The sequence below is a fragment of the Ambystoma mexicanum genome, chromosome 2q (genome assembly GCF_040938575.1).
Source record: "Ambystoma mexicanum isolate Mex_15411 chromosome 2q, UKY_AmexF1_1, whole genome shotgun sequence".
Classification (NCBI taxonomy): Eukaryota; Metazoa; Chordata; class Amphibia; order Caudata; family Ambystomatidae; genus Ambystoma; species Ambystoma mexicanum.
This window is the reverse complement of record NC_090924.1, coordinates 97,065,638-97,137,726: the sequence shown is the minus strand read 5'-3', so window position 1 is coordinate 97,137,726 and position 72,089 is coordinate 97,065,638.

Genomic DNA, 72,089 nt, shown 5'->3' with positions numbered 1-72,089 from the left:
CTGACCTGATTTCCATCACTGTTGCTGAGGGTTCTTTAGATTTAGGTCTAGTATCTCTCATTTTATCACTTTCTCTACCCTGAAAATAGAGTACCGCATATAGTTTTGTGCTTTGGTGTACAATCCATTCCAGGGACTTGTCACGGTCAAATTCACGGACCAATTGGGATATGATGTCTTTCTGCAGCCCATAGAAGTAGGCAGTTTTAAACTCATTGGAATTGGGGTCAAAAGATACATCAAAGCGAGAAAATGCTCTTTTTAATTCTTGTAAAAACTGGCGAGGGGATGTATTAGGCCCAGCAGTGATTGTATAAGCGACTTTCTTTGCCTCCTGCAATGACTGGAAAGGAGAAAAATGACGCCTGATCTCTTTTTTGAACTCCGCCCATGTCATATTCTGCTGTTCATTCAATCCTCTTATAATACTGGCCGTCGGGGCATCTAAAGTTAAATGAAAATATTGCCTGTACTGTTCCTTAGGTATCTGGACTGTTTTAAAAATGTCATGAACCGCTTCTAAGTGATCCTCAATGCAGCATTCACCTCCTTTTTTAAATGGTTTGATCAGGGCTTTAATGGATTTCATTATCTTTATGGGGCTACTTGTTGCAATGCATTGAATTGCCCTACTTGGTGACTCAACCCTGGTTCCAGGTGTATGGGATTGGTGGCGGCCCCCAATGGGAGTATCAAATCCCCCAAGGGCACTGCAACCAAGTTCAGTCACCGGCCCAGTCACTGGGGCACTAGCTCTTTGGGTAGAAATAGAATTCACCTCAACTCCATTGAATGTGGTACCCTGCTGCCTCTCCTGGGACATGGAAATGCACATTTGCTGTTCTAAGTCCTTACACTTTTTAAGGAGCCTGTTTGCTTCGTTTTGCAAATAGTTGTTTTCATCACTCATTTTATTAATTACCTCCTGCATGTCGCACATTTGCATTTGGCACTCATTAAATTCTTTATTCCTCTTGTCTCTTTCTTGGAGCATTTTAACCATTTCTTGTTCCGCATTTTGGAGGTCACTTTCTTTCTCATAATGTTATTTTTGTAAAATCTGCATCTCTGACACAACCTCATCTTTATCTTGTCTAATGTGTTCCACCAATGCTTTTAAGTGTACCAATTCTTGTTCACTATCCTCAAATTGTTTCTTGCTTTTGGACAATTGAACATCAAAATCTCTGCATTTTAACTGCATGTCTTTTTGGCATACATCCAATTCTGCTCTTAACATTTCCTGATTTTTACTTGCCCCATCTAAGTCAGTCTTTAACCTGTTAATGAGCTGGGTGTCATTTTCTTGCATTCGCAGGGACCTATTCAAAATAAACCAGATTTTGGTGCATAGCCGTATCAAACACTCTTTCTCTGCATTTTTATCGGCTGCATTTAATAACCTTAGAAGGCAGACCTGAATTATGCTGCTTTCTGTAAAAACATTGTCTAGTTTTTCTTTCTGCACCTCACCCTGAATGCGGTCATGCCATTCTGAGGTACTGTTTGATGACCACGTCCCATGTGCGAATAACTTTGCCTCTAAATATTGCACTAGGTCTGAGAATGTGGTTTCCCTTTGAGACATTCTGAAATTCGTTTTTAGAGACACACTGCTATTATGAAATGGGTTCCCTTTAATGTCCAGATGGTGGTGTGAGACACACTTGCCACGCCCAATAGGTGCTCTATGATTACTTTCCCGGCCTGCAACGCACCATTAATATGTAGGGTATTTTGTGTAGATTCGGGGCCTAGCGGTATTTTCTTACCACCAAGAATAAAAGTAATTTAGCAATAATCACTCCTTGCATTCAGATTGGGTTTGGTATTATTGTGGTATCGTGGTTATGCATTATTTCAGCACACAGATACATTTAGTTGGTATGCATTTCGTGTGGTATAGTGATGAGCATAATGTCTTTGTTTTATTTGTGGCCCCAACATACAAAACCCCTTTCTTTTGTTTAGACTGTTCTTGTGATCTCTAGAGGCCTGAGGCTTCTACATTATTCAAGAACACCACATTTTCACATGGAGTGCCACATATGGCTGTTATCACTGATTTATCTACACCAGTGAGCTATGCTTCCATAAAGTATTCACAATAACATGTGGTATAATTACTTTTTCCAGAGGCCTCTTTCTCTGCTGACTCATGTACGTCCAACAGACTATCAGATTGTCTTCCACTCAGAAGTCACACACATACACTGAGTGGAACCACGCACACCGCTATTTATAATTACTCATAACATAACTTTTTCCACATGGGATGCTTGACATATATTACCTAATAACCTCCCCTTTTATCAGGTGATATGGGCTAACTGTACCAGAGAAAAACAGAAGCAAATAGAAGCCTTTACACGGGTTGTGATTTACACAATTTAATTTCAAAATCATACATTACCAATTTTGCGAGGCAGTCTTTTCTAGAATAAACATAAGAGAAGCAATTGCAAAATACATGGCATTTCATTAGATTCTTTGCAACAATAAAAAGAACAGTGCATCAGTTGACTTACATTTCTGAATAGCAACATTAGAACGCAGCTATCGCTACACTGCCTGACTGAAATAGCTTTCATTCACCCACCGCATCCTTTATCCCATGCCAACACAGACGCCTCTACATTTTGCCCAAAAAGCTGTTTTCCTGCATCTCCTGACTCTGCAACCTTGGTCTGTCTCTGAGGTAAATAAATTGAGTTTTAGCACGTGCTGGCCTCCATCTTCCAATTATGGCCGTCCAAGCCACATTACATATTCATCTATAGCAAGCTTCTATATGTCTTATCTACCTTCCGTTGCTGCATATTAACACTTATTGGTCAGCAAGTTACTTTATCTTCTTTTGCATATATGGTTACTCTTTTATTTTGTACATGTTTCTCTTGTCACTTCAGTTACATTGTCACTCTTCAGTATTTTTATATCGTTGCAGCATGTCTTTGCACATCTTCTTCATGACATATCATCAATGACATTTGTGATGTAATCTTTGATGTCCTGGGTATTAGGCTTAGCAGTGCACGGTGGTGGCGCGAGTTATGGTTGCTTAGCTTACCATAACTGGTGAATTTCAAGGGTTTTTCGGTTTTACTTGGAACCATAACGTCCCTTTAACAAAGTTTTTTCACTGACTTTGAAAGGTTTTTAGCAGTGCAACTTAACCATAACGTCCCTTTAACAAAGTTTTTTCACTGAATTTGAAAGGTTTTTAGCAGCGCAACTTAACCATAACGTCCCTTTAACAAAGTTTTTTCACTGAATTTCATAGGTTTTTAGTAGTGTAACTTAACAATAATGACATTGACTTTATATACATGTCATATGGAACTGACTGAATCTCTTCTACTGTACTTGATGTCCGCAAACTCATTTAATGTTCGCCGACATGTTCGAAGAACAGTACCACTACCTAAAAACTCTGGGGGGTATGTTTGATTGTTATATCATAACATAGGAACATTTAACAAATTCAAAAAGGAGCACACAAACACATTATATGTACTTATACATAAGAAATGTAACCCATTTATACAAAACACTAACTATTCATTTAAATGCACTATGTTCGAAAATGGAATATACCACAAGAAGATAAATTGGCTTCCAACATAATTACCTCACAAACACGACAGAACTGAGAACAAGAGCAGAACCACTGAGTACATAGGACATATCTTACCTGAAATATTAAGTGTACTTAATTTTATTCCTATATTTATAAGCTTTCTGTATTAGATAAAAAAATATATTATCTTTTTTTTTTCTCTCACAGAAATGTCTAGTACTCTGGAATGGCTAGAGGAACATTTCCCACATGAATAAATGTCACAAGATAGTGAAACTAATGGTAAACACTTTATAATATAAACCATTTAATTATTATTATTGTGTATACATTTATCATATATATTTTTTTTGGAAGATCATTTTAAACCAAAAACCTCGACACAATTGCCCCACATGTACTTGTCCTTCCTCACCTCCTTATCACCATATCCCAGTCAATTATCCCCAAACCCTCTCCATAACCCAAAATGTTTTGATGAGACTTCATCCCTTCTTCACCTAATAACAATCATGTTGAAACCCCTAATTCTCCTGTTTTTGTTTCTGTTTCTGCCTCACCTTCTCTGTCATAAATTATTAATATATGTTAAATAAAGTTTAATTTTTATATTGTGTTGTAAATAGTTTTTATTTTTTAAACAATGTAGGTGTCCGCGGACAGTGCAGTTGTTCTGAAATGTTCGTAAATAAACGAAAATGGAGGTGTCCTGAAGAACACTATACCTGTTCGTACTGTTCGCTAGCAAGATTAAACTATTCTAAGAACACATGCGGTGTCCTGAAATGTTCGTAAAAAAAAGAAAATTAAAGTGTCCTAAAGAACACTATATCTGTCCGTAGTGTTCGCTATCAAGTTTAAACTGTTCCAAGAACACAATTGGTGTCCTGAAATGTTCGTACGTAAACGAAAATGGAGGTGTCCTGAAGAACACTATACCTGTTCGTAGTGTTCACTAACAAGTTCAAACTGTTCTAAGAACACACGTGGTGTCCTGAATTGTTCGTAATTAAATGAAAATTGAGATGTCTTAAAGAACACTATACCTGTCCAGTACAGTTCGCTAGCAAGTTGAAAATGTTCTAAGAACACAATTGGTGTCCTGAAATGTTCGTACATAAACGAAATTGGACGTGTCCTGAAGAACACTAGATCTGTCCTTACTGTTCGCTAGCAAGTTTAAACTGTTCTAAGAACACACGCAGTGTCCTGAAATGTTCGTTTCACGTGTGACGCAATTTTAATTAGTTCAGGACCCGAACAGTGTCCGTAGAACATCAACACGCATGCGCTAGCCAATCTCCGTGCATTTGGTATCCTGCGGAAATGCGCTTCCTCGCGGACTTGTTCGCGAACGGATTATATGACCGCGCTCACGCTGATCGCGTGTTCTGAATGCGGACACTGTTCGGGTCCCCGAACAAATTAAAAGTACATTTTCAATTAATCCATAATATTTCAATAAAATCTCACCATGGCACAAGTCCCACATAGTAATCCTGACTTTCTACATACCTTTTGAAACTTTTAAAACTTTTTTTTGTGTTCGATCTGTCCGCGGACAGTGCGCATGTCCACGGACCGCGCACAAGCACCCCTATAAAAGACCACGCCCAAGAGCTTATTCTCATTGTGTTTCTGGCTATTCTTCAGAACACAGCGATTTTTGCTGCCACCTTCAGATTACACCATTATCGAGATGGCATCCCTGGCTGCTGAACTGCCACCTGGTGCTGCACCTGCTTCAGCACCACCCCCACCCCCTCCACCACCACCACCTCCCCAAGGGCCTGAAGAGGGAAACAGGAGTGAGGATGCAGAGGAGGAAGAAGAGGATGATGAGAATGAGGTAGAAGAAATCCCTACTACCCGCACTAGGCGTGAGTCTTGGGTGTGGCGGTTATTTACCATTCATGGGAATGTTCCTAAGGCTCGTGCGAACCGTGTTACCTGCAATGAGTGCAAAATGACACTCAGTCACTGGAAGCACGGTAAGTACAGCTTTGGGACAACTACTATGAAGCGACACCTGAGGTCATTTCACTCTGGGGCTATTTGCAGGGTTGTACCTTGCGAAGAACGTAGCAGGTTGATTTCCTCTACTTCATCCTCTGTTTCTGATCCTGTCACCACAAGGACCATCTCTGTAGGACAGCGTCTTCCTCAAGCTGCCTCACAGGCCATACAGAATGCTGATGACCCTTACCTTTCGAGGGTCACAGTTGTATATATGTACTGTGACACAGTACTCTGCAGGGGGGAGCGACTTTGTAGTGCTTTTGAGACTATCGTCTCAGAGCACGAGAAAATCTGCTCACTACCCAAATAAAACCCACTCTACATCTTCCTCTCTCAGCACGCCCTTTCTTATCCCTGTGGTTGGTGTCCCCCCCTTACCTTCCTTTCCCCTCCTCTCCTAGTGTGTCGTGTATAAAAAAACCAAAAAAATACAAAATAGCAAAAATAAAAAAAAAATGAGGCTCTTTTCAGAGCCGCCTTTCACAGTTAAAAAATAGAAGTGAAAATAAATGAAGCAGGGCCCTTTGTATTTTTTAGAAGTCCGCGGACAGTTCGCGAATATTTAAAAAATTGGGTTGCTAACCTATCACAAGCATTGCAATTTTCTCTGGGAGGAAGTGGTGGCTCTGAAAAGAGCCTTTGAGAGGTGTTTGTAAGTCAAAATTTATAAATGCTTAACACCTACTTCAAAATGGATGTTGTAATTCCAAAAAAGGTCGCAATGCATTTTGTACATTTCTCAGAAAAATCTGATTGCCACCATAAGTAAGATGGACTCCATCTTTGCGAAAAATGTTTGTACTACGAAACAGAATATTTTCATTGTGAAAAGAAGACATGCCAAAATCTTTTAGAAAGTCACAAACAGCTTTATTAACATTGCGCCTTGCTTTTTCCATTTGTGGACCAAATGAAGAAGAACGAAGCCACATTTGTCTCTGCGCAATCCGTGAAAATATCACTTGAGAATTAGGAAACATGTCCATAACCTTCCCAAGTCCTTCTTTCATAGCAAATTGAACAAAAATTCCAGTCACAAGTCCTAAACTGTTCCCTCCACAATGAATTACAATTATGTCTGGATGTTGCTCTGTCTCCAAAGTAGCACAGAGAGGTAGCAAGTCCAACCACTTCATTCCACGTACTCCATGCCAGTGTACTTCCACATGTGGGAATCCAAGATCTACAGCTACTCCGCAGCTTTCTGCGTGCACCTTCAACCAATATATCCATGAATCTCCAAAAATCCATACAATCTTTTTCCTAAAATACACAGACATAGCTATCTGTTGTTTTCTCAGCAAAAACAGTATATGAGAAAATCTCTTCTGGCACAACACACCCACTAAACTTTCCTGACCAATCCCTTTTATTACTCATTCTCATTTGCATGACTTCTGAACCCAAAAATCTCCGGATGTAACTCGAACTACCGCCATGTCCGCGGACATATCGTAACATTAACAGCCCTTCTACCATTTCCACTTCACTCTCTCTGCCATTCCCTCATTGGATGTAGCTAAGAAGTCACATGACCATGCACCAATCACATTCAAGACCTCTACATCTAACTACATCATCATAGATCAGCACTGCAAATGTACTGTGAATCTCTCTGAGTACAAGTGTCATATCATTGGCAAGCACCATCTACCAGAAATAATGTACAAGTCTCCAAGATTTCTACTTGCAGCTCCATGCATATCCATATGCATGAACACAAACTTCAGGTATGCATATTTTCTGTACAGTAGATGAACACATTTTCAAACAGACTTTTAGCTTGTGTAATCTGTAAAATGAATTTACTGTATTTTTTTCAATTTCCTAAAATCAACTATCACTTATAAACCTTTATACTATTTACTTTCTTTATACACACACACTCAAATCATGTTAAACTAACATTTTTTAAATGAAATATATAGACTACATATATTCAAACAAAATTGCATGCAAGCACAATCTATGTTTAAATCCTTAAAAAAAATACTTATACAATTTCATATTTTTTGTTTTTATTTATTTATTTACTTAATTACTTTAATTTAGACAAGACATTGAGGCGCTATTACCTAGAACAGCTTAGTTAGAGAAATAGTGGTATTCACTGGTATATTATGAATTTCACAAGACATAGTAAAGATATTTTTTTGCTACAGTTAGTCATTCAATACAATTTGTTCATTAAGAACATATCATATGTACTGAACTGATGCAATGTATCTTATGTAAATAAAGTAGTTTAATGGTTTTAAAGATGGCACTGGGGATTTCAATTAAAACAATCAATATCTAAATTAAAAACAGCGCTATATACAAAGTTACTAATTTGAAGCTTTTACAATTGCAGTGAAGACCAGTCTCCTGAAAAGAAGCAGCCGAATTCGAAGAACAAAGAAGAACTAAGAAGTTACCTGTTAATTTAAGAAAAAAAGTAAGTAAAATATCACCATAATATTTGTATTATTACTCAAACATACTATAAAGTTAATACAAGCTATTTCTGTGCCTAAAAATAGAGATTGTGTACCATTTTGTCCAAAAATCTCCATGTCTTAAACAGCGATTTACAGCCAGAATGGCCCACAAATTCCTATTTTTGGACACAGAAATTACCCAACTGCACCGCTACAATTTTCATATTATAGAACAAACAACTGTTTTAATTGTATACATTAGATTTACTATTTGTACTTTTCCACACCACTAGCTTACCTTTTTTTTGTCATCTGAACCCCAGTTTAGTAACACATAAATTCAAGAATACCTATCCCTACTAGTTGTAGTTCCCAATGCACAATCACACACCATTACATGCATCTTTATCATCTTACTCAAACACTCATGCACACAACACACATACATTGCAGAACACCCCAACCAATACCTTCTTTATTTTTTTCAACAGACCCTAAAGAATGCCTACCAAAAGTCAAGTCCGTAGAAAGCAACGCAAAAGTAGAGCAAATGAAAATAAAAGTGTCCAACATAAGCATCCATCTCTAGCAGAATTTGTAAAAAAAGTTGAAACAAAACAGCTAATACAGTCATTTAGTGAAACACAAGAAGTTTCAAGAACAAAAACGTTGCCTCCTCTATCAAAATAAATGTAAAACAAACCAAAAAACAAACAGAAAATCAGCCATCACTAAAGATAAAACTACTTCTTTAAATTTTAATATAGTGCAAAGTAAGCATACCAAGAAAAGTATTTTAGCCAAAATGTACCTTCACAAAGTCCTTAAAAATCTTATAAAAACAGGAGAGAGATCAGGTTCAATACTTAAAACCTATCGTAAGAAATTAATCTTAGAAGCGTTGATGGACAGTGCAATTCTTCTCAAAGGAAAGTTATTTATTTTACTGTTAAACAAAATGAAACCACTAACAAAACTAATAACTAAATTACAAAAAAGACTTCTCAATAAGCGAAATGTCAACAGAAAGAACCTCTTAAGTATCTGCGGAGGTGAATGGAATCACACTACGAGCACAGAACCATATTTTAATGAAGAAGCGTACAAACAAAAGCAAACAAATACAATTGCCATACATAGCAGTGGTCGAGGTTATGAAAAAGTGAATAATACCATAATGGAACAAGAAGTACTCCTTACAAAAATATGCCCTGAAAACTTAGAATTACCCCTCCATTCAACTGAATCAGAACGTCTAGTGTACAAATGGCCATGCACGTCAATGTGTAACATTCCCAAACAATGTTTCAAATCTTTACGCCAATTCCTCAATAAATATGTAAAAAGCAAAGACAAAATCAAAATTAAATTACTGCAAAATATGGATACCTGTCCAGTACGCAAGTACACAGGACTACAAGGACATTCATTGATCTGCATTACAGTACCTACTTGTAAACCACTTTCCATGATATCAAAAGGATATGAACACATCATTCAACTATAAGAAATCCAGTCTATAAACTATACTATGCTAAAAGTCCTGCTTTAGCACTAGCAAAGTTAAATAACATCCTTCTACATGGTACAGGGAAAGACCTACTTGAAGAAATTCACTATATCCAGAAAAAAATATTTTGGAAGTGAAAGCCATTTAAAGAATGAAATAGCTTTAAACCAATTAAGCAACAATTCTACACATGGCAACCTTTTGCTAAACACATACAAAAAAGAAATACTACAATTTAAAAGTACATCAGCTGAAGTACCAAACCATGTATGTGTATGTTGCCGTAGAACTTTTTATAAAAGTAACACAAAAAACTGTAGACCTATCATACAAAATAGAAGACAATGGGCCTCATTCCGGGTCTGGCGCTAACCAATGGCGCTATTAATTACGGTCACCGTTATTGGCTTAAAAGCCCCTTTGCGCCCTCGTTCCTGGACGAGGGCGCAAAGGGAACTCGGAATGTGGCGGTAAGGGATTACAGGCACCGGTCTTGTTAACGGTGACCGGTATCCCTTACCGCCATACTCGGAATGAGGCCCAATGAAGATTCTAAATGGTTTGAATTAGCTCTATACCTTGTAGCAGAAAACAAATACGAAATAACTGAGCTCTTAATACTTTGCAGTTACTGCACTACAAAACTTCACAACAACCAAACTCCTTCACGTGCTATCACACATAATTTGGAATTATACCCACTACCAAAACCCCTACAACAACTTAATTTATATGAGAGCATCATATGTCAAACAGTACACCCATTCCAAGCAATAATACGCCTTCAACCAAAAACAGCAAAATTACCTCCCTCTGAATTGGTAAAAGGCATTCGTGGAAAAGTAGTTTATTTACCATTAGATCTAAAAGAAAATGTGCATACTCTAGGAGTGCAACGTCCAATGCAGCAACCTTTAATTATCTTAGTAAATGGAGTACCTACAAAAGACAAAAAAATATGGCAACAGCTGGTAGATTTATATAAAGTTAGACAAGCCTTCCAATATCTTAAAGAGAACAATGAATATTACAAAGAAATTAATATTGAAGAAAACTTGAAAGATACAACTGAAATAATTCAAGAAACACAAGAAGCTGGTCAATTTGAGCTACTAGATCCTGCTACAATATCAAATACTTTAGACCATTATACAATTCATCCTTTGCACTCTAATGACACCGTAGAAGATGTATTGGAAACGTTCCAAATGCATCAAACAAAAGGATCGCCAATCAGCATATGGGAAAAAAGTATAGAAGCACGTGCTTTTCCTCTACTCTTTCCTACTGGCAAAGGAGGAAGGTATGATGATAGACCTATTCAAATATCAGCTTCAGAATACCGCTCATTACGGATGTATTCTGAAGATCCGGATTTAGACAAAATGTGGAATACATATTCCACCTACTCTTTGAAAGTGAACTAGCAACTTTATGTTATGGAGTTGCACACATATTAAAATCAGGATCACACTTTCAAAATATGACAACTACACAATTATTAGAAAAAGTGCAACAAAAGGATGGGGTTTTACAATCAAATATTACAAATCTATTAGCAAATATGTGTGGTACTAAAGAGTACTGGTTTCGACGTCATGGAGATGTACGTTGTATGATCAGAAACCTTGGCCCACCCACTTGGTTTGTTACATTAAGTTGTGCAGAATATGCATGGGAAGATTTACATGATTTCCTATGCATATCAAATAAAAACAAAAGAAACATAGATATACTAACACCTGGAGAACTTTGTTCTTTGGATCCTGTTAATGTTTCAAGTTATTTTCACCATCGCTTCATTGCTATGCTACAGTTTATATGTAATAAAACTGCTCCTCCCCTTGGAGAAGTGCAACACTTCTTTTGGAGAAAAGAATACCAAGCCAGAGGAGCACCATATATCCACATGCTTTTATGGATTAAAGATGCTCCTAAATTTGGTCAAGACAGTGATGCCACTATTTTACAGTTTATTGAAAAATATGTCACTTGTGAAATTCCATCAGAAGCCACAAATAGTGATCTTCATGCACAAATTTTACAATTTCAAAGACACACATGTGGAAAATATTGTCGTTGCAAATACAAAAACAAAGGGAAATACTACAACAAATGCCGATTTGGTTTCCCTAGACCAGTTATAAATACAGGTCAAGTGAACAACCTCATGTCTTCAGTTAGACATAGTGTTAAAGGTAAGTCACCTAAAAATACATATTACATAAAAAGAAAAGAAGAAGAAAAATATATCAATGATTATAATGCAATCATTGCCCACTTATGGAATGCAAACATAGATGTGCAGTACATTGCAGACAATTCTACTGCAGTTGCACGATATGTCACATCCTACTTAACTAAAGCAGAAAAGATAGAGCTCCAAGACCTCTGGAATGACCTGTCATCAGATAAAACAGTGTCTCAGAAAGTATACAGATTGGGCATAACAATGCTCACCCATAGAGAATGTGGATCATATGAAGCAGCTGATCGTTTAACTGGTACTGCATTGTATGGTAAATCTGAAAATATAGTATGGCTAAGTCTTGGTCCAGCTAAATCTAGAAAAAGAGTTCTAAAATCATATGAAGATATAGAAACAATAGCCAAACAAGATCCCAACAGCCAAGACAGTTTAAAAAACAATTTATTGGACACATACTACCCAAACAGAAGTAATACTTTGGAAAACATGTGTCTATACCACATAGCCCAAAACTACACATACAAAAATAATATGAAACCTGATGAAAAAAAAGGTAAATATAGAGTGACAAACTGTGAAGGCAGCTTAGTTAAACTCACTAAACCAAATTTAATTTATCATATCAAATTGTCATTAAAGACTCCTCAACATAAAGAAGTATATTACATGTCCCTGCTACAACTCTTCAAACCATCGAGAAAAGAAGAACAAATACTAGATAACAATGACTCATATGAGGATGCTTTCAAAGCAAATGAAAGCACTATAACTGATGTAAACTTTACACAGTACAAAACAATGTTGCACAATGAACAGCAAAACGAAGAAGAACTCCAAGCCCAACTAGATAAGGACACTCCTGACAGTAGTCAACCTTCTGTAACAGGAAGCCAAGAACCACTGGGAGAACCAATAATAATAAATGAGGCAGAATTAGCTATGATAGAAGTAGAAAACACCATGTGTCAGTATGAAGATAAAGAAGACTTAACTATAATACAATCAAAACTAAACAATGAGCAAAGTAGCATGTTTCAAGAAGTAACAAAACAAATTGCACATGGTGTAAAACATGAAAATAAAGAATGTTCCTGCCATAATTATAAACCTATACTACTGTACGTCAGTGGTGAAGCTGGTTCTGGCAAAACATTCCTAATCAAAATCATCAGTAAGTTCCTTCAACAATTGACAAACAACAAACTGTCAGTTGTTGTCACTGCCCCCACATGTTTAGCTGCCTACAAGATAGGCGGTGTTACATTACACCGATTACTACTATTACCAGTAGAACACCAGAACAAATTAGACTATTACAAACTTTCTGCAGAAGCTGCAATGGAATTACGGAGTGTATTGAAACAAATGAAAATGCTACTAATAGATGAAGTGAGCATGGTCTCCAACCTGATGTTAGCTTTGATTCACCTCAGATTACAAGAAGTAATCAAAACAGACTATGAAGAGCTCTTTGCAGGAAAACACATTATTGTTTTTGGAGATCTGCTTCAATTATCACCAGTAAAAGGTGAGCCTATTTTTAAAACATTAGGACACAAACTGTGCCGTAAAACTGTTGGCAGCATTGGAAATGTCAACCTTTGGCAACATTTCCAATACAGAGAATTAACAGAAAACATGCGGCAATCTGCAGATCTCACTTATGCCAACATTTTAAAAAGTATCAGAGTTGGTATACTTTCTAAAAAAGCAGAAGCAATATTGAAAACCCGGCACATTAATACACTTTATGGTGATAATGCATGTGCTACAGATGTTATGGAACAATTAGCCCAAAAAAATGTCAATTGTATGGCATTAATGCCAACTCTTGCAAGCTGTTTCAAATTCAATGAAATCATGCTAAGTAAAGAAATGCAACCAATCATGGAAATTAGCGCCACAGACAAACTAGATGTACATGGTATGACACTACCCATGTGTGACCAAGCCACAACAAGACTAAATAGTTTAGAAAAATCAATCTCAAACACAGCAGGCTTAGAAAAGATATTAAAATTATCCTTAAATTGCAGAGTAATGCTTAAACGTAATCTTGACGTGGACCAAGAACTAGTTAATGGAGCACTGGGTACAGTTGTTGGCTTTCAAACATACCCATGCAACAACAAAATTCAGTTTGTCAATATACTCGTTGACAAACTTTCAGAAGTAAAAAGGATAGGACGCTCAACAGCTAGATTCCTTCTCTTCAAAGATATGTATGTACGCAGAGAACAATTTTCTCTAACTCTTGCATACGCAGTCACGATTCATAAATCACAAGGTCTTACCCTAGACAAATCAATGATAGATATTGGTAACACAGTCTTTAAAGAAGGCATGAGCTACGTAGCACTATCACGCTTACGTACTCTTGACGGTCTATTTCTAATCAACTTTGATGCAAGTAAAATAAACGCAGATATTCCTTGCATTTTAGAATACAATAGACTTCACTCACTATACACCCCCCACCTAAACACATATTCTGTTCCACAAAAAGTAAAACGTTATAAAAGAAAAATAAATCAAACAGAAATGCAACAGGATGTCACTGCAAATCCTCCAAAGAGAGTAAAAGAAACTAATACTTCATGAAGTACCACAAGCAAAAAAGAATCAATTAGGTAAAGTAAACCAGGTACTTCTTTAAAGATGGAAGACAAACTCCAAAAAAAGCAGTTAGATACAGAACTACCTGGACCATTTAAATTCTCAAATATAGTTGGTGTAAGTTGCTATGCAAATGTAGCAATGAATATTCTATTTCAATTACCACCAATTGTTGACAACATTTACTTACACAGTACAGACCCATTGTGTTTGCAAATGTTAGTACTTCACAGAAATGCAGCAAACAATCCTGACAACACGTATAATGTTTATGGAATAAGACCAAAATTGAACTACTGTGCTGGAATGGTGAAATTCACTATAAACTCACAGGAAGATCCACAAGAATTTCTAATGTACTTACTACAAGTACTGGAAAACAAAAACATACCTATAAATGAAATCTTTTAGATTTCATACATGTGGAAACATACATGCACTCTCTGCAACAATGTGACACAAGAAGAAATCCCCAATGAACGCTTCATATATATATCAATACCAAATTGTGAATCCATTCCATTTCAGCGACTTGTACAAAATGCAAACCATGGTAGATTATGCTCTACCTGCAATTCAGATAATCGCTCCACATTAGTAATACAAACACATAGTAAATACATAATACTAATGCTTCTACGTTACAATGCAGATGGTACCAAAAACAACTGCAAGCTGACTGGATTCACACATGGTCAAATATCACTTGGTAAGAAAACCTTCACAACAATAGGTATAATCTACCACGCAGGAACCACAACCAATGCAGGGCACTACACTGCATATATAAAAAAGAAATGTGGATGGTTTGAATGTAATGATAGTACCATTACTCTAAATCAGAGATTACCAGCAAATCTTACAAACGCTTATTTGATGTTCTTAAAACCAAAATCTGATAACTAAACTGTATTTAAACCCTAAGTAAACTTGTGTTAAAAAAATATAAACTGTTAGAATACTCCAAAAGCTATCTAACTGCTCAAAGATTCTACAACAACTAATCAGATAAATGAATACCACTAAATTAGACCAAAAAATACACAGTTAGAATACGCCAATTGGTATCAAACTGTCCCAAAATTTAACAATATCCAAATAGATAAATCAATACCACTAAAATATATACAAAAAATAGACAGTTAGAATACGCCAATTGGTATCTAACTGCTCCAAAATTTTATAATATCCAAACAAATAAATAATATGTTACTGCTCCAAAAAAATGCAACAAGCCAAAGTATAAAGCATTAGCCAGAAAAAACAAGTGAACAACAAGTGAACACTGAAAACAAACAAACAAACTGTAGCATAACAGAAAAAGGTTTTTTTTTATCCAACATGGATTTTTTTTTCTCCCACAGACCCAATGATTTTAGCAACAAATACAGAAACTGAGCAAATTGCACAGTACTGATTTGTAATCTACTAAATATGAGGGTCCAAAAAAAAAAACAAGTATGTTGATTATACAATGTAATAAGTCATTACAAAATACTAATACTAACATGCTATTTTCTTTTATCACAGAAATTAACAAGAAATACATGTACTCCGGTTACTAGACCAAACAGTAAGTATACAATAATAAGGAGAACCATAGCAGCATATCACATCCATAGTATCTAATACCTTTGTTCCTTATACATTTGTTTTTCACCCAAAGTTATAAGCAAATATGAATGTGATATGCTGCGGTGGTTGTTGCCAGGGCATAGAGTCTTGGGGGCATGGCCCATGCCCCCAAGACTCTATGCCCTGGCAACAACCACCGCAGCATATCACATCCATAGAGTCAAACATTTCAACTATGGTCTATGGAAACTTTTAATGTCTGCGGACAATATGAGTGTTCTTAGAACACTTTCAACTTGCCAGCGAACAATACGGACAGCGTTTTCAGGACACCCCCTACGAACATGTCACAATAACGCGATAGTTCTTAGAACACTTTCAACTTGACAAAGAACAATACGGACAGTGTCCTCAGAACACCCCCATTTCATTTATTTGCGAACATTTCAGGACACCATGAGTGTTCTAAGAACACATTCAACTTGCCATCGAACAATATGAACAGCATCTTCAGGACACCCCCTACGAACATTTCAGAACAACGCGAGAGTTCTTAGAACACATTCAACTTGACAAGGAGCAATACGGACAGCGTCCTCAGGACACACCCATTTTGTTTATTTGCGAACATTTCAGGACACCACGAGTGTTCTTAGAACACATTCAACTTGCCAGCGAACAATACGGACTACGCCTTCAGGACACCCCCTACGAACATTCCAGGACACCGCGAGTGTTCTTAGAAACGTCTTCAGAACACCCCCATTTTGTTTATTTGCGAACATTTTAGGACACCGCGAGTGTTCTCAGAACACATTCAACATGACAGAGAACAATACGGACAGCGTCCTCAGGACATCCCCATTTTGTTTATTTGCGAACATTTCAGGACACCGCGAGAGTTCTTAGAGCACATTCAACTTGCCAGCCACAACCCCCATTCATATTTGCGAACATTTCAGGACACAGCGAGTGTTCGACAACGTCTTCAGAACACGCCCATTTTGTGTATTTGCGAACATTTCAGGACACCGCGAGTGTTCTTAGAACACATTCAACTTGACAATGATCAATACGGACAGCGTCCTCAGAACACCCCCTACGAACATTCCCCGGACACCGCGAGTGTTCTTAGAAGCGTCTTCAGAACACCACCATCTTGTTTATTTGCGAACATTTCAGGACACTGCGAGTGTTCTAGAACACATTCAACTTGACAGAGAACAATACGGAAAGCGTCCTCAGGACACCCCCATTTTGTTTATTTGTGAACATTTCAGAACACCGCGAGTGTTCTTAGAACACATTCAACTTGCCAGCCACAACCCCCCATTCATATTTGCGAACATTTCAGGACACAGCGAGTGTTCGACAACGTCTTCCGAACACCCTCATTATGTGTATTTGCGAACATTTCAGGACACCGCAAGTGTTCTTAGAACACATTCAACTTGACAACGAACAATATGGACAGCGTCCTCAGGACACCCCCATTTTGTTTATTTGCGAACATTTCAGGACACCGTGAGTGTTCTTAGAACAGTTTCAGCTTGCTTGCGAACAAAACTGACACATATTGAGTCCTCAGAACACCCCCCATTCAGTTTATTTAGAACATTTCAGAACACTTGTGATGTCCGCAGACAAATCGAACACAAAAAGAACGTCTAACACATAAAAAACACAACTTTCATCCTATCTCATACACTCCCACCCTCCCCAAACACTCCTACACACCAACACACTCTACTAAATACAAATTTTGAACAAAGTTTCACTGCATTGTCCGCGGATGTCCGGGAATCCAAGATGGCGGGCGCAACCAAAAATCTGACGTGCTTCATGCTCCACGTCGTCCAATCAGCGAACACGTTGCATGTCCGCGGACATCACGCAAGCCGATTGGCCAATCAGGACACTGTCCGCGGAGCGAACAGGGAAGTGTGTCCGCGGACCGAACACAGATATCACTAATTTATTTTTACCTACTTTTTGGTCATTTTAAAAAAAACTACTGGACGGATTTTCACCAAATTTGCAAAAGCACGCTTTCGGGACCAAGCCGCTGCTCCTGGTCCAAAATTGGTGAAAATCCGTCCAGCGGTTTGGGCTGTATAGACGAGCAAAAAAAGTTTCCCATTCAATCTATGGGAAAAAAAAGTTTTGGGACCCCCCCTATAACTTTGGTCCCCCTGGACAAATCCTCACTAAACTTTGCAAAACAATTCAGAGTGACCCAAATACCTTTTTTTTGCAAAGTTTGGTGAAGATTCGTCCAGGGAGAGCGAAGTTATTAGCCGCCCAAAAAGTGCTCTTCCTATGGAAACACCAACTTAACCATAACTACATGGCCACTACCGTGGCTATGTAATATATGTTTATATATATATACTGCTTTAGGGCAAGCCCTGCTTTCCCTGACACTGGGTTGGTCCCCTTATTGGGTTAGGTGACCAGATGACCACAAACTCTTCCTTTTCTTTCTGACATTCAATGTCCCCAGGACAGTCTTGCCCAGGCAGCTAGAAAAGGGCAAAGGCAAAGGGTGCCAGTTGTTTGCATCTTTACCCGGTGCCCAAGGCCTGCTCCTGCCACCTTCTCACTTAACAGACAGATCAAGAATGTAGCATCATGGTGCACAAGTATTCTAATTACATGTATCTATTACATTTAGTTTGCTACCAGAGACTTCATTGCACAGCTAGATTAATTTTACTTGGCTGCCATAAAATGCACTATAAAGCTAGTTTATGTTTTCATTCTGCTGCTAAATAAATTATTGCACAGCCAGACTAATGTGTTGCTGCTACCAGAAAATCCTTCCCCAAGCTAGATTAATTGATCACACTGCCAGAAAGTGCATTGTATAGTCACATTAATCACTATGTCTATGAGAGAATGGGGTTTTTTTGTCAAATAATTGCACAGGTAGGTTAATTGTAATATTAACAGAGAATCCACTGCATACCTCAATTAATGTATATGCCACAAGTTAATCTACTGCATAGTTATTTTGAATGATTTGCTGCCAGATAATCCATTGCATAACTAGATTTACTATGGACAATAATATGGGCAATTTGGAGTCATATTGTGGTTTGTACACTTACATTTTAAATGTGTCTTCTTATTTTGGGAGAATCAGATGGCAGCCTAAATCTAGAGTTACTAACTCAGAAAGATCTTTTTCAGCTGTATATCCACAAACCCAGTTCCCAATATGGTCTGATCTCCTCTCAAAGACTGCCTGTCCCTATCTTGCCTCGGAACCACTAATCAAGATGGTTTAGGCTCTGCTCCTCCACCACCATCACATTCTAGTTTTATCCTGAAGTGTTCTTGAATATTTATCTTCAAATATTCATAATAATCTCCAGGTATCGAAATTAAGATTTGATAAGTAGGAGCTAGAGGCAACTCCTGTGAACCCTGCTTTAACCAGTGAACAGGAGCTACCACTGTGTAAAAAAGGGCTCGTACATAGCATTCAGTGCATCTCATTTTCATATAAAATCCAAACTTAGCATTTTGTACATTATTTATGATACCTTATGTTTTAAATGTTTTAAATGTTTTTAGATGTGTCCCTTGTTTATTTATAAATTGAAATACATGCACATAGTTATATTCAAATAGGTGTGTTTGTTCCACATCAGATGGCCAGGGGAGCCAAAAGTAGCTCCTCTTAGCTGTTGTTGTCAAGTTAACCAGGCACATCTAGGATACAAGCAGGAGCTACCTAGCTCCCAGCTCCCCTCAGTTTCAAACCCAGAATCTCCCGCTCAATCTATGTGCAGGCTATTTTATATCATCTACTCCTTCTAACATCTTGTGACTAAGGTTTGGCACCCATCAGCCTCATGGCATAGAAGGGAGGGGGAATATTACACCTACATTTATGGAGAGGTGTTCCCCTTATTTTAATGTAACTTTGGATGTAAATATGTGAGTTTAATAAAATATAGACAATTATAATATATATTTTAGACACATAATTCAAGACGTGGAATGTCACTATGTGATGTGTATTTCCTGATATAATAGATTTTCCTATTTATTTATAATTTGTTTCCATTATGCCCCAGCCATATTTTAGGTTGGGCGAAAGATTACATTTTTAGCTCCGATTTTTACTTATTCTCATTTTTCTAAAAGCTTCCCTCATAAAGTTAGGATTTTTTCATTATTACATTTTGAACTTTAAATGGAACCTATGTGACTTTCTTATTCTGTTTGTAAGTAAAGAAATGGTGGGTTTGGCGAACAAAGGTCAATGTTGATAGACCTACATTTGATTTATGTGACAGGCCCTTTGTACTTCACAGTTCCAGGTCCATTAGCCAGCCATGTGGCAATGGTTTAATGCAGGGTGCAACAATTGCACTCAACTCTATCCATTGGCTATTGGCATTTGACTCTTGGTGAGTAAGAAATAGTGTGCTATGTGTATATATAGAAATGAGGTGACAAGTGACTTTTTTATGGCTGGCCATTAGCTTCCAACTTAAATTTCTGCTTCCTGGTTTATTGGCCTAGCCTTCAGAACTAGTTTCAAAATGATTAATCTAATGGTTCTGTGTGGCTTCTGTCTTGTGATGGTAAATTCCAAAGGATGGGGCTTTACTCTCCAATAGTTAGGTTGGGCTCTGATGAAGTGAATCATAAGTCAACCTAAGTCAATGCCAATCTACATCCAGCTATATGCGTGTGCATGCCAGATTTGAGTTAAATAAAATATGGTATTTTTAAAGTGGAGTGAAAAGTTTCAGTAAATACAATGGAGCTTCGGACGGCACCTCTTTTTCTTCATTACACTTTGCATTGTTTAGTTAAACAAATTATACAACAAAATGCAATCATTGAAAATGTATAAAGTATCCTAAAAATACATAAATGGATTCTTCTTCGATGCTTGAGTTTCAGGAACATAACACTGTGATAAAATCATGGAAGTGTTCATTTATAACTCCAGTAAACATTCTTCGGACTGATGAATTCTTTTGAATGCAAATACACTCCAAAGTTCTGGGACTTGTCTTTTTACATGTGATACAGTTCCAGCGTTAAGGTTGTTCATACTGATCAGGCAATAGTTAAACATACATGTTTTACACTTGTGTCTTTGAAGGTGAAATCAGGCCTTTTTTGCATTTTTAATTGTAGAAAGTTTTTGTTTAAATAGCTGCATTTCTGGGGATGTCTTCAGCATTGACAAGCCAGTTTCTGGAATTATTTTAAAGGTATCAGAAATGGTTGTACTTTGTGCAATTCACTTTTACTCTGTTGAAAAATGTTCCTACAGTGTGGTAGTTATTTTCATTTCTCAAGGGCACCCTACTTAACATGGCAGTGAGCAAGAGGCGAAATCCAACAAACAAACTCTTTTGAACAATGCCTCTCTTGCTCCTTCAGAAATGCTCCATGTCCTCAGTTTACTTCAGGCAGTTGTCCTTTGTGTCCAAAGTTATGACCCTTATTTTGCAGCCCAGTGCTGGCATCTGACTCAAAAACTGTGCAATGATATCACCAACCATTTCAGAAATAAAGTATCAAATAAACAGTCGATAATCAATATAAGAGTAAGACATGGAAGGGTCATCAACTATCCCAGAACCCCATAAAGGAACAGTTGTAAACCAATTTTGGAATCAGAGTTAAAAGAATTTGTGAAACTGAGCAAAAAAGCTGGATCTTTGATGGACCCATACCCACCAGATCTCTACTAAGATATTCTCACCAAAGAAAACATGGCACTCTTTTTTCATAAATTGTGAAATGCTCATTTGAAACATGAATTGTACCAAAAGTGTTAAAGACTGCCACCATCCAACCTCTTAAAAAACACAGCTGGATACCTAGTACACCCCACCAATTACTGACCTATCTCATACTGTACCCAGACAAAATTCTATAAAGCTACATTTATAGACACATTTTAGAGCATGTGGAATCTTATCACCTAATATATTTCTCACAAGTCAGTTTGAGACCATTGAGAGGCACTGAATCAGCACTCGTATCAATATGGGAGTACACTAAAATATCTATAGATGGAAAACCCACCTCAGCACTCACTCTCCTCGACATCTCAGTGCCCTTTCAACAACATCAACCACAGTACATTAATCAGATGGAAACTAGACTGCTTAGAACTTGTGTAGTTCCTCAAGGATTGAGCCCCTCGCCAATACTCTTTAACATCTACATGGCTCCACCAATAAAGACCATAAAAACATCTGAGCTTACTGGTTACAACTATGCAGATGACACGTCATATATAAATGATGGGTGAGGACAACTCCAGCACCAGCCTCAGCAACTACCTCACACAAGTAAGTGAATGAACAATGGCTAACAACCTAAATCTCAACCCAGACAAAACAAATATAAGGGTTGACTCGCCTCACGCCACACCAGAAACACATCTATCATGGACTCTGGAAATAGGAAACTGCCCTAGAACATGTAAAGTGATACATAATCTCAGCATAGTTTTGGATATTTCACTGGAAACCATTGCAATGGTCAAACAGTGCTTCAGCTACACTAGATGAGATACTTTATGCTCTACCACACTTTCCTACTCAGAACACTGGCCATCATTTCTCTGGCTCAATCAAGAATCAATAATGTCAACAACATTTATCTAGGTTTGATGGAGTACCTCACAAAACAAACTACAATAGATCCAAAACACAACACCTACTCTATTACTCAGACCCAACAGAAAGGAACATATAAGATCAGCTCTTAAAGCATTGTATTGTTTGCCAATCAAAGAAAGTTTCCACATCAAGGCCAGTGGTTTAGCACAAAATGTGGAAGTGCCCCTGTGAATCAAATTGTGGGTGCTCCTCAAGCTCCTCAACAAAGCAGGGGATGTCCATACTCTCAGTCAGTCTGGACCACCATGCATGTACGGTTCCATGTCATTTCATCGTGGGATGTTTTTTCGCTGTTTTTTTACTGCAAATTTTTTATAGAAAAAATCCATCAAATTTCTTTTTGATTTCTTTTTGGGGGTTCCCCCCAACCCCTCATTCCCTTTCAGTTTATATCTATTAGCAAAAACGCACATCCCATATACATAGTTTTTTAACCCCCCCAAAAAAATTGGATGGTTTTTTTTAATAAAAATATTTTCTTTTTGGGGTGTTCCCCCCAACCCCTCATTCCCTTTCAGTTTATATCTATTAGCAAAAACGCACATCCCATATATATAGTCTTTTAACCCACCCAAAAAATTGGATGGGTTTTTTTAATAAAAAATTTGTAGTAAAAAACATGCAAAAAAAGTCCCGCGATGAAAGGACGTTGTACCGCATGCACAATTGCCATGATGGTCATGCTGCTGCAGGTGCATGGTGTGCACTGCACTAGGTAAAAGATTTAAGTGTGATTTTTAATCAAAGCTTAAATCTGTCACCTAGTGTAGAAACCAGGGGGTGCTGCCTGGCTCTTTGTACCCAAGTGTACCAGCCAACACTGGGGACAGGTGAATTTTTAAGTAGAGGGGTGAGAATATTTGCCACAAATATGCAAGAGCGACCAAACGCAGCCATGGAGCCCAATCCTGCCAAGGTGCTATTGAATTCAAATGCTCTTGATTAATGATTTCAAATGGTGCATTATTCAACTCATTCAAAAAAAAAAATAGATAGTTCTCATTGGTACCGTTGGTGAGATTCTAGTAGCAAAGGTGCTTCCTGCTCTGCTATATGGGATAGTTACAAGACCATTGATATGCAATACAAACTGGGCTAGAGTCGAGGCCGATTGTGGAAAAAGGTCTTGGGTCTCCCTATGAGCCTTCCCATTGCGAACCTGAGATTTGAAGTGTGCCAAGTTCTATGAAGATGTATGTGGAATGGCGGCTCATTTCACTGTGTTGGTTGATATTGGTCCCCCAACCTAATTTTGTATATGAGGATATAGCCTTTCTAGCAGCACAAAAGCCTTACCCAGTCCTATCGAATTTAAAAAACTTTGTTACTAGGGTCTTGTCACAGTGTGATAGTGAATTAGGAACCCTAATCATTAATCCCTTCAAGGTGAAGAGGCTCTTGGTTCATATGGACTGGATTTGCACTATTGATAGTATGCACAAGTTGGTGCTGACGAAAACGTTACAATTAATTGACAAAAAAATAGAGTGTATTCCAAGATAATTGAGAGAGTTTCCCAGCTCGAAAGTGAGGTGTGGATATTTAAGAGTGCATCTTATTCCGGTCCTCACTGGCAAAGTTTTGTCCTATCATAAAAAGATAAGGCCTGTGGTCAATGTCTGTAAGCTCTGTAAAGAGGTCACTATGCAGTCTTTAAAGCACATTTTTCTAGAATGTAGAGGGCTGTGGGATGTAAGATTTCAGTTTCTGCTGCGTTTTGTAGAAAGAGAAGACAGACTAGATTCAGAGATGTTTTGGGACAGGTTGATAGTGGGAGAAGAAGTTTGTCTAGGGAATTGAAGGAAAGAACAATTAGAAGGTTGTTCCATTTATTGGTACATGAAGCTTATACAGATGCATAGGAATGCATTGCAAGTCATTTTGTTTATTGGGTTTATGATCCAACGAGTGGATACATTTTAGTATTTTCATATGGAAATGTGTTATGTACTATTGTGATGATTTGTTTTAATATTGTACATTGTGAAAAGTCGAATGTTTGACCATAACACAAATAAAAATAAATAAAATAAACAATAGAATGGGTACAAGTCATCAACACTGCACATGACCTTTCCCAAAACATTTTCATGATGCCTTTCCCCACAATATATTCCGGAATAAAACACATTTAGTTACTGGCTGTGCCCTTACATTTTCATGCTGGCTGCACCAATGTATGCAGAATTCCCACGTAAGAAGATACTCATGTTTCCTTTGCACTTAATGCCATAAACGATAATATAAGAAGACACTTGCAAGCTAGCTCTGCCTATATATGTCAGTACCCCCAAGTAAGAACATGTTCCTGGTGGTTTTACCATTAAAAATGCCACACCATAATAAAAAAAAAAAAAAATATCCAAATTGGCTCTACCAATGTCGGACAGTCTAGACACATCATAACACTTATCATGCTTGCTTTAATGTAGATACCCGATAGAAAAATGACATGGCACAGCAAGATATTATAGCTACCCTCACTGCATCAACATGCCAGTCTAGCAATGTAATAACACATATCATGCTTGCTTTATTACAGATTCCTAGCACAAAAAATGTCATTCCACAGTAAGAAATGGCTACGCTGGTTGCATCAAAACTCCAGCCTAGCCATGTAATAACACTTATCATGTTTGCATCATCATAAAATAATGTCATGCCACAGTAAGAAATGGCTACACTGGATGCACCAAAATGCCAGTCTAGCCACACATAATGCTTATGTTTGCTTTATTATAGATGCCCAGTAAAGATATCTTGCCACAGTAAGAAATGGCTAGACTGGCTGCACCTAAATGCCTGCCTAACCCCGTAATAACACTTATCACACTTGCTCTGTCATAGATGTCCAATATAATATGTCATGCCCACTCAGCAAGCTCATGATTGTTGGAAGCGACTGATGTTGATGTAGCTTTGTGCCTTGCAGTGCGGCTTGATGATCCTTGTGAGATCCTGTGAGGTCCTTTCCTCGAACCCGGCTCGGCAAACCTGTGCTTGCAGCTTTGCACCTGCTGTGTGGGTTGCTGCCCTCTGCGGCGTCTGAGCACCGGTCATGTGTGAGAGCCCACCCTCTTCCTCTCCTCTTCTCTCCTCTTTTATTACTCGCACTGAGTAAAATCTGGCTGCGAAATCCTGCCAGGGCTGCCTGGCTGGAGGAAGGCCCGTGGCAGCGAGGAGGAGGAGGCAGAGGCACAGGCGAGGTGAGGACCAACAAACGCTGTACTAAGTGTGCGATTGCTATGTGATTGTTGACTTGCCCTAATTTCAAATGGCACATACGGCACATACCTGGGGCACTCTACTCAATAGAGTTTACTGTGTGGGAAGTGTGGGAAGTGATTAGAAGCTGCACATTTTGAAGCTGTCTGCTCCACAGACTGTGTTTTAGTGTCTGTGAATGCAGTGAACTATTGATTCTGGGGTTGTCCGTATTACTAAACAAACTACCCCCTAACTGAAAGGAGTTTTGGTGAGTGACGGTTTAGAAGGCGAGCTTAAGGAAGTGGTGACTGTGGGATTTAGTCCTTTGAGCCACTCTTTGAGGTTTAGAACTATCGCTGATACTTGCCATTGGAGCAATGTGTTGTCACCTATCTATTTATCACAAGTTTGGATTTTGGCATTTACTAGATAAATACTCTACCACCAGTTCTAGGTTCCAAAACTCGGACCTTGGAATCACCACCATATCTAGGGAACGGTGGAAATAGGGGTCACAATATATGATCTGCGCAGCTCAACCCAAGGTCCCCAATCCAATCGGGACTGCCACTCCAAGACCATGGTAGTCACAAAGTTCTCAGAGTGTCCTGATAGGAGGGGTTCAACTCTTTTCAAACCTTATAAGACAGGAGGAGGTAACTTTGTCCCCCCCCCTGGCATCTATCCAGCTGACAACCAATCACCTACAGGATCATCAGGGTTCCAAAAAGACTCAGCTGAACCAAGTTTTAAGGGAACAGAGTCAACCTCGTTTAGTCATCCTATTCAGGCACTTTTCCAAGGCAACCTGGATTATACCCTAAGAGCAACGACGATGAAAAAGGTGATCTCGAACCAGCTGACAAAAACAACAGAACAATCTATGAATTCTATGATGAATGTTTCATCTACTGAAGAAGTAGCTCCAGCTCAGTATGGGGACCCTCAACTGCAGTTAATCGACGATCTCAGTGAACTAAGAGATGAAGATCTCTTGGAGTTAGAAGTGGCGAAATCACCGAAAGGGCTCGTAGAGTTAAATGCAGTTGGCGATGATCAAGGGCAACCGTCCACCAAGGATCCTGATGTATGTAAGTCTGTTAATCCTATAAGAAGTCCTCAATTAACTTCTAACATAGACCAAGGCAATAAATCTCAGGAGCTGGCTCAGCCGACGAAAATGGCCTTAAACTTTTTTTTAGCATCACTAGTAAAAGTTTTTGAAAATCTTAAGATGGAAGTTCAGCAGCATACAGGCATCTTATTGGAGAATTGGAGATAAATGATTCAACAATGACTGCTCTGAAATCGGCAATTAATGAGTCAATGGGGGTAGCTGTGAAGGAGATCCAAAAAAGAAGTCAGGGAGCAATCACTAAAAATGGATCAGGTAGCAGCAGTTTGTGCAGATTTACTTAGGATATCAATGATCAACTCAGAGAAACGTGATCTTAGTGATAGAAGCTCTGAGAACCAAGAGAAAGGTGCCTTCTCTAAAACGAGTACAGAATACTTTCCTCAAGATACCCCACTATCAGCATTGGTTATGGAAGAGTTAGTGAGGCTGGCATTAGTGTTGGACAATGATCTCTTGCAAGTTGACCATGAGCAGCCAATTAATATATCCTCAGCTGACTCTGATCGTGCTGCATCCAGGAAAAAGAAAGTGAATGGAAGAACGAAACGGAAAAGAAAAAGGCAAGCAAGAGCTGTACTTGAAGTCCCACTGCCGGCAACTACTCAAGGAAAGAGTAAAAAGAACCGTAAGACATCAAGGGCTAATCAATTCTTGAAAAACTTAAAGGATGGTTTGAAAAAAGATGAAATGAAGCAGAAGGAAATTCTCCCCAAAAGGGGTCAAGGAAAAAAGTCGAAGAAGACTATTAAACTAATGAGCCAAGACACTCAGGAATCGGTGGAAAAATTAACAGTGGGGATCCAAACGGATAAAATTGAGCCGCCAAAGAAAATTGCTCCTATATTCCTTCTGGCAAAACACAAAATTAAGCCTATCATTTTGTCACTAAAAATTGCACCTATTTTTCTGAAAAAAGTAAAAAGTGGTCCCTCTGCAAACCCATTGGGACCCAGGGCATGAACACTGGAGGGGGGGCTGAAATCAAAGGGGCAGCTATAAGTTTAGCTGGCGGAGAGCCGCTGAAAAAAAACCTTGAAACAACCCCCGTTGTTAATCAGGGAACGGCGAATTCAGCAAGGGATAATGGAAGCAATTCCCTGGAAGGCATGTATGATATTAGTAAGAAGATAAGAGGATTGCAGAGTCTTTCCTATGTTGACAGTCAAGTAAAAGACCATAGAGTCTTTCTTTCGAGAAAATCTCCCATCTCCCAAAAATGCAATTGCGCTGAACCGATCTACAATCTTACGTGAAATGAAGACGATTCCTGCCCTTAAATATTTCTCAACTGCTGACGTTGATGTGGTGAGTTTTCCCTTTGGGCCCGACACAAACACTGCAGAGGTTACCCTGAAATCAAGACTGGGTGTCGATTTAATTGCGGGTGAGTCAATGGCATGGGACCAGAGAGGTCTCAGGATTTCCCAGATATGTCCAATGTTAATAAATACGAATCAAGGCTTTTCAGACACCCAAAAGCAGAAGACAGAAACTAATAATAAAGAGAGAATTCTTTTTAATTCATCAAATATATGGGAAATGGTCCCAGAGATAATCTCTGAGGTCTTCCGTAAAATGGGTGTTCCCTAGAAGAGACGCTAGGGAAGAATCAAATTAACGTACTGTCATGGAACACAAGAGGATACACATCTTTCTCCCAGGAACCAAGGAAATCACAAATATTCAAATCATCTGATCTAATATTATTTCAAGAGACTTGGTTGACTGCTTCAGTTGGGTTTGAGGGTTTCTCCATTTTACAGCAACTGGCACGAGGGTCAGAAGGGGGAAGGCCAATGGGGGGTTTGCTTGTGGCATGTAGCAATGAGATGTTTGAGAACTCAAAGAGTGTATGGAATGCTAGAGAAGGCATCCTTGTGGTAAGAGTGACAAGGAGAGGGATTACCAAGGGGAAAACCTGGCTCATTGTAATTGTTTACTGGAACCCCAATGTTATCTCTCTCCCAGATGTTTTGCTTAATCTCTCGAATGGCCTTGTAGAATGTTTGCAGCAATATCCTTCTGATTATTTTATTATTGCGGGTGATTTAAACTCCCAATGTATCCCCACAATCAACCCTATTTCAGGAAAAACCCGTCAGAAGACTTCAAACGGGAACATTTGGACAGACTTCATGCATGAATGGGGCCTTGAAATGTTTAATGGTGACGTGAGGGGGGACATTCCAAATGCCCCATCGTGGCGTAGAGGCTCTGCCTTTTCAATCATCGATTATCTCTTTGCCTCGCAATGTATTTTTGAATCTTGTTCAAGTTTTCAAGTGGGGGAAGGGAATATAGATGACCATCTAATCCTGAGAGCACTTTCGCTGTTTGAAGGGGTTCGGGATGTACTATTCTATGAACAGGACCTTACAACAAATAGAGCTGGAAATGTTGTTAGGAAGTTTCACAGGGTGGGGGTGATCTAAATTGTGAGTTGAGGGGCCTGGTGCATCAATTATCAGATTAACAACTTTCAAATCTTTGTAATCCCGGTGATTTCTCTCTTTTTCTTTCTATCTCGGCTCCCGCTGATTCCAACTTACAGGGACCCCATAAGATCCACAAACATACTCTTAATGTTGAAATAGTGAAAAGGAAGAAGGAGCTTAGACAAAGACGGAAGCTGAAGAGATCCTGTACAGATTTGGACCAACTCAAGGAGGCCTTGAGAATTCTTAGGAACAAGAAATGTTTGGGCAATGGTAGGGGGAAGTGAGATAAGCAGTAATCAAAAACTGGATGCGGTTATCCAAGAACAGGTCTGATGTGAGCACTTTGCCAGTCTTTATGACTCGCCTAATGCCCTAATCGGGGAGAGAAACACAATGATTAAGTGGTCCCTGGACTTTTCAGCCACGGATCTGGAAATACTGATAAGGAAATCACCAACTTCCCGAGCGGGGGGACCAAATGGGTTGAGTAATTCAATCTGAAAAAAGGACCCCTCCCTATGGGCATGGACACTAAAAAAACTTTTTGATAATATAATCCACCAGAAGTGCTTCCCTGACTCATGGAAAAACTCCCTAGTGATACCAATCTACAAATAAAACAGGGACAGATTGCTAGCTGCTAATTACCGTCCAATTTCCCTTTTAGAAGCAGACTGTAAAATTTTATAGGGCTCATCTCATTCTAGGGGAATTGGAAGTATGGGCAAAAAAGAAGGGTGTCATCCCAAGGCAGCAATCAGGTTTCAGGAAGGGTCTATCTACGTCCCTAAATGGGCTGGTTCTGAGCACCCTGATTTCACCATCTGTCTATGGAGGGGGTCCGCCCCTCTTTGGCGCTTGGTAAGACCTCTGCCAAGCTTTTGACACGAAAGACAGGAATCTCCTATGGAAAAAATGAGATGAGTGGGGTTTGCCTCCTCGTCTTTTGTCAATATTGAGAGAATTATATCACAATAATTCCATGCGGGTGAGGCTTTGTAAATCAGGCCTTTTTACAAATCCGATTAGGGTAGAGAGAGTGGTCCGTCAAGGCTGACTCCTAGCTCCTCTATTGTTTATTTTGTTTATGGAAGATCTGGCTGAGGTGCTGAAGTGAATAGGTTTAATATCTCCGATATTAGGAAAAACAAAAATCAATTGGCTGGCATATGCGGATGACATGGTAGTCCTTGATTATTCCCAAGTAGGGCTGCAGCGTCTTTTGTTCGCCTTAGAAAATTATGCCCAAAATAATAACCTTACCATCAATCCAGTCAAGTCCAAGATAATAAGATTTAAACATCCCAAAAAAATAATTAAGCAATATGTCTGGACCCTGGACCAACTCCTGATTGAGGTTGTCTCGGAATGGACATACTTGGCAGCATTGATCAGCTCCTTCCCAATGAAAGGCAACTTGGTGCGCTTATTGGAGTTAAAAGTTGTAAAATTGGGAGCACAAATGAAAAAAATCAAATCCCAGTTTTGCAAATTTTCTATTCTCCCTTTGGTGAAATTCTACATAGGGAAAGTAATTCCGATTCTCATGTTTGGTCTTGATTATAACACCTTAGCAATGGACCTCGAGTGGGATTCATGGGAAGCCAAGTTGTGGAAACGCACATTAGGACTGCCGGATTGTGTTCCAATAGTCTCTCTTCTTCTGATATGATTGACAGTATGAGGAGGACGAAAAGATCTGCCTCTTTTTCTGTGGTTGATAAGCCCCTCTCTCTGGTTCCCGCCTATCTAAAAAAGACACCTGATCTGAGTTTTGGATTATCTATTCTTACATTTCGTCTAAATCTACTTCCCACTCTAGAGATTTTGGCCTCTACAGATAGAGAAGGGAAAATAGACCCATACTGTGACAAGTGTAGTACAGAGGTCTTGCAATCTTCTAAACATCTACTATCTAATTGCCAGGGTACTTGGAGTATGAGGGCCAGAAGATTTAATAGGTTTGTCCATCAGCTATCCTGGCTTGGTTCTGATGAATTCTGCGGGAGAGTATCCTCCTGTCATGAATCTGCTCTCTCAATGCAACTTGTCAGAGCTTTGAGAGAAATGAATTTGATCGGTGAGCCAGTTTTGGTTTTGATTAAATTAAGTCCTTAGTAACTAGAGTCATCATGGTTTGATCCAGTGTTTGAGGGTCTCTAATGGACTTTGTATAATTGTTTTTCTGTATAGGTGATTTTTATTTTTTTGAACCTGGATCTACTGATTATTTTTTTCTATGTCTGGTATTGCTTAACGTATTCACAGTAATCTTTGTTTTTTTCTTTTTTTTTCCTCTTAATAATCTTTTTAAAAAAATAGATGAAGATTTTACTGACATGAATTTTGTAAATTGATTGAAGTGTTTTAGTTCTAATATTCTGTTGCACGATTGTAAACTTGTTGAAAGTCAAATGTTGGCTATTGCACAATAAATAAAAAAAATTACATGGCCACGGTAGTGGCCATGTAGTTATGGTTAAATTGCTGTTTCCATAGGAAGAGCACTTTTTGGGCGGCTTATAACTTCGCTCCCCCTAGACGAATTCACACCAAACTTTGCAAAAAAAAAGTATATGGCCCACTCTGAGTTTTTTTTGCAAAGTTTGGTGAGGTTTGGTCCAGGGGGGGCAAAGTTATAGGGGGGTCCCAAATTTTTTTTTTCCCATAGACTGAATGGGAAAAAAATTTTGCTCACGCCTACAGCTCAAACCACTGGACGATTTTTACCAAATTTGGACCAGGAGCAGTGGCTTGGTCCGGAAAGCGTGCTTTTGCAAATTTGGTGAAAATATGTCCAGTAGTTTTTTTAAAAAATGACCAAAAAGTAGGTCAGAAAAAATTAGTGATATCTATCGTGGACACACTTACCTGTTCGCTCCACGGACAGGACAGGGATTGGGCAAGCGGCTTGCGTGGTGTCCGCGGACATGTTAAATGCTTTCCCATTGGCTGCGGTGCAGCGTGCAGTGCATCGTATTTTGCAAGACGCCCGCCATCTTTGTTTATGGTTTGCCTGAGAGACGAGGAGCGGGATCTGCCGCCTGCTAGTAAGGTCATGCCCGTGTCTCCCCTGTTCCCCACTTCCCCCGCTCATGCCCTTGTCTTCCTCCCGTTTCCCCCACCCCCCGCTCATACCCCATGTCTCTTTCCCGTCCCCCCCACCCCCGCTCATGCCCCGTGTCTCCCCTGTTCCTCCAGCCCCCACTCACGCCATCGGCACGCGGTGGCCTGCGGAGGGCCGAGGAGCGGGATCTGCCGCCTGCACACTAAGGTTATGTCTGTTTCACCCTCTCGATCCCCCCACCCCCTGCTCATCCCCCGTGTCTCCCCTGTTCACCCCCACCTCCCCGCTAATCCCTCGTGTCTCCCCTGTTCCCCCCACCCCCGCTCATGTCTCCCCTGTTCCCCCCGACCCCCCACTCATGACCTGTGTCTCCCTTGTTCCCCCCACCCCCCGCTCATGCCCTGTGTCTCCCTCACGATGCCCCCAACCCCCGCTCATGCCCGTGTCTCCTTCCTGTCCCCCCCACCCCCTGCTCATGCCCCGTGTCTCCCTCACGATCCCCCCACCCCCTGCTCATGCCCCGTGTCTCCCCTGTTGCCCCCCACCCCCTGCTCATGACCCGTGTCTCCCTCGTGATGCCCCCCACCCCCCGCTCATGACCCGTGTCTCCCTCGTGTTGTCCCCCAACCCCCGCTCATGATGGTGTCTCCCTCGTGTTACCCCCCACCCCCCGCTCATGCCCCGTGTCTCCCTCCGGTACTCCCACCCCCCGCTCATGCCTCTTGTCCCCCCCTGTACTCCCCACCCCCCGCTCATGTCCCGTGTGTCCCTCCTGTACCCCCACCCCCTGCTCATGCCCCGTGTCTGCCCTGTTCCCCCCACCCCCTGCTCATGTCTCCTCTGTTCCCACCCACCCCCTGCTCATGCCCCGTGTCTCCCTCCCATTCCCCCCACGCCCCGCTCATGCCCCGTGCCTGCCCTGTTCCCCACCACCCCCGGTCATGTCTCCTCTGTTCCCCCCTACCCCCCGCTCATGACCCGCGTCTCCCTTGTTCCCCCCCACCCCCCGCTCATGCCCCGTGTCTCCCTCCTGTCCCCCCCAGCCCCCTCTCATGCCCCGTGTCTCCCTCATGATCCCCCACCCCCACTCATGCCCCGTGTCTCCCTTGTTCCCCCCACCCCCGCTCATGCCCCATGTCTCCCCTGTTCTCCCCAGCCCCCCGTTCATGCCCCGTGTCTCCCTCTTGTTGCACCCACGCCCCGCTCATGCCCCGTGTCTGCCCTTCTCCCCCCACCCCTCACTCATACCCCATGTCTCCCTCGTGTTGCCCCCCACTCCCGCTCATGTCCCGTGTTTCCCTCATGTTGCCCCCCACACCCTGCTCATGCCCCGTGTCTCCCTCGTGTTACCCCCCACACCCTGCTCATGCCCCGTGTCTCCCTCCTGTACCCCCACCCCCCGCTCATGCCCCGTGTCTGCCCTGTTCTCCCCACCCCACGCTCATGCCCCGTGTCTGCCCTGTTCCCCCAACCCCGCTCATGCCCCGTGTCTCCCCTGTTCCCCCCACCCCCCGCTCATGCCCCGTGTCTCCCCTGTTCCCCCAGCCCCCCGCTCATGCCCCGTGTCTCCCTCTTGTTGCCCCATGCCCCGCTCATGCCCCGTGTCTGCCCTTCTCGCCCCACCCCCACTCATACCCCATGTCTCCCTCGTGTTGCCCCCCACTCCCGCTCATGCCCCGTGTTTCCCTCGTGTTGCCCCCACCCCCCGCTCATGCCCTGTGTCTCCCTCATGTTTCCCCCCACCCCCTGCTCATGCCCCGTATCTCCCTCGTGTTGGCCCCACCCCCTGCTCATGCCCCGTGTCTCCCTCGTGTTACCCCCCACACCCTGCTCATGCCCCGTGTCTCCCTCCTGTACCCCCACCCCCCGCTCATGCCCCGTGTCTGCCCTGTTCTCCCCACCCCCCGCTCATGCCCCGTGTCTGCCCTGTTCCCCCAACCCCGCTCATGCCCCGTGTCTCCCCTGTTCCCCCCACACCTGCTCATGCCCTGTGTCTCCCCTGTCCCCCCCACCCCCCACGTATGCCCCGTGTCTCCCTCCTGTCCCCCCACCCCCCTCTCATGCCCCGTGTCTAACTCCTGTTGCCCCCCACCCCCCACTCATTCCCCGTGTCTGCCCTGTTCCCCCCACTCCCCGCTCATGCCCCGTGTCTCCCTCGTGTTGCCCCCACCACCCCGCTCATGCCCTGTGTATCCCTTGTGTTGCCCTCACCCCCAGCTCATGTCCCGTGTCTCCCTCGTGTTGCCCCCCACCGCTCATGCCCTGTTTCTCCCTTGTGTTGCCCCCACCCCCCGTTCATGCCCAGTGTCTCCCTCGTGTTGTCCCCCACCCCCCGCTCATGCCCCGTGTTACCCCCCACCCCGTGCTCATGTCCCGTGTCTCCCTCCCGTACCCCACCACCGCTCATGCCCCGTGTCTCCCTCCTGTGCCCCACCCCCGTGTCTACCCTGTTCCCCCCACCCCCCGCTCATGCCCCGTGTATCGCTCCTGTTCCCCTCACCCCCCGCTCATGCCCCGTGTTTCTCTCGTGTTCCTCCCACCCCCCGCTTATGCCCCATGTCTCCCTCCTGTTCCCCCACCACCCTCTCATGCCCCGTGTCTCCCTCACGATCCCCCCAACCCCCACTCATGCCCTGTGTCTCCCCTTTTCCCCCTCCCCCCGCTCATGCCCCTGGTATCCCCTGTTCCCTCCAGCCCCCCCGCTCATGCCCCGTGTCTCCCTCCTGTTGCCCTCGACCCCCCGCTCATGCCCCATGTCTCCCTTGTGTTGCCCTGTGACCGTTCAGTGATTATTAGATGAATAAAACTCTGAGCCATTGAGTAGGTTGTTTGGGTTACGAAGAGAATCCAATTCTTTTATTGTATAACTATTTTTTCTTTAGGAATTTTGATAAAGGATACGTCTTCTCTCGAATCCTGCCCAGCTTCTGTAACACGTTGCTACTGCAGTTAAGTCTATGTAAGAGTCAAATTAGCTGCTTTAATGTCCTTTCACGTTTGTGACCCTTTTCTTCTTTCTGTGTCTTTACTTTCATCAGTCTCTAAAGATAACTCTATCTTTGCTTGTTAATTATTTTCTTTTCCTCTCTTTGCCTTTTCTTTGTTCTCTGAGTTTTCACTTTTCTAGTCTGTTCTCCTTTTCTTCTTGTCACTTAACGAACAAATGTAAGAGCTGAAGATCAAGATAGATTGAAGTTTGTAGGCTATCTTTTCTTTTAGCCCTCCTCCCCTTTGGTTTGTTCTAGGGCCTCCTTTCCTGCCCCCATCAGCTTAACAGGAGCCTGGGCAAATCGTTTCTCACAGAGGGCAATGGCAGTTCCTAAAGTAATTTGTAGCGCAACAGCGCTTCATAAATAGTTCGTAGCACAGCAGTGTTTCATAAATAGTTCGTAGCTCAACGGCGCTTCAGAAATAGTTTGTAGCACAAGGGTGCTTTATAACTAGTTCCTAGCGCAACGGCGCTTCATAAATAGTTTGTAGCACAACGGTGCTTTATAAACAATTCATAGCGCAACGGCGCTTACCTTTCAGCTTCACAAGCGACTACGTTCGCCTTATCACATAACCTTTTAACTGGAAGTGCAACAGCGCTGTTTCTTTAACAATTCACTGCTCCGCTGGTCGCCTGGATCCCATCACACGGATCTTCGCCTTCACATGCGGTGCTGTATCTCTCTCTCCTCTCTCATAAACAGTGGCGCTGACTCATACTGCTCACGGTGTCATCTTCAGATGACAGCAGCTCTCTCAGTCTCTCTCCGGCGATAACGATCGCCTCATAAGCTTAACAGGATTCTCTCGCCTTTCAGGCTGTGTCTTTAAACAAGGCAGCTTTGCGGATCAGCAGCGGTTATGTTGACTGCTTTGCCAGGACGACAACGATCGTCAGCATTTCTTCAAGAAAATTACTTCCCTTTCTCCGTAGCGACACTGGCACACATTCAGCTTTCGATGTTCAGATTAGTATGCCCAGCTATAACCATTGGGCTCGACCTCCTCCTCGTCACACCCCGTTTCCTAGGATACCAAACACAGAGTTGTTTAGAGGAAAGTCCATACAGGAATCACTTCCTGGTTCTGTATCCATGCCTTAATGGGGCTCAGCCCTGTACACAAAGAAATTAGAGGCAAGACAAAGACCTACACATTGTCACACCCCCTCTACTAGACCCTTACGATTAGGAAGGGTTTCTGCCCTGGACAGATAGTCAGCTTGGTTTAAAAACTTCCCCGGTCTTTGAATTGTTCTAAAAGAGAAGGGCTGGAGGGAAAGAAACCACCTAAGTATTCTCTGATTTGAATCCTTGTTACGAGCAAGCCAGACTAATGGAGCATGATCAGTTATTAAGGTGATCTCTCGGCCTAACAGATAATATCTTAGAGTGTCGATAGCCCACTTTACTGCCAAACACTCCTTCTCGATGATTGGATAACTTAGTTCGTGAGGTAACAACATCCGACTGAAGAACAGTATTGGCCTTTCCTTCTCTCCCTGGTCCTGGAATAGCACAGCTCTGAGTCCCGTACATGAGGCATCCGTGTGGAGGTAAAACGGGGCGTTAAAATCTGGGCAGTGTAAGACAGCTCTTTCGGTGAGGGCCTCCTTTAAGGCCTTAAATGCCTGTAAAGTTTCCAGAGTTTCCCAAGTTTTCCGTGTTGCTGAGCTATTTTTAAGAGATCTGTGAGAGGACTGGCTAAGGTAGAAAAGTGTGGGATAAATCTTCTGTAATATCCCACATACCCCAGAAAAGCCTACACTTGTTTCGGTGTTGCTGGAAACTTCAACTGCTTAATAGCCTTGATTTTCTCCTCCTGGGGTCTGATGATCCCCTGACCCACATAATATCCCAAATACTTTGTATGAAACATAGTGACATGAGTTTTCTTGGGATTTATATGTAACCCTGCCTGTTTCAGCATCTCAAGTATTTTCTCAAGATGTTGCAGGTGTTCTGTCCAGGTGTTGCTGTAGATTATGATATCGTCGAGATATGCACCGACATACTGTTCATGCCCCTTTATAATATGGTTCATTAGTCGCTGAAAGGTCGCAGGAGCCCTATACAATCGAAAGGGTAGCACCGTAAATTGATATAAACCCGTAGGTGTGGCAAAAGCAGTCTTTTCCTTATCTGAAGGCAGTAGGGGAATTTGCCAGTAACCCTTGGTTAAGTCAATTATAGTCAAAAACCTCGCCTTCCCTAGATTATTTAGGAGATCTTCTATTCGAGGCATTGGATATGCATCGAATTTAGAAATGTCATTGACCTTTCCGGAAATCCATGCAGAACCTCACACTCCCATCCGGCTTCGGTACTAGGACCACAGGGGAACACCAGCCACTGTAAGATGGTTCAATGATCCCCAGATCCAGCATTTCCTGTACCTCTTGGTTGAAGGCTCTGTTCTTTGACTCAGGAATCTGATAAGGTCTTTGTCTCACTATGGCCCCAGGTTTGGTGACTATACAATGATTGGTTAAATTAGTCTTCCGTGGTAAGGAGGAGAATATATGTGAAAACCATTGTACTACGTTAGACAATTCAGTTTTTTGGACAGCTGACAAATTTGGGTTGATATTTAGGCCCTCAGAACCAGTTTTCTTCTTTAATTGGAGAAATTGTTCTTCTGCTGCTCCATCCACAGATATCATGGCCATTGTTGGGACTGGAGATATCCATTTTTTAAGTAAATTGACATGATAGGTTTAATAGGGAAACTTACAGTCTGTCTGTTTCACCTTGTAGGTTAACGGACCCAAAACTTCTTGAATCTCATAAGGACCTTTCCAAGTAGCTAACATTTTGTTCCCTGACGTAGGTACCAACACGTGTACTTGGTCTCCTTTCTTAAAAGAACATAGCTGTGCATGCTGATTGTAGTATTTCTCTTGTCTTATTTGCGCTTGAAGAAGATTATCCCTGGCAATACTTTGTAATTTTTCCACCCTTTCCTGCAGCTGAGAAGCATACTCTGTCAATGTTATCTCCTGCTTTGGTTGCTCCTCCCAAGTTTCTTTTAACAGGTCTAATAAAGTACGAACGGGCCTCCCGAACAGTAATTCAAAGGGTGAAAACCCAGTTGAGGACTGAGGAGTGTTCCTAAGTGTAATTAAAATCCACAGAAGTACTCTATCCCAGTCTTTACTCTCTGGGCAAGTCGTTTTCTTCAGCATTTGTTTGATGGTATGATTATAACGTTCCACCAACCCATCAGTCTGTGGGTGGTACACAGCTGTCTTCAGATGTTCTATTTTTAGCATCTCACAGACTTGTTGTAGTACCTTGGACATGAAATTTGACCCCCCGGTCGGTGACAATCTCCCTGGGAATCCCAACTCGTCCAATAAAAGGTATTAGCGCGTCACAAATCTGTTGGGTATTTGTTGCCTTCAAGGGAAATGCCTCGGGGTATCTGGTTGCATAGTCGACCACCACAAGAATCTATTTGTGACCTCTTCGAGTCGATTCCAAAGGTCCCACCATATCGATTCCTATTCTACTGAACGGTTCCATAACCAGGGGCTTAGGTTGAAGTGGTGCTCTCCTCACATTGGCCCGGTTCTTGAGCTGACATTCCTCACATGACTGACAGAACCAAACCACCTGCTGATACACTTCAGGCCAATAGAATCTATCTAAGATCTTTTTAGTTGTCTTCTCCGTTCCCAAGTGACCCTCACCAATTTGAAGGTGAGCGACCTCTAGTATAGTCTTATAGTATTTCTGGGGTATCAGTAACTGTTTTAGGTCCTCTCCATTCCTGGACTTACTTAATCTATAGTACAACCCATTCTCCTTAACTAAGTGTGGTCCCTCTCCTGCTATTTCCTCTAGGGCCCGCTCTCGGGCATATTGCAGCAAGGGATCTAGCTCTTGTGCAGACCTGAAACTGTCCCCGTCTTCCTCAATTCTCCAGTCTACTGCCACAGGGAAAACATTTTTAGCTCTCCACTCTTCCTTCAGCAACCGCTTGAGCTTTTTGCTCTTTTGTGTTTTAGGAACCGGGCTAGGTATTTCATCTCTATGGAAAGGGGCCGTTTCCCGCCAGCTCTTCTCAATCTTATGAACTCATTCCGGAAATTTTGGTATATCTGAGCCAATTAGAAGTGGTTTCGGTAAACGAGGTAACACTGCTGCCGTCACCCCCATGGTTTCCCCGACCATCTTGATTTGCATTTGCTTAGAGGGATAAACCCTCACATCCCCATGTACACATCGGATAGGAATTTTCTCTGAGGAATAATAATCTTCACCTACCAGCTCTGATGTTACCGCTGTCTGTAGTCTTCCTGAGTCGATCAATGCGGTGGTGTGTTTTCCATCCACTTCTGCCTCACATGTATACAGATACTGCGGCTGTCTCCCATTTATCGGTTCCGGGGCCTCATTTCCTTTTTGGGACTCGAGAACCCCAACATCCATTGGTTCATCTTTTGTTTTGTTTGGACAAAATCTTGCTAGGTGCCCCCAGACCCACAGTCAAAACACTGTGGGCGTCTAGACGTAAGTGTAGCCTGACGATAATTTAGAGGACCCTCACTGTTAGGTCTGGAACGTACGTTGTCACATGCCCCCACCCCCCGCTCATGCCCCGTGTCTCCCTCGTGCTACCCCCCACCCCCTGCTCATGCCCCGTGTCTCCCTCGTGTTACCCGCCACCCCCCGCTCATGCCCCATGTCTCCCTCCTGTACCTCCCCGCTCATGCCCCGTGTCTGCCCTGTTCCCCCCACCCCTCGCTCATACCCAATGTCTCCCATGTTCCCCCCACCCACCGCTCATGCCCCGTGTCTCCCCTGTTCCCCCCAGCCCCCGCTCATGCCCGTGTCTCCCCTGTTCCTCCCACCCCCTATTCATGCCTTGCGTGTGCCCTGTTCCCTCCTCCCCTCGCTCATGCCCTGTGTCTCCCTCGTGTTACCCCCGCCCCCGCGCATGCCCCGTGTCTCCCATGTTCCCCCCGACCCCCCGCTAATGCCCCGTGTCTCCCTTGTGTTACCCCCCACCCCCGCTCATGCCCCGTGTCTCCCTCCTGTTCCCCCCACCCCCCGCTCATGCCCCGTGTCTCCCTCCTGTCCCCCTCACCCCCCGCTCATGCCCTGTGTCTCCCCTGTTGCCCCCCACCCCCGCTCATGACCCATGTCTCCCTCATGTTGCCCCCCACCCCCGGTCATGACCCATGTCTCCATCGTGTATTGTCCCCCACCCCCGCTCATGCCCCGTGTCTCCCTCGTGTTACCCCCCACCCCCTGCTCATGCCCCGTGTCTCCCTCCAGTACCCCCACCCCCCGCTCATGCCCCGTGTCTCCCTCCTGGACCCCCCACGCCCCGCTTATGCCCCATGTCTCCCTCCTGTTCCCCCACCACCCTCTCATGCCCCGTGTCTCCCTCATGATCCCCCCAACCCCCACTCATGCCCTGTGTCTCCCCTGTTCCCCCCACACCCCGCTCATGCCCCGTGTATCCCCTGTTCCCTCCAGCCCCCCCGCTCATGCCCCGTGTCTCCCTCCTGTTGCCCTCGTCCCCCCGCTCATGCCCCATGTCTCCCTTGTGTTGCCCTGTGACCGTTCAGTGATTATTAGATGAATAAAACTCTGAGCCATTGAGTAGGTTGTTTGGATTACGAAGAGAATCCAATTCTTTTATTGTATAACTATTTTTTCTTTAGGAATTTTGATAAAGGATACGTCTTCTCTCGAATCCTGCCCAGCTTCTGTAACACGTTGCCACTGCAGTTAAGTCTATGTAAGAGTCAAATTAGCTGCTTTAATGTCCTTTCACGTTTGTGACCCTTTTCTTCTTTCTGTGTCTTTACTTTCATCAGTCTCTAAAGATACCTCTATCTTTGCTTGTTAATTATTTTCTTTTCCTCTCTTTGCCTTTTCTTTGTTCTCTGAGTTTTCACTTTTCTAGTCTGTTCTCCTTTTCTTCTTGTCACTTAACGAACAAATGTAAGAGCTGAAGATCAAGATAGATTGAAGTTTGTAGGCTATCTTTTCTTTTAGCCCTCCTCCCCTTTGGTTTGTTCTAGGGCCTCCTTTCCTGCCCCCATCAGCTTAACAGGAGCCTGGGCAAATCGTTTCTCACAGAGGGCAATGGCAGTTCCTAAAGTAATTTGTAGCGCAACAGCGCTTCATAAATAGTTCGTAGCACAGCAGTGTTTCATAAATAGTTCGTAGCTCAACGGCGCTTCAGAAATAGTTTGTAGCAAAACGGTGCTTTATAACTAGTTCGTAGCGCAACGGCGCTTCATAAATAGTTTGTAGCACAACGGTGCTTTATAAACAATTCATAGCGCAACGGCGCTTACCTTTCAGCTTCACAAGCGACTACGTTCGCCTTATCACATAACCTTTTAACTGGAAGTGCAACAGCGCTGTTTCTTTAACAATTCACTGCTCCGCTGGTCGCCTGGATCCCATCACACGGATCTTCGCCTTCACATGCGGTGCTGTATCTCTCTCTCCTCTCTCATAAACAGTGGCGCTGACTCATACTGCTCACGGGTGTCATCTTCAGATGACAGCAGCTCTCTCAGTCTCTCTCCAGCGATAACGAACGCCTCATAAGCTTAACAGGATTCTCTCGCCTTTCAGGCTGTGTCTTTAAACAAGGCAGCTTTGCGGATCAGCAGCGGTTACGTTGACTGCTTTGCCAGGACGACAACGATCGTCAGCATTTCTTCAAGAAAATTACTTCCCTTTCTCCGTAGCGACACTGGCACACCATCAGCTTTCGATGTTCAGATTAGTACGCCCAGCTATAACCATTGGGCTCGACCTCCTCCTCGTCACACCCCGTTTCCTAGGATACCAAACACAGAGTTGTTTAGAGGAAAGTCCATACAGGAATCACTTCCTGGTTCTGTATCCATGCCTTAATGGGGCTCAGCCCTGTACACAAAGAAATTAGAGGCAAGACAAAGACCTACACATTGTCACACCCCCTCTACTAGACCCTTACGATTAGGAAGGGTTTCTGCCCTGGACAGATGGTCAGCTTGGGTTAAAAACTTCCCCGGTCTTTGAATTGTTCTAAAAGAGAAGGGCTGGAGGGAAAGAAACCACCTAAGTATTCTCTGATTTGAATCCTTGTTACGAGCAAGCCAGACTAATGGAGCATGATCAGTTATTAAGGACCCTCACTGTTAGGTCTGGAACGTACGTTGTCACATGCCCCCACCCCCCGCTCATGCCCTGTGTCTCCCTCGTGCTACCCCCCACCCCCTGCTCATGCCCCGTGTCTCCCTCGTGTTACCCGCCACCCCCCGCTCATGCCCCGTGTCTCCCTCCTGTACCCCCCCGCTCATGCCCCGTGTCTGCCCTGTTTCCCCCACCCCTCACTCATACCCCATGTCTCCCATGTTCCCCCCACCCACCGCTCATGCCCCGTGTCTCCCCTGTTCCCCCCAGCCCCTGCTCATGCCTTGTGTGTGCCCTGTTCCCTCCTCCCCTCGCTCATGCCCTGTGTCTCCCTCATGTTACCCCCCACTCCCGCTCATGCCCCGTGTCTCCCATGTTCCCTCCACCCCCCGCTCATGCCCTGTGTCTCCCTTGTGTTACCCCCCACCCCCCGCTCATGCCCCGTGTCTCCCTCCTGTCCCCCTCACCCCCGCTCATGCCCTGTGTCTCCCCTGTTGCCCCCCAACCCCCGCTCATGACCCATGTCTCCCTCATGTTGCCCCCCACCCCCGGTTATGACCCATGTCTCCATCGTGTATTGTCCCCCACCCCCGCTCATGCCCCGTGTCTCCCTCGTGTTACCCCCCACCCCCTGCTCATGCCCCGTGTCTCCCTCCAGTACCCCCACCCCCGCTCATGCCCCATGTCTCCCTCCTGGACCCCCCACCACCCGCTCATGCCCCTCTTTACCCCCCGCTCATACCTCATGTTCCCCCCACCCCCGCTCATGCCCCGTGTCTCCCTCGTGTTCTCCCCAACCCCCGTTCATGCCCCGTGTCTTCCTCGTGTACCCTCATGCCCCGTGTCTCTCCCCTTTTCCCCCCTCCCCTGCTCATGCTCTGTGTCTCCCCTGTTCCCCCCACCCCCTGCTCATGCCCCGTGTCTCCCCTGTTCCACCTCACCCCCTGCTCATGCCCCATCTCTCCCTCCTTTTCCCCCACCTGGCTCATGCCCCGTGTCTTCCCTGTTGCCCCCACCCCCCCGCTCAGGCCCCGTGTCTCCCTTGTGTTACCCCCACCCCCCGCTCATGCCCTTTGTCTCCCTCATGTTCCCCCCACCCCCCGCTCATGCCCTCTGTCTCCCTCGTGTTCTCCCCACCCCCCGCTCATGCCCCGTGTCTTCCTCATGTTCTCCCCACCCCCGCTCATGCCTCGTGTCTTCCTCGTGTACCCCCCCACCCCCTGCTCATGTCCCGTGTCTCCCTCGTGTAACCCCCCACCCCCGCTCATGTCGCGTGTGTCTCCTGTTGCCCCCCACCCCCTGCCCCGTGTCTCCCTTGTGTTCCCCCTACCCCAACTCATGCCCGTGTCTCTTCCTTATTCCACGCCACCCCCCGCTTATGCCCCTTGTCTCCCCTGTTCCACCCCACCCCCACTCATGCCCCGTGTCTCCCCTGTTCCACCCACCCCCCGCTCATGCCTCGTGTCTCCCTTCTTTTCCCCCACCCTCCGCTCATGCCCCGTGTCTTCCTCATGTTCTCCCCAACCCAGCTCATGCCTCGTGTCTTCCTCGTGTATCCCCCACCCCCCGCTCATGCCCCGTTGTCTCCCTCGTGTTCCCCCAACCCCACGCTCATGCACCGTGTCTCCCTCATGTTCCCCCACCCCCTGCTCATGCCCCGTGTCTCCCTCGTGTACCCCCACCCCCTGCTCATGTCCCGTGCCTCCCTCGTGTAACCCCCCACCCCGCTCATGTCCCGTGTGTCTCCTGTTGCCCCCCACCCCCTGCCCCATGTCTCCCTCGTCTTCCCCCCACCCCAACTCATGCCCGTGTCTCTTCCCTATTCCACGCCACCCCCACTTATGCCCCTTGTCTCCCCTGTTCCACCCCACCCCCACTCATGCCCCGTGTCTCCCCTGTTCCACCCACCCCCCGCTCATGCCCCGTGTCTCCCTTCTTTTCCCCCACCCCCCGCTCATGCCCCGTGTCTCCCTCCCATTTCCCCCACCCCCCGCTCATGCCCCGTGTTTTCCCTGTTCCCCCCAAAAAAATGTGTTACAGGGACGTGATGGTTAAGTTGCACTAATAAAAACCTATGAAATTCAATGAAAAAACTTTGTTAACGGGACGTTATGGTTAAGTTGCACTAATAAAAACCTATGCAATTCAATGAAAAAACTTTTTTTAAAGGGACGTTATGGTTAAGTTGCACTACTAAAAACCTATGAAATTCAGTGAAAAAACATTGTTAAAGGGACATTATGGTTAAGTTGCGCTACTAATAACCTATGGACTTCAGTGAATGACATTTGTGATATCATCTTTGATGTTGTGGGTGTTAGTCTTAGCAGTGCACGGTGGTGGCGCAAGTTATGGTTGCTTAGCTTACCATAACTGTCAGATTTCAAGGGTTTTTCAGTTTTACTTGGAACCATAACGTCCCTTTAACAAAGTTTTTTCTCTGAATTTCATAGGTTTTTAGTAGAGCAACTTAACCATAACGTCCCTTTAACAAAGTTTTTTCACTGAATATATATATATGTCATGCCACAGTGAGAAATAGCTAGACAGTCTGCACCAACATGTCAGTCTCAACACATAATAACACTTATCATGTTTGCTTTCTCATGGATGCCCAGTATCAAATATCATGGCATATTAAGAAATGGCTAGACTGTCTGCACTAAAATGCCAGTCTAGACAACTTATCATGTTTGCTTTATCAGCTAGATAAAGCAAACTTATCATGTTTGATTTATCATCAATGTGCAATAAAAATCATGATGTCTACCCCACTTGCATGCACACACATTAATCACATTCATACCCAATCATTCACTCACCACTCACTTATTCATACACCTGTTCAGTCTCACATTCACTGACATGCGCTGCACACCCAGAACATTCACACTGCATTAACCACACGCCCACACAGAACATTCACACACAGTGTATCCTCATTCACACGACATACACACTCACACCCATGCGTACCACATGCATAGATATATACATATATATATTCACAGAAAAAATGTTGTTAAATGGACATTAGTGTCAAGTTGTACTAATAAAAAGCTAAATTAGTTGCATATTAGCAAAACTGCTATTTATCTTAAAAATGGCATCATCTTCGGCCATCCACCATCCTCAAGAGCCACCATCACCACTACCAGCTGCAGGACGAGCACAACCAAAAAAACACTGCACTTCCAAAGTACCTACCTCTACCACCAAGAGACAATCATGGGTGTGGCAGTTCTTTACCACTGTTGGGAATGTGCCAAAAGCTAAAGCTACCAAAGTGAAATGCTCTGAGTGCAATCTTGATCTGAGTCACCGTCTGCCTGGACAATACTCCTACGGGACCACATCCATGTGCCGCCACACCCAATCCAATCACTGCAATGCTCTCAGAAAGGCTTGTCCTTTCTTAGCAAGTAATACCCTGTCTTCCTCCACCTCATCTTCATCAACCAGTACTATAACCACACTGCCCACTTCTGTGGGACACAACATTCCAAAAGCTACTTTGTAAGCAATAAAAGAGGCTCGGTATATACTCAACACACTACTCTGCAGGGCGGAGCAATTTTGAAGTGTTTTTCAAGCTGTAATCAAAGAGCATGAAAACACTGCCCCCTTCCTTACATGTAACACATGTGCTACATCTTCCCCTGTCCACCTGCCCCTCCATATTAATGCTTGGTTCCTATTCCCTCATTTACCACCCAATCTTACATTGCCATCTTTTGGGGGAAAAACAACAAAAAACAACAAAAACCACGTTCCGGTAGGAACCACCTCTCACAGTTAAAAAATAAAATGAATAAAGTAATCTTATAGAATTCATCTACTTTGGATGTTCAATAAAGTATACAAACTGAATAAGATTCTACTGGCCAAACTTCAAAGAGCTGTGTGTCACTGATTACAATTGCCGGCCCCTAAAGCAAACATCACTATACGCTCAATATGAGCTCCACCTACTTCAATGACGTTAGTGGGCACCATAGCCAAATGTACAAAGTCATCAACAACGACATAACGTATGTTACACACAACACAGATGTTATTCACAAACATGCACAACAATGCAAAACCTTGGTATTTCTTTTTACTGAACTGATAGAATTTTTTTATTTTTAACCTATATGTGACCAGGTTGCTTCTTCTGACTGGACAAATAGTTGTCTGCCGATCATCCCACACAATGCTGACGACACATCCATTGTTGATAATTATTGTCCAAACACTGTTGAAATAAATGTTGGCCGGTATATTGAACCCATGACACGCACACAGTGGAAGTATATAACTATGTGAAATAGAGGGCAAAAAACATATTTTAGTAAATACTTTACAATTCAATATACAAGTATATTCATATAATTTAAAGTTTCTTGTAAAATGTACTACGTCTACTCTTTGTGGTAAAATCAACATTCATGCATCACAGCATTCATTATGTGGCAGACAGTTACTTTCCACACTTCAGTAACTTTCATGTAAAATGTTGCCTAAACTGAATTTTCCAATTTTGTACACGACAAAACGCTTCACAACACAGTTTTCTAAAATACAAACTTTACTTTCCAATGTCTGCTTTTAATACAGTGAATCTTATAATTTCTTTGCGGACTGTCAGCACATTTGCTCCCACAAATTCTTAGTGCACTGTTTTGAAGGCCATATAGCAATGCCACTCTTCATGTATGTAACCACCAAGGCCGCCTGCACAGTAGCATGCTCTGCACACATTCAGCTTCTAGATAAACGTTAGAGGAGAACTATAACAAGGACCAGCGCCGCTAAATAAGGCCACCATATGCAGCTAGAAGAGGCAGGAACATAAGTGGGGGCTGCAGGGGCCCACAGGGTGAGTACAGCGATGTAGAAGCTGTACAACATTAGTAAAGCACAATAAGAACACAACACTGACAGTGCTTGTTATCCCCCCTTTTCCTTCCTAATGTTCTGCTTTCTTCTCTTCCCCTCCCCTTTCCTTTAGCCACAATACAAAAAGAGGACCAATGAGGGAAGCAAAAGGCAAGTTAGGATCTCACACCATGGTGCCAAAAGGCTCTGTAGAAGCCTCTGTCACTCTGCAGAACAACAAAGGAAAGGAAGCAAGTGTGGAATAGGAGGACGGGGCGGCGGGTAACACACGCATATGCTAAATCTTCGCACCAGCCAGTTGGCAAAGGCACCAACACCATGACCAAATAATCAATGGCATAAGGCCACAAAAAGCTAATAAAAGGAGCTCTGCCAGCAACCAACTCCAATTTGCACATCATTCCAAATGTAGCGCAATGGAGCTGTTCTGCGACCGCAGAACACTTCTACTTTTTCACACTACCCACCCATCCAGAAAAATAAGAATTTTAAAAACTTGAAACACAGACACAAAAATCAATGACAGTGTAATGAATGCTGTCACAGAGTCATGGGAAAACAAAGCGGCAGGGGCCAAGGGATACACCCACTGCCCTTGTGCTCAAAGGGACTTTTTCAGGTTTTTAATGCAAAATGTTATCAATGACATTTTATTATCATATATGTAATTGTGTAGTACAATCTACTGCCTTTTATTGCCAACACTACCTACAATGTGTCAGAAGTCGTTGGACAAACAAACCAAAAAGCTTGGAAACAGGGGGTAATAACACAAAAGGCCCAGTTTATAGGGTAAGTGCAATAGGCATGGGACAACATTCATACATATGTTCATTGCAGAAACAAGGTCTTGAAAAGAGAGTCTGCACACACCAGCACTGCAGTGGCCATTTCCATAATAGTCAGAGTGCATAAGATACCTTTCTGGTGCACATGGTGTACCACACCTTGAGCCTCTCCATCAACCCTGCCCCCTTTCCAGCATACTATCACAGCTGCCAACTGTCATTTATACTAGACGGGGCGGTTTGTAAGGGTTAGGCGACTGCCATACACCAATGCATGTGTTATTGCACACCACTATGTAACGATACGTAACGATACGTTTATATGTTTGAACGTGTACTGCACTTACAAAAGTGTCTCACACCATTTTACCTGCAACTATTTGTAATATTTGTATTTATGTTTTATTTTTTTATCCAGTAATTTTTTTCCCAATGACTCAATTTCATAATACCTCATATTACAAACCCTTTATACTCCCACTACATTATGAACAATGACTTTACACATATTGCTACTATGATCATTCTAACCTTACTCCTACTACATTATCTATAATTACAATACACATACTGTAGTCATTGTGCCCAGTGCACATATTCTAGGGGGCATTGCCATAGGCCATGACCCCCAGAATCTAGCCACAGACCACAACACAAGTAACTGCATACCAAGTACATATCATACCCGGTGAACTAATGAAACTCGCCCCCAGCCCCCTGCTATTCAAATGATATCCGCAGCATGTTTGCGGACATCAGAGAAAGAAACAGGCCCATTTTGGCATGTTCTAAAGCCCTGTCCCATCCCATCCTCATCACCCTTCAGCTCCCCATATATTGTTTCATTAGTTTGACAAGTGCAATCTTGTGTTTCTTAATATGTTTGTAGCGTGATGTTATGTAACAATTCGCTTATATGTTTGAACATGTAGTGCACTTACAAAACTGTCTCACAACTGTTTACCTGCAACTATTTGTAATAGTTGTATTTACGTTTTTTTTATTGTGTACACTGACTCAATTTCATAATACCTCATATTACAAACACTTTATAATCCCACTACATTACAAAAAATTATTTTACACATATTGCTACTATGATCATTGTAGCCTTACTCCTCCTACATTACCTATAATTATAATACACATACCAGTACTGTAGTCATTGTGCCCAGTGCACATATTCTAGGGACCACTGACCACAACACAATTAACTACATACCAAGTACTTATCATTCACAGTGAACAAATGAAACTCACCCCCAGCCCCTGCAATCCAAATGATATTCGTGACATGTTCGCGGACATCAGAGAAAAAAAAGTACATTTTTGGACTTTTTAAGGCCATATCCAATGCCATCCTCATCACCCCTTAACTCCCCAGATAATGTTTCATTAGTTTGATAAAAGCAATCTTGTGTTTCTTAATACGTTTGTACCACAATTTCTGTGCACAACAGCGCTGCTCATGAATCCAACATGGAGGGTGTTTCCAAAAATCTGACGCACCTCACACTTTTCACCACCAATCAGCAGGCACGACCGATGTACGCAAACCTAACGTTGGGCCCTGAACCAATCAGAGCCACGTCCGCGGACCAAAGCATGAAGTCAGTTCGCGGACCGAACCCAGATATCACAAATGAATTTTTCGCCTGCTTTTTGGTTCTTAAAAAAATATACTGGACGGATTTACACCAAATTTACAAAAACACTATTTTGGGACCAAGCCACCGTACCTGCTGCAAATTTGGAAAATTACCATCCAGCGGTTTGGCCTGTGGACATAAGCAATATTTGTTTCCATTGCGTCTATGGGAAAAACAACACATTTTGGGTCCCCCCTTTGACTTTGCCCCCCCTGCGTGAAATCTCACAGGATCAATCTAACAGGGCCATACACTTATCTTGCAGAGTTTTGTGTGGATTCATTTGGGGGGGAGGAAGCTACAAGCCGCCCAAAAAGGGCTCTTCCTATGGGTTGAGCAACTTACCCATAACTACAGGGCAGCTACCGCAGGCCCTGTAATGTATTACACATCCTGCGGTAGCCGGCGTCTAGTTATGCTAAAGAAGCTCCACACATGGGAAGAACACTTTTTGGGCAGCTCATAACTTTGGTGCTGTTTGATGAATCTTCTCCAGACTTCGCAAAAACAGTATATGGTCACATCCAAATGATTAAGCGAAGTTTGGTGTGGTTCCATCAAGCAGGGACAAAGTTATAGGGGGTCCAAAAACATTTGAAATCCTCACAGAAATAATGGAAAAATGTTTTTGCTCACACGTGCAGCCCAAACCAATGGACGAATTTGTCCAAAGCGAGGAGCGGGGTCTTTGTCCCGAAAGCATGCTTTTTCAAATGTGTAAATTTGGTGTACATTCGTTTAGTATTTTTTTTTTAAATGACCAAGAAGTAGGTCAAACAAAATTTGTGATATCTTGGTCTGCTCTGTGGATCATTTCCTGATTCGCAGTATGCAGACACATCTGGACCAATCAGAGAACAGCATAACGTTCACGGACATCAAGTGTGCATGCTTATTGATCAATTAAAAAGTTGAGGTGCATCAAAACTTGTGAAATGGATGCCATGTTGGATTTACAGACTGCCCCCGTAGTCCGCGAACATCGTGGTAAAACATATTAAAAAAACACAACATAACACTTGTCAAACTAATTAAACAATCTATGGTGAGGTCAAGGATGATGAGCATGGGATGGGATATGGCCATAAAAAGCAAAAAATCGCGTGTTTTTCTTCTACGTAGTCTGCTAACATATCATATATTCAGGGGCATCCATGCATATTTCTGCATTAAAGGTTCGACGAAAAGCAATTATTGGGTGGCTTATAACTTTGGCGAATCTCAATGAAACGGCATGAAATCTTGCAATATCATTCTAGTTGCAACCCCGAACAGTTCTTCAAAGTTTAGTGATGTTCTGCCAATAGGGGGAAACATTAGAGGGGGACCCAAATTATCTGAAAGGCTTATAAATGGGGTGCCATTTGACAAATCTACACAAAAGTTTGCAAAATGATTTTAGAACCAAATTTGAATGTGTTTGCAAAGTTTTGTGGGATTTCCTTTTGAGGTGCAAAATTAGAGTTAGGGGTCTCAACATTTTTAGATGGGTTATATCGTTGGTGCTGTTTGACAAATCTGTACAAATATTTGCAGAAAGATTATAGACCCAACCTTGAATGTTTGTGTCAAGTGGGGGCTAATTTATATGACTATATGACTATTTGTTTTACATACATTGAGACACTTTTCCAAAAATAAAACATAGACGGATTTGCAATAAACTCATGCACGGAGCATTGGCAAGAACCCAAAAGCATGGTTTCTCAAATGTGTCCGTTTTCTTTTTTTATAATGTTATAATGTAGGTACAAAAAAATAGTGATATGCCTTTGGTAATTGATCCAGACAATCTGGCTTCTGGCCATGGCCACAAAGGACCGGCAATGGGGTTAAAGTGGGCATGGCCACCAGGGACTGGCTATGTGGTAAAGATGTTTGAAATCGGGATAGGTTTGAATGGGAAAAAAAAATGTTTGTTCGTGGCTACAGCCGGAAGCACTGGATGGGATTGCAGCAAACTTGCACGAAGAGCAATGACCCCAAAGAATGGTTTTGCAAATCTGTGCTGTGCTTTATTTTTTCCAAAGTGTCATAATGTAAGTACAAAAAATAGTGATGTAACTTTGGTGTCTGGACAGTGGGCCTGGTCCTTGCCAAGGACACATGTGTACTCTGATTTGCTTATTGGGGTATGTGGCACGGCCAAAGCCCTAGGTTTCAATGGGAAATCAAATTCTGCTTGCAGCTACATCTTGAAGTGCTGGACTGGATTGCAACAAGCCTGCGTGAGGAGCATCAGCAAGGACCTGAAAGCATGCTTTGCAAATGTGTTTCGTGTTTTATTTTTTCCTAAGTGTACACATTTAAGTACAAGAAAATAGTGATAAAACTTAGATGCCTGGACAGTGGGCCTGGCCCTTGGCAAGGATGGATGCCTACTCTGATTTACTTATTGGGGCATGTGGCATGGCCGAAGCCCTAGCTTTAAATGGGGAAAAACATTCTGCTTGTGGCTGCAGCCCGAAGCACTGGACAGGATTGCAGCAAACTTGCACAAAGAGCATCAGCAAGGACACGAAAGCATTTTTTGCAAATCTGTCCTGTGTTTTACTTTTTCAAATGTGTCAACATCTAAGTACAAAAAATAGAGATATAACTTTGATGCCTGGGCAGTGGGCCTTTCCCTCGGCAAGGAGAAATATCTACTCTGATTTGCCATTGGTCACATTATGAGAGTATAGTGGACACTGAACTAGGATGAAGGGTAGGTGCAGTGGAATATGGGGGCTTTAATGGGGCTGGGGTCATGGCTGAGCCTCATGCCCTATACAATTCAAACATGACTTGCAACCCCAGCACACACTGCTGATAACGACACACATCAGTATGCGTTGCAAAAAATATGTTTGTTAAAGGACGTTTATAGTTCTATCATATATGTTTAAAGAGGATTTATTAATTACTTATGTACAATAATGCAACATCATGAAACATTTTCACTCATAAAAACCTATAAAATTCACTGCAAAAACATTGTTAAAGGGATGTCATGGTTAAGATGCACTAATAACAACCTATTAGTCCCAAGTTTTTCCCTGAGTTTGGTAGGTTTTTATTAGTGTAACCTAACCATAACGTCCCTTTGACAAATATGTTTCACTGAATTTGATATGGTTTGTTAGTGCAATTTAACAAAAATGTCCCTTTAACAAAGTATTTTCACTGAATTGCATAGGTTTTTATTAGTGCATCTTAACCATAACGTCTTTTTAACAAAGTTTTTTCAGTGAATATGAATATATATATTTATTCTGTGCTGTAGTTATTTTAAACATTTTTGAAGAAGGGGGTGCCTCCTTCCCCAAAAATGATAGTTATATCTCCCATGGTGCATTGCAGGATCATGATTTTCAGAAATGAAACAACCACCATCTTGTTTTTCTCTCGATGCAAGAGGCATTTTCAGTTATAGCCGAGGTTATGGGAAAATGAAATGCAGTGAAAAGCTATTTGCAGGTCAAAACAACATACAAATGCCATCAGGGTAGAGGTGAAGGTATGGCTAGAAAAATCCAGAATGATATACCTTGCACTCCTATTTAGCGTATATACTTAGAATGATCGTTATAAGTATTGAATATTTCAAAATATAGTAATCCAATTTGAGGTGCAGAGGAGAAAAGGTCAACACTGGAATATGGGTTGCAACTACTGATAAAAAACAACAAAGTTCTCAAATTAGGGAACTCCTGTCCTCTGCACACTATCTTGAGCTCAAAATAAAGCCAAACTTTTTAGACAAAGCTTTCCCAATAGTAAGGTAATAGTAAGGTAATTACTGCAGTAAAAATTTCAGTCGCTGCTTATCTGTAATCGCTTTACACTATTTATATTTAAGAAAACAAATTAGCATTTGGTACAAAAGATTTTATTCTTTAGGCCCAAAGCGTTTCAAGATATTCACTCTCTTCTTCAGGGGCATAATTCAAATCATTTCTTTAGGTAGAATTTGTCAGTTACCAAGTCGAAAGCCCAAGTGGGCCTATTCCTCTTCAATTTAAATGTCCCACAAATCAAGGTCACTCAATCCCATTGCCTTGTGTTTCCATGTGTGGTGTTTCAAATTAAAAGGAGAGTCCACGTGCTTATGGAATTTGCAGTTCGAGCGCTAGAAATGTCCTCCTAAAACCGGGTAAAGATGGCAACGGGATTGAGTGACCTTGATTTGCAGACATTTGCCATCTGGAAACCAACAAAACACACCGCCAACAACACATGTCCTACCTTCCCGCATTTCCACAGGTGTCCCGACAAAAACAGAACCTCACATGTGTGGGTGCACCTACCTGGGCGCAAAGGTAAAAGGTTAAACCACTGGTAACCCCAAGTGTTTCGGCAGAGCAGATTTTGCAGAAATTTGCTCTTGTGGACAACGTACAGATTTGGGCCAGGTGTGTCGCAGCCACCAAGGAAAACAGGGAATCCCATGCATTTATGAAAAGGAGACACCCGTGGTAATCCACAGAGGTTTGACTTGTGTAAATCACCCCAGAATCTATTAGCCACAAGCCCTGGCAAATTCTGAAATTAAGGGAAAAAAACATAATTTTCAGATATTGCCCACATCCAAACCACCGAAACACATCGACAACAACACATGTGCTACCTTCTGGCATTCCCACAGGTGTTCTGAAGAAAACAGTACCTCACCTGTGTGGGTTCACCTACCTGGGCGAAAAGGCTAAACCACTGATAACCCCAAGTGTTTCGGCAGAGCAGATTTTGCAGGTATTTGCTTGTGTGGACAACCTACAGATTTGGGCCTGTGGTGTCACAGCCACCAAGGAAAACAGGGAACCCCATGCATTTCTGAAAAGAAGACACCCGTGGGAATCCACTGAGGTCTGACTTGCGCGAATCGCCCCAGAATGTATTACCCACAAGCCCCAGCAAAGTCCGGAATTCTGGGGAAAAAACACAATTTTCAGACATTTCCCACCCCAAACCACACAACAAATGTCCTACCTTTGCGCATTCCCACCGTTGTCCCGACAAAAACAGTACCTCACCTACCTGGGTGCAAAGGGAAAAGGCTAAACCACTGGTTTCCCACAGTGTTTCTGGAGAGAAGATTTTGCAGGAATTTGTTCTCGTGCACAAGCTACAGATTTGGGCCAGGGGTGTCGCAGCTTCAAAAGAAAACAGGGAACCCCATGAATTTCTGAAAACAAGACACCCGTGGGTATCAACAGAGGTCTGACTTCAGCGAATCGCCTTAGAAATTATCACCAGCACCCTCTGGCAAAGTAAAAAATGTAGGAAAGAAAACACAATTTTCAGACATTTCCCACCCTGAAACTACTGAAACACGCCGCCAACAGCACAATTCCAACCTTCCCACATTCCCACAGGTGTCCATATGAAAACAGAACCTCACATGTGTGGGTGCCCCTACCTGGGTGGAAAAGAAAAAGTGTCGACCGTCCACATTTCCAATGGCTGTTATGCTGCCTAGTCAGAGCTCCAGGATGGTCAGGGGTGATGTGGGTTGACCATCCACAATTCCAGCAGCAGTTTCAGGCACCCTCAGCAGGCTCCCCCATCCTTTCCCATAGGGAGAAGCTGTAACGCAACCCAGCCAGAGCTCAAGGATGTTGGGGAGTGATGTCCCAGGCCTTGGGCAACCGTCTCCCATGTGGGTCGACCATCCCCAAGCCCAGCCTGGAGGTTTGACTGGGCTGCGTTACAGCTTTTCCCTCCAGGGAAGAATAGAGACCCCCGACGTGGCCCCCGCAACTGCTGCAGGACTTGGGGATGGTGGACCCACATGGGAGACAGGTGCCTAAAGCAGGACACATCACCTCCGACCAACCTGCAATTTTGGCTAGAGTACCTTACAGCTTTTCTCTCTGGGAAAGGATGTGGACCCTGCCAGGGCTCCCTGGAACCATTTCTGATCTTGTGGACGGTCAACCCTCAAGAGTCAACCCAATCTTGAATTCTGGCTGGGCTACACCACAGCTTTTCCCTCCAGGAAGGGTTTGGCACACTGCCGGGGAAACACTGTAATGCAGCCCAGCAAGAACTCCAGGATGTTTAGCAGTGATATCTCCAGCCTTGGGCATTCATTTCCCATGTGGGTCTACTGTCCCTGTCCCCAAGCCCAGTGGCAGTCCCAGGGAGCCCCTGCAGGATATTTGTCCCTTCCCAGAGAAAGTAGCTATAATGCAGGCCAGGCACAGCTCCAGGATGGTGGGGGGTGCTGTCCCTAGCCTTGGGTGGCTGTCTTCCATGTGGGTTGACTGTCCCCAAGCCCAGTTCCAGTTCCGGCAGGGTCCCGGTCCTTTCCCAGAGGGAAAATCTGTAACACAGTCCAGCCAGAGGTGCACTCTGGGCATGCAGATGCTTGCCCCACATGGGAGACAGGTGCCTAAAGCCGAAGGCATCACCTTCCACCATCCTGGAATTTTGGCTGGCCTGCGTTACAGCTTTTCGCTTCAGGAAAGGACAGGGTTTCTGCCGGGTGCCCCTGGAACTGCTGCTGGGCTTGGGGATGGTCAAACCACATGGGAGACAGCCGCCCAAGGCCAGGGACATCACCACTGACCATCCTGGAGCGCTGGCTGGGCTGTGTTAAAGATTTATATTCAGAGCAGGGAAGGGGACAATGCTGGGCCCCTCTGGGACAGCCGCTGTACTTTAGGATGGTCGCCCTAAATGGAAGATAGCCCCCCAAGGCAAGGTACATTACCCTCAACTATCCTGGAGATCTGGCTGGCCTGCGCTACAGCTTCTCCCTCCGGTAAAGGTCCAGACCATGCCGGGGCTCCCTGGGATTGCCACTGTGCTTCGGGAAGGTCGACCCACATGGGAGACTGCCGCCCAAGGCTGGGGTCATCACCCCCGACATTCCCGGTGCTCTGGCTGGACTGTGTTACAGCTTTCTGCACCAGGTAGCCCCGGCAGTGTGCCAATACCACCCTGGAGGGAAAAACTGTAAAGCAGGCCAGCCAGAACTCCAGGACGTTTGGAGGTGATGTCCCCGGCCTTGGGCATATGTCTCCCATGTGGATCTACCGTCTCCAAGCACAGCGGTAGTCCCAGGGAGCCTCATCAGGGTCCCCATCTTTTCCCAAAGGGAAAAGCTGTTCCGCAGGCCAGCCAGAGCTGCAGGATAGTCAGGGGGTTATGTCCAAGGCCTTGGGCGGCTGTCTCCAATGTGGGTTGACCATCCCCAAGTGCAGCGGCTGTCGCAGGGAGCACCAGCAGGGTCCCCATCCCTTCCTGGAGGAAAATTCGGTAATGCAGCCCAGCCAGAGCTCCAGAATGGTCGGGGGTGATGTCCCTGGCCTTGGACGGCTGTCCCTCATTTGGGTGATTATTTGACTGACATCATGGCATTATGTGCAGTTTACAATCTCTGTCTCACTGCCAGTAAGACAGAGATCTGTCTTATTGTGCCACTTTTGCCCTGTTTTTCTCCTACCCTCTGGCCACCCTCTTTATATCCTCTACTCTCACCATCCGGTGAGTCCAAAAACCTTGGCGTCATCTTTAAGTTCTCTCTCTCTCCTTTAGTCCTTACGTTTTGGAGCTTGTTACGAAAGCACACTTTCAGCTCCACCTCCTTTAAGGCATTCTACCATTTCTCACCTTCCCCCAGAAGATAAATGTCTCATGAGCCCTGGTCCTCTGTAGGCTGGGCTACTGCAACATTTAGGGCTGCAAGACTTATCCTTGGCCTCAAGCCCAGGGATCGTATGGCTGCAGCTCTGAAATGTGTACATTTGCTCCTTGTGGTTGCAATGTTGAAATTCAAGATCCTCTGTATCATGGACAAGGATTTCTGGGGCCTGGAACGACAATATCTCCAACTTTGTCTCCCTAAATACTGCCCTGCTGGAGCCCTTCTGCTCCTGGAACTCCATTCTCTGCTTGTGAAATGCTTTTTGAAACACAGAACGGGAGGTATGATTCTCTCTTTGGCCAGTGCCTTTGTTTGGAACATCCTTCCTGCTCCTCTTATACTTCAGCTGGACTGCCTTAAGTTTTGGAAACATTTTAAAACTCTGCTTTCCTTTTCCTGTTTTACTTAATTCCTTCCCTGCTAACTCATACCACTGCCACTGAGACTGCTGGTCTGGTCCCTCGTGAACTTCACAGGTGCCAGGCCCTATATTTAGTCAACACCAGTAAAACCCCGCCCTTCAGTACAGCCCTAGCGGGTCAGCCGCGTACCCAACCATTGGAATTCCTGTGCCCCAGCAGTTAGCCATTGGCCTCACACCTTGGCATCTCTTAGCACTTTCCTTCTGGGCTCCTTTCATAGGATAGTTATGACGGTCTATGGATTGTGGTCCTTATTGTATGCTAGAGAAAAGTAATTGGGACAGGAAATTGTGTATGTGCTTTTTTTCTTTTTCTCTAGTATAAAATTGCCCATTCTTTCCATTAGCATAGTAGAACATGCTAATGGGAATGTTGGAGAATCTCATTGAGTCTAACTACTTTACTAAAAAATGTAAAGAAGATGGAGTCTATAAGCTTATTTTTTACTGTGAAAGGTGGTGAAGGAACCTTTTTTTTGGAAACAAACAATTTATTTGTATGCATGATGATGAATTTTAATGCTATCAACATTTTCTGGTGATATTTTTTCTTTTTTCCTTACTTTAGTTTTCTTGTATGTGCCTCTGATTGTTATGCATTGTGGGTCTTCATATGTATTGTTTGCACTAACACACATATATAGTAAGTCTTGAAATGTTAGCTATTTATTCCATGTCTAACATTACTCAAAACTGTCATGGGGTAGCATTCATTATTTTACTACCCAAAATTACCCAAAATATTGCACTTTTATGGTGCATGCTGCAACCATTGCCTATGTGTATCTATGATTAGGTTCCTTTATTAACAACATACCAACATAATGTTTAGTTTTTTAGATGAGATCATTTTTAATACATGAAGTAGCCCATGATAGGTCTCCCAAACACATCTTACATCATGTTACCAACATTGTAAACACCACCTCTTGTAGGGATTTTCATCAAAATTTATTTCATATGCAATGTCATGAGTCTTATGATCAATGGCATTTGTGGTGTCATCTTTGATGTCCTGGATGTTAGTCTTAGCAGTGCATGGTGGTGGCTCAAGTTATGGTTGCCTAGCTTACCATAAATGGCGAATGTCTGGCGGTTTTTGGTTTTACTTGTAACAATAATGTCTCTTTCACCAAGTTTTTTCACAGAATTTCATAGGCTTTTATTACTGCAACTTAACCATAACATCCCTTTAATAAAGTGTTTTCACTGAATTTCATAGGTTTTTACCAGTGCACCCTAATTTGCCACAACGTCCTAATATCATACTTACCCCCAATATAGCAGTATATTTGGCCAATATAGGAAACTTCAATTGGAAACTGAGCCATTCCCCACCTTCTAGCAACATTCTTAACACTTCTATCAACTTATGACAACATTTTACATCGTTTTTTGTTCACTGACGTTCGCAAACATCTGACGTCATCGCGGACTTCCCATACAGTGCGATGAGACTGAGCGCACATGATAACATGTCAGCTAATGGGTCTGATCTTTGCGGAAATTTTGAAACTGCATTTTCAGATGATCTAGGAAGTTTCAAGCTGAAAGTTTACCCTTCCACAGCTCCTAGACCCATTCTTACTCATTTACGATCTGCAATCCAAGAGAAAGCACATGCTTGGAAGAGTATTGGCACACCTACTATTTAATTTCAGAAATGGCATCAGCAATGGCCATGCCTCCTCCCCAGGGGCCACCGACACCACTACCAGCACAGCGCTAGGGCCTGGACTGGGGAAAAGCAGCAATGATGCACAGGAGGATCAAGAGGACCAGGAAGGTGAGATACAGGAAATGCCTACCTCCAGCACCCAGAGAGAATAATATGTGTGGCGGTTCTTTAAAACTGTACGAGTGGTGCCAAAGGCTCAGGGTACCTATGTTAAATGCAATGAGTGTGGTATCATACTCAGTCGTGGACAACACGGGCAGTACTCTTTTGGTACCACCTCCAAGATCCACCACACCCGCTCAAACCACCTGGCTGTTCTGAGAAAGGCTGTTCCTTTCTCTGGAAAAAAATTATCTTATATACTTCATCTGCTTTACATTTTTCAATAAAGTAGCCAGACTCAATAGTATTCTCCAACATTTCCATTAGCATTTTGTGGGAAAAAAATCCACTGTGGATTTTTTTCCCCAATAACGCAATCATTATTTCATGTTAATACACCAACAATGTACAACACACTTATGTTGAACCAAAAATAATACATAGAATGTGGTATTTATGAAGGTCAAAAAGTAAATCTATATGTACATTTGGATGCAATTCAAGATTTTAAACTATCTTATTTAACATGTTACCAGAAGCACTAACCTCAATAATAAATACCATATGGACTTTCATTTTACCATTCCACCATATTACAAGTACTGTAAACTCCCCCAATATTACCTATATTTACTATTTGTAAAAGCATGCTTTCAATACTAATGCATCGCTCCTGGTGCAAATTTGGTAAAAATACATACAGCGGTTTGCGTTGTAGGGGCAAGCAAAGTGTTTTTTTTTCCATGCTGTCTTGTTTGGGACCCCCCCTATAACTTTCACCCCCCTGAATGAAACCGCACCAAACTTCACAAAATCGTTTTGAGGTAGCCATATACTTTTTTTGCAAAAGTTTAGTAAAGGATTCTCCACAAAGTGCCAAAGTTATAAGCCACCTAAAAAATGTTCTTTCCATAACTTGAGCAACTTAACCATAACTACACTTCTGCAACTGCAGGCTGTGTAATAAACATATTACTATAGCATGTCTGGCCACTGGCCACAACCACCACAATACAATTCAACCATAGAAAGAGCAGTTTTTGCAACCATAACTTGCGCCAACACCGTTCACTGCTAAGACTAACACCCAGGATATCAAAGATGACATCACAAATGTCATTGATGACATCACTGATGAACTCTCATATCTAGGCCTCTTGTTTTTGTTCTCTGACATATCTAGGCAAGTTGTTTTGTTCACTAACAGTGAGAATTTGAAAACTCATGCTATATATATATATATATATATATATACGTTAACCATGTTGTTTGTTCTTGAAGTAGTTCCCTTCGAATTTGCACATACCCAGGGCAATAAGCAGGCCTCAAACACACAATTCATTTGTATACATGATGATGAACTTTTATGTTATTGTCATTTTCTGGTGATGTTGTTTCTTTCTTCCTTAATGTATTTTCCCTGTATGTGCCTGTGATTTGTATGTGTTATGGGTCTTCATATGTATAGTTTATACTAACACAAGTTTAGTAAGTCTTCAATTGTTAGCTATTTTTTCCACGTTTAACAATTAGTCAAAATTCTAACAGGGTTGCATTTATCATTTTACTGGCCAATATTACCAGATTAAAAATGCCAAAAATAATAATTTCTTCCTTTCTTATTGTACATAGTTTACATGAAGACATTACACCACAGATTAATTATGGAGAATTCCAACAATCAGAAAGACAATCCCAATCCCAAACGGTACTCAATGACATCACAACCTTGTGTTGAAAATTGGATGAACTTAGCAATGACTTTAAAGAATGTCTAAATCAAGTTAAAAATCATGTTATTAAAAATGTTATCACTACTTGTACCTGTTGCTCTTGCCCCAGCAATCAACCCAATCAAATTCACAAAATATGAATAAAAAATATTTGATGAAATGTCTCTCCCTACCTTCCCAATGATGATTTTGTAGAAATTCCAAAATCTCACATTTATGTTTCCTATTCCGATACCCCATCCCTTCCATAAATACATTTATTTTTTATATCATAAATATCTTTTATATTATTCTGTCATAACTTCTTTTAAAATAATAATAATAATAATTGTCTGCAGACTATATGACTGTTTGGGGGGTCCGTTTATGAAAAAGGTTGTCCGCAGACACTATGCAATGTACGGACATGTTCGGTCTCACATGATGCAATTTTGATAAGTCCGCGGACAAGGTGAATGTTTTGTGGACATCCCTGCATAGTTGCCCAGTGTCTCCTGATCGATGGGGTCCGCAGGCAGCCACCGCCGCGGACGTCCCCAGACATCATCATTTTACCACACCCATGCAGCGTGACGGCGTGTCTGTGGACGGTGTCCGTCACTGTGGACAGATTTGAAATACATTTTCATCCAATCTAAGATGTTTCAAGTTGAAAGTTTACCTTTCCTGAGCTCCTAGACCCATTCTTAGTTGATCTGTCAACTTCTTATGACTTTCTAATGCCTGTTTTTGACTCGATAATCCACAGACAGTAGTGCAGTCCGCGGACAGTTCCTCTGAATGGACACACCTGTTACTTTTAGTCATTCTCAATCTGGCTATCCAGATGAGATCATCTGATAGCACCTGCTTTGCAGAACACTAGCAACCTGCTCCAATGGCATCTGTCATGGCCATCCCTCCTTACCAGGAGCCACCACCACAACCACCTGCTGGAGGGCCTGGATAAGGGAACAGGCGTGGTGATCTGGATGAAGATGACCAGGAACAGGAAGAAGGGGTAGAGGAAGTGCCTACCTCCAGCACCCAGTCATGGGTGTGGAAGTTTTCTAGCATCATTAAGGGTGTATCAAAAGCTTGAGCTGGCAAGGTGAAATGTTATGACTGCAGGTTTGTACTCAGTCGCAGGAAACTTAGGCAGTATTCATTTGAGACCACCTTCATGTGCTGCCACACTTGATTCAATCATTTGGGTGCTCTGAGAAAGAGTGTTCCTTTCTCAGGGAGAAGCAGGTTAACGTCCTCTACCCCATCTTCCTCAACTGCTCCTGCCACCAGACAGGGTACTCCTCTGGGGCACAGGATCCCACTGGCTGCCTCGCAGGCCATACAGGATGCTGTCGATCTTTACCTTTTGAGGGTTCCAATCTTCTGTTTGTTCGGCGACACACCACTCATTTTCAGAGTGCTTTCGAGGCTTCTGTCAAGGAGCACGAGTAACACTGCCCCCACCTTAGATTTAAGGGATGCCCGACATATTCCCCTGTCCACCTTCCCCTCTGTATCTGTGCTTGGTGACCCTTCCCTACCTTCACTCCCCACCATACCTCCTCACAAAATCCACCTTACCTCGCCTACAAAAAACAAAATCCCCAAAAAATAAAAGCTAGAAAGACAAAAAAAAGGTTCATTTGGGAGTATCCTTTCACAGTTAAAAAATTGGGCTAAAATAAAAATCACAGGACCTTTTGCAGCCTGCATAGTCCACAGAAAGTACAACAGTCCACGGACACCTGGACAGTTCCTTGTGTGGGGTGGAGGAATTAAATTCAATAAACTTGTTTTTCATTCAAAAATGGCTGCTCCTAAAAGAAACTTTTAAAAATATATTTGGGGAGGTTTATATACTGAAATATTAAATGTTCTACTGAACTTAATTATTTTGTAACTTTCACAAAAACTGCTATTATTTTTTTTCTGTCTTTCTTTTACATTTAATACAACTACTAAAAACTACCTCACTACATACTTCATGTGTTCACTAAAACTATATCAATGCATTTTGCATATACAAAAGAAAAATCTAATTTCCAACATCTGTCAAATGCACTCCATCTCCTTGAAATATATAAAAAATAAAATCTGATGTTTTCATAGTGAAAAGATGTCATTCCAACATCCTGCAAAAAAGCATATACAGCTTTGTTTAAATTGAGCCTTGCTTTCTCGGCTTGTGGATAAAATAAATTAGAACGTTTCCACATGTGTCCAGGAAAAAACAATCTTCAAACATGAAAACAGTTCCAATAACCACTGACAGAGAATAGACATGAATTTAATTATGGGGTTGTAAAATGGAAATTGAAGGCACACACCAATTGTCGTACTAAGAATGCCATTTACATTATTAGTTGCCCTTGCAATTTGATGTACGTGGGAAAGACGACGAGAGAGGTGCGCCAGCGTATAGGCGAACACCATAGCTGTATACGGAATAAAGTAGCCGATAAGCCACTAGTGGACCATTTTAGCCTGAAACAACACAAAGATATTGATCTGAGATGGTTTGTGTTACAGACTATAAAATTACCTAAAAGAGGAGGTGATATATCAACTATGCTCCACAAACTGGAACAACGATGGATATACCGCCTGGACACAGTAAAGAATGGCCTAAATATTTCGGAGGAAAGGGGAGCCCTCATTACACACTGAAAGGAGGGGACCTAGTATTTCCCACTTGCAATATAGTAATATTGGCTATGGGTCAATAGTGGTTTTTCCAACTGTACAAGAATTTGGTATCACCGTATTGAAGCGGTTTATAAATAAATAAATAAATAAATATGCGCAACTGGTGTACCAATAACTGTAACCACTAAATTTACATCATGTATACAAATAAAAATAAAAATACAAATAATTAACAATGTGGGTTTTCCCCTCACGAGGTGCAGTGAATTTTAGACAGAATGGAGCTGGTTCCTTTAATGGCAGAGTGCGTGAACCTTTCAGGAATATGCACGAACATGAAAAAGGTAAGCAGTCCCTCTTTGATGTCCAGGAACGGAGTAAGTAGTCCCTTCTTTGTGTTCAGGAAGTAATTAGTTACATCAGTCCCCTTTCTATCGCGATCGAGACGCGAGCCTTAATAGACACGCGTCGCGGACTAACAATCAGCGCCGGAAGAGGGAGAACGAGACGGAGCACCGCGGACTTCCAGAATTGAACTGTTAGGTAAGTGCACGAGCGAGGAAAGCCGTTCTCAGACAATAGAATTAACTAAATGTTGGATTAGAGCGACGAGTGGCTGGGAAACAAATGGGGGAAGTGAAGGAACAGGGAATTAGACCAAGGGGGCTTTGCAGAGAAGGTAAACATATGAAAAAGTCACAGACTGGAAAGGGGTTCTATTAAATATAACCTCTCAGGTACCATGGCTATGACAGCATGTACGGGTGTCTTAGTGAAGTGACCTCTATGTAGAGCCCGATGTGGAATGATTTGAACCAAGAGGATCAGTTCTATTTTCGCATCTTTATCTATTTACAGAATTTTTCCAAGTATCAACATCATGGTCGGAACTGATGGCGGCTTTCTGTGAAGGAAGACATTTCCGGATTCAGAATTAAACTGGAGCTAGCTGTAAGTCCAAGCCTCCTTGCCCGTTAAGAGATACATTTGAATACTTACTCGCTTATAATACTGTTCCATTTCCCCATAGGAACTTATCTAGGATCTGAGTTGCGAAGAAACCCTCTTGAGACAAAGGGCAAAAAGATTGTATAAATAGAGAGATTCAATTGGATTCTATTCTAAGTAAGTATTATGTTCTATAATAATAATAGAACTGTTTGTTTGTTTGCATCTAGGTTGGTGGGCAGATGGAGGTGGCCACTGATTTAAAATGTAAATAGGATTGATCCAGGTTACAATACTAGTGGGTGTAAAAGTATTCACTCATGGATATTGTATTATGATTACTCTTCAGAATCATATCTTCACATTAAATGTGTCAAAAATGAGAGGGAATAGCCAATAGGGAATGAATTAGAAATTTGTTTTAATATGTTTTTTTAGTGTTTTAGTGTGTTCTGATATTTTATATTGTATTTTAGGTGGTAATACTCACCCTACTTGATGTTTGTGGGAATTAACAAACTCCCAGTAATCTTGTCCTGAAGAAGGTTGTATGAATTAAGGGTCGATGAATATTGACGTCCCGAAAATAGACAACTGAAACACGTGTAGACGAATGTCGGCGTGATAAGAAGGCACAGACGGAACCATCAGAACAGTGGATGGAGGACTTTTGTGGAAATGTCTAAATAGAGTTAGAGGCCTTTTATATATGAGGCCAAAAATATACACATGTTACTAGTGTGTTACAAAAAGCAAAAAACAGCATGAATGGTAGGAGTGAATCAGTCTGAGTTGAATTTATAATTAACTGTTTATTAAAATGTTTTCATTCTGTATATGAATTTACCATGAGAATAAAAGTTTTTAGAAACTAAATTAGAACATTTATTGGTATTTATGAAAGAATAAATGTATTAAGAGGCTATTCCCTGTCTTGTAGGTCCAACCTCTTTCTTCTCACTTCAAACAACAGACAATCAGGGCAAACCTACAAACACAATGACCCTAGGAAGTAATTTAATGAGGATTTTTTCAATCACAATACATTACATAATTTAGACAATTCAATGAGGTCCACAGATTGGTAGGTACCAACACATTCCCAACGTTTAACATAGTGTACTTAATAGTAACAGTGACACATAGTACATAAAAGAGTTTCTGATAAATTATTCATTTACCCCGAGAGGTTAATATGTGAAAGAAAATTCATACAGATTTTTACACCAAACCATTGAGTACCCGCTCTCTATGATGGGTGCTGTGCAGTTTAAAAGTCAACACAGCTGTGTTTCGACCTAGAGCCTATTCTGTGCGCTACAAGTCAGTAGGCCATCATCAGGATGGGGAATTGTTGTCTGGTCTTAGGTTGCCGATCTGGCAACTGCAAGCAGACGAGCATGGATATTGAATCAACAGTATCTCCACGATTGGAGGCACAGCCCACGTGGTAAATGGGAAACACACATCGATATTCCTCAACATAGATAACCAATTGGTACCCACACAGATTTAGTAGGCCTCAGATTGATTACTAGTTGGATCTCTCAGATGGACTCCCACTGCAGGATGATCGTCACACCTATGGCATACTTGAATCAATGGACCCACGTGCTTAAGCATTAAGGCACAGACAGCCAACCTGAGACCAGACATCAATATTGGGAATGTGTTGGTACATACTGATCTGTGTTGTCATTTTCATTATTTTATAGATTTCTCCTCAGTTGGACATTCTTGTCCAACCATGAGAGTAGCAGCGAGTGATGTTTACGCTATTTTTTGGGTTCCGAATCCATCCCCACCAAGAAAGAAGGCAACTGGAATGGTAACCACTGCAGACAGTTGGCGCCTCTCTCAAATAAAAAAACACTGTTCCCGAAAAGAGGCAGAGGATGTATTTTACACAATCTGCAACAAAACTCTACGCCGTGGGCCTTCCAATGTTCCTTCTTATAGCCTGGGAACATCGATTTTGATTAATCATTTAGTGCGAGTCCACTGGGATGATGTTGATGATGAGTATCGAAAAGCACACACACATCATAAAAGAAAAATGCATGGGTCCATTGCTTGCATTGACGGACATCAGCACCACCTGCAGCACCTTCATCCGCCAGTGTAACATCACCAACTGGAAATGAAACCTCAACTTCAACAGCGGTACCAACTACAAAGACTCTTGTTTTACCGACTTCCGATCTTTCCATGATGCACATCATGTGTAAAAAATGCCTCAAATGGGTAGTCGAGGCAAATGCCACAATTTTGCAATGGCAGAAGAAAATCGCTGAACATCAGATTACCTGTCATGCTTTAGTTTTTTTGGGTAAGTGGCAATTCACCCCCCCTTTTTTCTAAACTATAATTTGTTTAAATACAAAAACAAATGTATGTTGCTTTTAATTTGAATTCCCTTTGTTATATGTTTCATCCTTTTGTGTTTTCCTCACCTATTCTACCCCACTCTTTACATCTACCAAAATGGCCCTTTTAAGGGTCACATTTTTTAAATAAGTTTAGATAATATTGAACACAAACTTCAAAAACATATTACAATATCTATTGCAATGTATTTTGTCCCGTTGCAGTCATCAAAATGCCCCAATTGTTTGTTTGTAGATGCGGTTATCCTGCTAACAGTTTAAGCAGTTTAGCCGCGAATAAAACTAGCTTAGTCGTTGCTCGTTTTAGCTGTGTAAGCAAAACCCTGCAATTCATTGGCTGATGCTGTAGTTGTGGCTACACAAAATAATATAAAAAATATACAATTCTCAGTATGTACATATCTACATTATAGATGTATATATCATATTGATCAAATAACTTAACAAATACCTTTATTTATGTTCTCTTCTTTCTTCCATATTATTAACTCTGAAACTCTGAAACAAAATGAAATGTAGTTCATAACAAAGTAAAAATAAAATGATTTATTTGATTTATGTTTTTTTCTCATAATGGTACCAAGTTAATCTGATTGTATTCCCAGTTCACAACCATTACCATATTGTATTCATAAATCATACTATAGAGGAAAAAAAACTCTCTTCAGTGATTTTAACTATTTAACAATCACTATATATACATATACAAATTGCACACTATCTCACTTTCTGCAAGTATATGTATACAATAACAAGCAAAATAAAAATGTAAATAATTTTATAAAATAAACATTGTAACAAAAAAACACCCTTCAGAAAATAATTCTTTCAAAAACTAAGAGCTGCTACAGTGCAGTATAGGATAACAATGCAGCATTATCACTTCAACTATACTAACCATTTAGGTAACTACAAACTGGGTTTTTCATCAGCAAATTGTAAAAAGATTTGCCCACAACATCAATAGCTCGTAGACCAATAAAGCCATTTCACTACAATGAAGATATGTTAAAGTAATGCACAAACATTATTTAATATTAAATGTTGACAAATTCACAGATTAACGTATACAACCTTAACCAGGAACCCAAGACATACAATCTAACTATGTCTTCAGTTTTACAAATAAATAAAGACATGCCAACAGTGCAAAATTACTTTGAGTATTCATCTTTTTATTGTATAGTCACACCTATATTTCACATAATAGGTAGACCATACAAACGTGTGTGTCTAAATATATCAACACTTAGCAAAATCTACACTAATACCCTAAAACATGTAATTTCCACGCTTCTTATAATATCTGTGTGTGTCCTTTGGCCATCTAAACACATGAGAAGTAGATAATGATATTTTATAATATACAAATCATATTTAAATTTCTTAAAAACTATGGATTGTTATTTAAACTTCTATTGGCACTTATAGTTGTACGCAGTGTGCAATACTTTTTTTTTACAATATAAATCTAAGTTCTAAATTATAAAAATTATATCTACATTCCCTGTTGGTGTTCCATATTATGTGGTGCCATTCTGGCTCGACTTGAGGTCTGGGTTTTGAGTAGTGGGGTTCTCTCTCCGGTCCCGCTAGGATTTTGGCCAGGGTTGGGCACAGTTGAGCAGGTACTCAACCTCTATTTGGTGATGGCACATTCACTTTATCTGAAGGGGGAGCCTATCTTTTTGGCGTTCATGGATCTAAGCACAGCAATTGATAAAGTTAATTGTGCCAAGCTGTGGGATATGCTCAGGTACATGAACTGCCCTTGGGCCCTGGTGAACCTCCTGGCCAGTTTGCATGGCTTTACACAGGCATATACCTGGAGTGGTACTAATAGGCATTGTATGGGTATCTCCCAAGTTGAACTGGGGGTATGCCAGAGATGTGTTCTGGCGCCCCTACTCTTTTGCATATATATACATGGTCTCCACAAGCACCTCCTAAAATCCACTCCAGATGTACCAGAGTTGGGCGGACGGCCTTTACCAGTCCTCGTGTGCGCAAATGATTCTGTTCTGATGGCCCGTACACCAAGAGTTCTGCAGGCCCTTACCCCTGACTACGCTGATTTAATGGAAGGGTTGGATTTGGTGGTAAATGCAGTGAAGTCAGAGGTGATGATCTGTTGGAAGGAGAGACAGCGGATTAACTTTAGGCCCATGCACTGGAGGAACAGTGTTATCCCCATGGCCAATTTCTTTGACTACCTGGGGATAGATTCTCCACTATTTTTGGTGCCACAGCCCATGTAAACAAACAGGCCCAGCAGTTCAAGTAGGCTTTGGGTGGGGTCTCCAGGGCCATGTCCATGTTTAGAGATAAACCAGTCACTCCACTGTGCAAAGGTAAAGCGGCCTCAGTTGTGAGATTTGGGGTAAAATTGAGGTTTTTTTTCAAATGTTAGTCCGGTCCAGACTCTTGTGAACCAATTCTTAAGAATCTGCTGGTGCTGCCAGCTTTGGCTACGAATTTTGGAGTATACATGGAATTGGGCTGTACACTAATTGAGAATGTGGTGTCTCTGCAGCCAATATTGCACTGGCTGAGGCTATGGGGTAATGGCAAAGCGTCACTTACCCACAAACTGATCATCTCTGTGATTGATAAGGACTCTAGAGGTAGGGTGCCATGGCTGTCCCATATGAAACAACAGCTGAGGTCTATTAACATCACACACCTGTACCCACCCTGTAGTATGCTCTCCAGCAGAGACATATACCGATGGACTGCCTGCTTTTATAAGTCTGTGAGTATGGATAGAGAAATCACAGAAATACAGAAGCCAAAGAACCAAAGCTTAATGGCAATCATGTCCCCGCTGATCGTGTTCTCATATCTAGGGCAAGGTTAAACTGTATCCCCCTTAGGGCTGTGATGGCAGCATGGTCCCAGGGGGGAGGGGTGCCGAACGATCTTGCCCTCTGTGCGAAGGACCTTACGAGGAACTGGCCCATCTGGTTTTCTTTTGTCCAGCTGATGTACAAGCTAGAGGACGGCTCATACGACCTCTATTGCAGGACTTGGGCTCTTCACAATATCGGTCCTGACCTTACATATCTGTTGTGGGTGGACTCACCACGTGTGGGTTGGGCCTTACTTACATTTCTGAAAACAGCACTTTATCTCCAGGAAACGACTGAAAAGTATACCGCCCCGAAACAAGTCCAGGTATACTCACCTATGACCCATGTTTTGAAATCTCTCTTAGCTGCTATTTCTGTGAGGCTCTCACAAGCCTGTGTCTTAATGTATCACAATTGGTATGTATTTTTGTACTTTGTACTGTTTTTATGAATTGTTTTGTATGTACACTCATTAATGACCTGTGCTGGGAGTTCCCTTTTAGCGGCTATTTCTGTGAGGCTTTTAGGAGCATGTGTTTTACTGTATTACAATTGGTATGTATTTTTGTATGTTGTATGTTTTTTTATGGATTGTTTTTTATGCATATCTGAAATAAACATGAAGATGAGATCGACATTACCATTCGATAACTTCTTTCATATTTTGTTGTGTGTACGTTTTTGGCCACCTACACACCTAAGAAGCTAAAGACTATTTTATTGAACCTACCATACAAAATAGAAAAACATGCACAGTTTAATGACTGGATAAATTGGACAACTTTTCTGAAAACTTTATAACTGCACCAGAAGTTATTTATACATTTAACAAACTAACTCTTTCAGTAGGGTATATTAATTGTGTATTTCATTTAGAAGTCTTTCTAACAAACCTTGTGTGCATACTTATTTTCACCACCTATACACATAATAAATAAACACAGTATACCTAAATTGTTCCCTAAAACTATTATCAGTGGATATATTCTAACATTGTACTATATGGTTTTTGTGTCTATCACCTACTGTTTACTTGTTTCATATGTAAACAGCCATGCCTTTCTACACTCTCTCACACTCAAATTAATGTACATGGAACCATGTATGTAACCTAGCACTTATAGGGAACAATTGAACATATTAAAAAATACAATGTTGTACACAATAAAACAGAAGTAGAAGATTGCAGAATGGTGTTTTCTGTTCTAGTTTATAAACTCTTCATACTCTTCAGAATATTACTTCTACATTCATTTCATACTTTTCTAATGTACATCCTAGTAACAATCCATCTTCAACTTTATATAAAACACTCATTAGCCTACTCTTCAATATCAGACTTTTATATTGCAGGTTTATAGTCACAAAGCATATTACACACATATTTCAAAATGTTGGTTCTAACAACATTAAGTATGCATTGTTTAAACCCTTTAGAAATCTAGCTTAATGTGTGACTAGAAAGTAATTACAAACAAGCCAATCTATTTTGTAACCATGCATGTCATGAAATATCCACATTCAAAGGATGCCCATTCATGAAAAATAATTCCACACATTTTTAATGTTTTCTTACTAACAGAAACGTGACCACATTTAAAATTCATTATTGACATATTAATTTTCCTATCATCAACACTGTGTCTTTGAAACTTAATACAAATGTATTAAATACTAGATGTTGCAGTGTTGATTGTAAATTATAGCCACAATCACTGCAATGCATGTCATGGAATTATTTAGTTACAATATCAGAAAGATTTACACTTTTCTGATCATGGATATGCACATACACAAATCTTTCAT